Below are 72,089 nucleotides of genomic sequence, written 5' to 3'. Positions count from 1 at the left end.
ATATGAAGGTTAAAGATTTAGAATATGTCGCAGGGTACAAATGTTCATGCATTGTGTACAACTGTTTTGATTGATCTGTTGCATATAAATGGATTTGATTATTGCTATCTTTTGATATTTAGGGACAAGTTAAACATGAGTTGGAGAGCTTAGTAAGGTATGATTCTTAGAAACGTACACATCAGCTGCAGAGCTTACTTTATTGTTTATGTAGTGTAATTGGTGTAGAAAAGCATGTTAAAAATGGAATAGAAAGGCAGTTGTTTTATATAATTTTCAACTTTTTATTGAAGGTATCAAGAGATATTTTTTGGTCTTTTATTAAAGATTTTATTTTAATAATTACTGGTTTTAGACCCTGTAGAAGGTGTTTTTAAGATTCCAAAGACATAACCATTTGTTGAAGAGGATATAGAAACTGAAAATCATCTCTAGTATACAGGTACCTTGCTTTTAAAATGATGTGATCGAGTATTTGAAACTTTTGCAAAAAAACTGTTGTTTATGCTGGATAAGTCCTTTGAGTTCTATGATGCAAATATAGTAAGTCTATATCCTTTTTTTTCAGTTTCGGCTACGTATTTTATTGGTTCTTTGTATTTTTTTCGATTTCTGTTGTTAATGAATCTAACTAAATAGTAATTTTATGAATACGGTATTTGTTAAATGTAGACATTTATTTTTCTGTTTTTAAAATTAAAGGTTTTACCTTAGGGCTGTTTGTTTACCTCTTAATGAGTCTCTTAATGGTTCAGACCTCTTACTGGTTCAGCACACTTAATGGTTTAGACTTTTGTTTCAGGAGCAGATGTCTGAATGGTTTAGAAATTTGCCTCTGAATGGTTAAGATTTATACAGAGTCCGAATGGTTAAGACCTCTAATCTGAATTGGCCAGACATTTGTCTCTGAACGGTTAAGCATTATACAGGCTCTTAATGGTTCAGACCTCTTACTAGTTCAGCACTTAACAGTTCAGACCTCTTACTGGTTCAGCACTTAACCATTCAGTGTTGCCAAACAGCCTCTTAGATGCTTCGTTTAATTTAGGTTGTGTCATGATATTGATTACGATTTATAAATTGTATTAAAACAAAACATCTTTTGCTACTTGGCATAAATTTAATCCCCAAATTGCCACATGGCAACTTAATACTCCTTAATGGAAAAAAATGAGCGGTAAAACCCAAAACCCCTATGCCTATTTTGTGTTTGTTCACTCGCCCCTCAAGGGTGGAGATACAATAGGAAGTTTATTTGGCTAGGAAGGCTAGGAAGTGATCTTGACCATCCATTTACTTAATCAAGGGCTAAGATTAACTGATGGAAATTGAAGAGAAGAAAAGAGGCGCGTGAGTTTGTTTAGGGGTATTCTAGTCAATGCAAGGCAATATTTCTCAATCCTCCAATTCCCCCCATTTTTTAAACGTTAATAACTCTTTCATACGACATTAATTTTTTATAAAAATTGCACCAAAAAAACAAGCGTTTTTTATCTTTAAAACGAGTATACTATTGCTTTATGTTAAAAAAAATTAAAAATCCAGTTGCGTAAAACGCAATAGAAAAACCCCCAGTTACGTAAAACGCAATGAAAAAAAAACCTAAAAAAAGACATTTTTCTAAAACCCAAGGTGTACTATTACCCAACTCTTGGACTTCTGGGTTAAACCTGACTCTCTTGGTTCGGGGTTTCTTTTTCTCCTGACTCTTTTTAAGTATCGAATCCCTTTTCTCTGAGGAAAGAGGATTCTCACAGTTTGCCTTGCGGACAAAGATTCCTTCTTCTAGGTTTACTGGGTTTTTAGAAGAAGATGCAATATCTAATTTGTGATAGATAGCAGACAGCTTTTGCTTACCCATACTGTAACTAACAAATAATCAGTTAATAAAACATATAATCACAAAATAGCAACTAGTAAATTTAAGTATTCTGTCAAATACTTAATTTAATATTAGGCTAAATCAGCGGCTCGATCAGTGGCTCAATATTTATTAATTCTTAGCTCTGATACCACCTTCAACCGTCACGGCTCCCCGACCCACCCTGGACGGAGTCAGAGGCCGCGAGGCAGTTCCCGTGGTACTCGTGGTATTTATTTAATGCGACAGCGGAAGTCTTTGATTAACAGGATCTTTTCACCGGAAAATACTTGTTTAGTATATTACACAAAGTTTAAGGAATAAATCCCAAAATTTACAATAAGTTGATTTCACATAGAAATCTTTATTTTTCCAAAACATGTTTTATTTATTTACAATGAGCCACTTTCCTGAGCTTGATAGTGCTTTACTGCACCTTTCCTGGATCACACAGATCACCTGAAACATGTTTGAAAAAGGTTTTGTCAGCGGGGTAATACTGAGTGAATCATTCTATTTTCTAAAACGACCCGTTAGTTATGATTTACAGTATTAAGAGCGATTACAATGTTTCTATCAACCAATTATCAAGAATGGGTATTTGTCACTCGACCGGATCTGTGACTGTGGTCATACCACTATTGGGTCCCGTTGCCCTAATAGTGACGGTTTACTCACACAGAGTAATAATCACTCACATAGAGTAATATTCACTCACATAGAGTGATCGAAATAGTAATGTGCACAATACCCCACATACCAGCTGTAATTTGGTGATTACAAGGACTTAATCCCTGTAATTATAACCTTTGAAAATAACTTGGAGTTTTGTAATACTTACTCACAAACTGTGAGAAAACAGTTAAAAAGAAGAATGACTCACTTTGCAGATTGACGAGCAAATAGATAATGCCTACTGATTAGCCTTGATTACCCCTAGTTTAACACAATGCACACACAGGCAGGTTAGTAACTAATACAGCAGTTACGTCAATTCACGAGATTAAACCCTCACAACGATTAATCAGTGCAATACTCAATAATTCAATCGGATTCACAACGAATAACAGAGCATAGTCCGAATTCGAACAGCACTCTAATATTCAAGTCGAAATCACGACGGATAATCAAAGTATAAGCTCAATTGAGCAGCACCCGGATTATCGTTGGATAGTTATAATCGGTCGAACGTTGAATCGTAATAGCGTTCGAGTTATTACCCTGATTGCGGCAGCGCCTCGTGATCGTGTGTGTTTAATTGTGGTATAATAGTGATATCTCAACGTATACAGAAGTTCTGAACATCGTTGTAACTTCTCAGTTTGCATGCCAAGGTCGGCTATTTATAGCAGAAATTTCGACAAGCTTACGGACCGTATGACCTGACCTTTACGGTCCGTAAGGGAACCCGGTCTGCTTACGGTCCGTAAGGCTAACTCCTTACGGTCCGTAAAGGGTCTAGCATACTTCCTAGCCTAGCTGAGTTCGGTTGTAGCTTTGCTGAATCAATAAAATCAACAAATAAGAATTGAGCAACGTTTGATTTAAGATAATTATCCTCTAGGGTTTGCCCCCCTCGAGTTTTAGGGGTCCTGATCCTGATTCCGATTATTCCGGAAATTTCAGGGTTTATGCCAAATTACTTGGGTGTCTTAATTAGGGTTTTCTTATTGGATAATTATTATCCTAATTACCGGTTTTATTGACAGTTGTTACATCCTCCCCACCTTTAGAAAAATCTCGTCCTCGAGATTTACTGGAATAAATGAGGATATTTTCGCTTCATTTCTGATTCCAGTTCCCAAGTGTATTCTGGCCCTCTCTTTGAATTCCACTTGACTTTAACCAATACTAATCTTTTATGCTTGAGGAATTTGACTTTTCGATCTTCGATCGCTAATGGTTTCTCTACGAATTTCAAATTTTCATTTACCTCTATATTTTGAAGAGGTACTACCAGGGATTCATCTGCTAAACATTTCTTGAGATTGGATACATGAAATACATCATGTACTCCAGCCAATTCTTCTGGTAGTTGTAAACGATAAGCAACTGGCCCGATTCGTTGAATCACTGGGAATGGTCCAACGTACCTTGGACTTAGCTTTCCTTTCTTACCGAATCGTACTACTCCTTTCCAAGGAGATACTTTTAAAAGCACTTTATCACCGATTTGAAATTCTAAAGGTTTGCGACGATTATCTGCATAGCTCTTCTGACGATCTCGAGTTGTTTTCAGTCTTTCCTTGATCTGGGTTATCTTGTCAGTAGTCTCTTGTACTATTTCAGGACCTGATAATTGACTTTCTCGGATTTCTGCCCAACATACTGGAGTTCTGCATTTGCGTCCATACAGTGCTTCGAATGGTGCAGCTTCGATGCTTGAATGATGACTATTGTTATAGGAGAATTCTATTAATGGCAAATTGCTATCCCAATTACCACCAAAGTCAATTACACATGCCCGGAGCATGTCTTCTAGAGTTTGTATTGTCCTTTCACTCTGTCCGTCTGTTTGTGGATGATAAGCAGTACTTAGATTTAGTCGAGTTCCCATTGCTTTCTGAAAACTTTTCCAGAAATGAGAAGTAAATCGACTATCTCTATCCGATACGATGGAGAGTGGGACTCCATGTAGGGATACTACTTCGTCCACGTACAGTTGTGCTAACCTTTCCATGCTAAAGGTTTCTTTTATTGGTAGAAAATGAGCTGACTTGGTTAATCGGTCTACAATTACCCAAATTGCATCATTACCTCTTTTGGTTTTGGGTAACTTAGTAACAAAATCCATTGTTATGAGTTCCCATTTCCATACAGGCATTTCTAATTGTTGAAGTAATCCTGAAGGTTTCTGGTGTTCAGCCTTAACTTGTGAACAAGTTAAACATTTGGATACGTATTCGGCTATATCCTTTTTCATTCCTATCCACCATAAATGATTTCTTAAATCTTGGTACATCTTATTGTTTCCTGGGTGCATGGTATACCTAGATTTATGAGCTTCTTCTAAGATCTTATTTCTTAACTCTCCTTGCTTAGGTACCCAAATTCGCTTCTTATGGAATCTCCAAATTCCATCTTTTCCTTGTTCTAGTTCTTTTAAGTAACCTTTCATTCCTTCAGCATCATCTTTGATTGCTGTTTTCTGAATTTCCTTGATTTGTGCCATTAAATCTACTTGTAGATTTAATCTAAGAGCACGGACTCGTTTCTGGTTTTCATGATACTTACGACTTAAAGCATCTGCAAATAGTTTTCACTTTTCCTTCGTGATATTGGATATCACAGTCGTAATCGCTTAGCATCTCCATCCACCTTCTTTGCCTCATGTTTAACTCTTTTTGCCCAAATATATATCTTAAACCCTTATGATCTGTATAAACAGTAAATTTACTTCCATACAGATAATGTCTCCAGATCTTAAGGGCAAAGATTATGGCTCCTAATTCTAGATCATGAGTTGTATAATTCTCTTCGTGCTTTTTCAATTGTCTAGAAGCATACGCAATTACCTTCTTGCGTTGCATCAACACACATCCATAGCCTAATTTTGAAGCATCACAATATACTTCAAAGTCTTCTGTTCCTTCGGGTAAAGCTAAGATTGGTGCATTTGTCAACCTATGCTTTAAAATTTTAAAAGCTTCTTCTTGTCTAGGTCCCCATTCAAACTTAGCGGCTTTACAGGTTAACTTAGTTAAAGGAACGGCTATCTTAGAAAAATCTTTGATAAATTGTCTATAGTATCCAGCTAAGCCTAGAAAACTTCTTATCTCCATTGCTGTTTGTGGAACTTTCCACTTCGTAATTGCTTCTATCTTAGAAGGATCTACATGGATACCTTCGTGATTTACCACATGTCCTAAAAATTATACTTCTTGCAGCCAAAATTCACACTTTGAGAATTTGGCATAAAGCCTTTCTTTTCTTAACAAAGTTAAGAGAACGTGTAAATGCTCACAATGTTCTTTTTGACTTTTGGAGTAAATAAGTATATCGTCGATGAAAACGATTACAAATTTATCCAAGTATGGTTTACAAATCCGATTCATCATGTCCATGAATGCTGCTGGGGCATTTGTTAACCCAAAGGGCATGACTGTAAACTCATAATGACCATACCTAGTTCTGAAAGCAGTTTTAGGTATATCCTCTTCTTGTACTTTCAACTGATGTTATCCGGATCTTAAATCTATTTTAGAGAAATACTTAGCTCCTTGTAATTGATCGAAAAGATCATCAATCCTAGGTAATGGGTATCGATTCTTAATTGTAACCTTATTCAGTTCCCTATAATCGATGCATATTCTCATCGATCCATCTTTCTTTCTCACAAATAACACTGGTGCACCCCAAGGGGATGAACTAGGTTGTATGAATCCTTTGCTTAACAATTCATCTAATTGTTTTTTCAATTCTATCATTTCGGTAGGTGCTAATCTATATGGTGCTTTAGCTATTGGTGCAGTACCTGGAATTAAATGAATTCTAAACTCTACTTCTCTATCAGGTGGTAACCCAGGTAATTCTTCTGGAAAAACGTCTGGGTATTCTGACACTACCGGGATGTCCTGAAGTTCCTTATTTTTAGTGTTAATGATTACTGAAATTATGTACACCATTTCCTGCTTTCTCGAATAACTAGCCAATTTCATTACTGAGATGAATTTTAGTGGCTTTCGAGGTCTATCTCCAGTAATTAAAATTACTTCTCCTGTAGGTGTTTGAATTTCTACAGCATTTTTGTCACATAGGATTCGTGCATGGTTGGCTATTAACCAATCCATTCCTAATACTACATCGAATCCTGCTAAATTCATTGGTAACAAATTTGCAGAAAACTTATGGCCTAATAATTCTATTTTTCCTTCTTGCCAGATTTTATCTATTTTCACAGAATTTCCTTCTGCGGTTTCTACTGTGAAGATTTGCCTAAGAGTGGTTAAAGGTAACTTAAGATCTTGGCAAAATAAAGTATTTATAAAACTTTGGTTCGCACCAGAGTCAAATAATACTTTTGCAAATACGTTGTGAACTAAGAACGTACCAGCTATCACATCTGGAATGAGTTCGGCCTCTTGAGTGGTTAGCTGGAATGCTCGCGCATTTCTCTTAGTTGTTCCTTCAGCTGGTTTGGCTTGGTTAACTACAGGTTTAGCTAACTTAGGACATTCAAATTGAAAGTGTCCCCTTTCTCTGCAATTATAACAGATTCTTGTTTTCTTCCTGCAGTCTTCTTCCCGATGTCCTTTCATTTTGCAAAAATTGCAAACCATATTGCATTGTCCATAATGCTTCTTTTTGCAAATTTTGCAGAACGGAGATGATGAGGATTGCCCGGTTCCTCTTTTCTTGGTATTACTCACACGAAATCCTTGGGTAATCTTTTGAGCTAATTCCTTCTTGCGATCTTCCTCTCTTGTGCGTACCAATTCATCTGTTAGGGTATTAGCTAATTCTACAGCATCGTCAATAGTACGAGGTCTCGTAGCTTTAACGATGTTTCGGATCTCACTAATTAACCCCCAGATGTAACGAGAAATAAGTACCGGTTCTGGCGAAGCCAGTGATGGCACTACTCTTGCGTATTCAAAGAATGTCGAAGTATAGCCCCGACAATCTACACCTAGCATACGATGACTCAGGAACTTGTTTGCCATTTGCTCCTTCTCGTATTCGGGACAGAATTTTCTTTCTACAAGATTCTTAAATTCTTCCCAACTCATGGCATAGGCTATCCTTCTTCCTTTTGCCTGGAGGACCGTATTCCACCATTCTAGTGCTCCTTCCTTGAACAGATTTGATGCATACATCACTTGATCCTCTTCGGCACATTTGCTTATTGCGATTACTGCTTCGGTTTTCTCTAACCAACGCAGTGTTGCAGTTGCCCCTTCGTTACCTGCAAATTCAGCGGGTTTGCAAGCAAGAAATTCTTTGTATGTGCAACCAGGCGTTGCAGCTTTTATTCTTTTAGGGAGTGGGGCCTGTTGCGGATCATGATCGTCATGATTGCCGCCTCCATTTATGCTGTTACTGCCGTTATCTTCTGGAATACGTTTACTAGGAATTAATTGTGGTTCGGCAGGTTTCTGAACAGCAGCCACAATTTCTGGAATAGCATGGGCTATTCCTTGGGCGATAAAGTGCTCAATATCTTGTCGGGTTATATATTGATCTTCCGGTTCTTGCTCAGATTGATTTACTTCATTAATTGGTTCATTGTTAGCATTTTCCATCTGCTAATTGGTAAAAATTATTAGTGTTTAACTAATCAATGACAAAATTCACATAGATAAACACATAAATTATCACAACATACAAGCATAACCAAAATTGTCGATTTCTCGACTTTTACTTTGTTATGGTATATTGTATATGCATCCATACACACCGTATTTTACAGAGTTTTATTGCCCATTTTACAGAATTTTAAGTTATTATCATACAATACGGCTTTCTGTGGTTTAACTGACGGTTCTAGTAACGATGCTCCCTCTCATCGTACTTCCAAGTTAGATGCTCTCCCATTTCCCTGATCCTATTACCTGTACCTATCAGTTCTTCACCAAACTGACGGAGTTCAGCTAGGTTTTCATTACTCATGGGAGGATTCGGGAGTGGTTCTGGGTTAAATTGTGGAAGAAAGCTATAAGGACTGTTGACTATGTTTTGGAATTGCCAGTCGTTTGTCCACCATTCTTCCAGTTCCCCTAGTGGTTGGGTATGGATTAAAGGTTCTGGAATAGCCGGTGCTACGGTTAAAGGAAATTGGACTGTAGCCGGGTAAGGATACAGATTAGTGCGGATTGGGCTTATGACCTCACAGTTTCCTAATAGACGGTCTATTTCATCTTGGAACGTAAGTTCTTCTGGCTGTTTAGAACTTTCGCCAATCTCTATTCCCTTTTGTTTCAGATCTATTCCTATTTCCTTTTCGGGTGGTTTTGAACTTTCTCCAGTTTCTATTTCCTTTCCCTTGCTCATGATCACAGGATTTTCTATTTTAGGGAGTCTCCTAGTGGCAGGTTTCCTACGGCGTACTTTCCTCCACCCTACGTATCTTCTCTTCTTTTTAGGTTTGGCTTTTTCCAACGGTGGAGCTTTGAATTCCACAGGTTCTTCTATGTCAGCGATGTAACCAGTAAAGTCGTGAGAGACTTCGATAGGCACTGGATATAAGTTGAGATTCTGGAATGCTTCCGACATCTCATTCATGCTGCATAGCATATATGCAAAAATGCAATGTTAAAACTTTGGAACAAAGTTTAACAAACAAACACTGAAGTTTTATTGCATATTACTTTGTACAGAAATAACGGAAATAAACACACTGGGATTTTATTTATTTACTGGGTGGTGATTTCCCTTACTAGACCCCACTTATAGGATATTTAGAGTTTGGCATTTTCTGCTACAGTAGCTAGCATATAGAGATTTGCCCATTTCTTGTCTATTTTATCTTCCCAAGGTGTACTATTACCCAACTCTTGGACTTCTGGGTTAAACCTGACTCTCTTGGTTCGGGGTTTCTTTTTCTCCTGACTCTTTTTAAGTATCGAATCCCTTTTCTCTGAGGAAAGAGGATTCTCACAGTTTGCCTTGCGGACAAAGATTCCTTCTTCTAGGTTTACTGGGTTTTTAGAAGAAGATGCAATATCTAATTTGTGATAGATAGCAGACAGCTTTTGCTTACCCATACTGTAACTAACAAATAATCAGTTAATAAAACATATAATCACAAAATAGCAACTAGTAAATTTAAGTATTCTGTCAAATACTTAATTTAATATTAGGCTAAATCAGCGGCTCGATCAGTGGCTCAATATTTATTAATTCTTAGCTCTGATACCACCTTCAACCGTCACGGCTCCCCGACCCACCCTGGACGGAGTCAGAGGCCGCGAGGCAGTTCCCGTGGTACTCGTGGTATTTATTTAATGCGACAGCGGAAGTCTTTGATTAACAGGATCTTTTCACCGGAAAATACTTGTTTAGTATATTACACAAAGTTTAAGGAATAAATCCCAAAATTTACAATAAGTTGATTTCACATAGAAATCTTTATTTTTCCAAAACATGTTTTATTTATTTACAATGAGCCACTTTCCTGAGCTTGATAGTGCTTTACTGCACCTTTCCTGGATCACACAGATCACCTGAAACATGTTTGAAAAAGGTTTTGTCAGCGGGGTAATACTGAGTGAATCATTCTATTTTCTAAAACGACCCGTTAGTTATGATTTACAGTATTAAGAGCGATTACAATGTTTCTATCAACCAATTATCAAGAATGGGTATTTGTCACTCGACCGGATCTGTGACTGTGGTCATACCACTATTGGGTCCCGTTGCCCTAATAGTGACGGTTTACTCACACAGAGTAATAATCACTCACATAGAGTAATATTCACTCACATAGAGTGATCGAAATAGTAATGTGCACAATACCCCACATACCAGCTGTAATTTGGTGATTACAAAGACTTAATCCCTGTAATTATAACCTTTGAAAATAACTTGGAGTTTTGTAATACTTACTCACAAACTGTGAGAAAACAGTTAAAAAGAAGAATGACTCACTTTGCAGATTAACGAGCAAATAGATAATGCCTACTGATTAGCCTTGATTACACCTAGTTTAACACAATGCACACACAGGCAGGTTAGTAACTAATACAGCAGTTACGTCAATGCCTACTGATTAGCCTTGATTACACCTAATTAGGGTTTTCTTATTGGATAATTATTATCCTAATTACCGGTTTTATTGACAGTTGTTACACTATTGTCATAGTTCAATGCGTTATCTATAATCCTTGCTTACCAAGATCATGGTGTGTTCGACCAATGAAAGCTGATAATTTTTGCATGCTATTGTCAACCCTAGCCAGGGCTCTGCCCTTGGACCCCGCCAGGGACTGCCGCCCCTGGGACCCCGCTACCAGGGGCGCTGCCCCCAGACCCCCGCCAAGATAATAAAACGCAATGACTAAATCAAAAACCCATATCGTAAAAATGAAATTAAAGAATTTCTCACATGGATCGAAGTGATTTCTTCAACAACTGACGAATTTTGAATGATTGAAACACTTATCAGCGCTCGAATCGAACGGGTCGAGTGATTATCTTCAAAATCACCGGAAAAACGAGATTTTGTATGAAATTAAACTGGGTTTTCTTCAAAAAAGCTGAAAAACACGTTGATCGGGTGTTTGAATCATTGATTGGTGATGAAAATCGCACTATAATGTAGTGATTATTGAGATAGAAAGTGAAGAAATGGTTGAAGATGGTGGGTTTTGAAAATGGTGGGTTTTGAAGTTACTGGGTTTTGAAAAGGAAGAAGAAGGGTTGGATTGACTAAAATACCTTTTTTTTTTCTTTTTTTGGGACGTGTAAGTCGTTTATCTGAGTGATTGTTTTCTCAAGATAATCGTACGTCTCTTTTTAAAATTTATTTTTTAGTCTCACACCCTTTAACCGGTAATGCATAACCCTAATGAACCCATTCATTAGCAAATGGGTTGAAACTGCCAACTGTCACACCCCGACCACGTAGAACATACAAAACGTGGCGGAAACGTCGGGGAGTGTTGTAACAGAATCAATTGTTTCAAATCCATGGCAAATGAAGTTTCGTTTTATAAATCAAACATGAAAGTTTACATTGTCTAAACAAGAATCAAAGTGTACATAACATAAATTAACTAGTTCTTGTCTCGTTTTAAGTCACTAAGGCACAGGTCCGCCTAAGTATGTCTTGATAAGTCCTATGCATCATCTCCTGAAAACACATGTGAAAATAGGTACGTCAGCATAAAAATGCCTGTGAGATACATTGGTTTTGTGAAAACGGGATTCATGACTTATGTTTGAGAAAATGTTTAGTCATGAACCTCGTATTTTGCTTTGTCTTGTAAATCATTTGAAAAACGGTAAGATCAAATGATATGTATAAATAAGAGAACACTGTATAGTTTAAACGGATAACCATAAAAATGAGTTTGTATAAGATGAGTCGTTTGTAAAACAATGTCTTGTGAAAAGTGCGTTATTTGTAGAAAATGTCACATGTCTCAAATGAAAATGATTCAAATAACGTTACGATATGTAATACTATACAAACACTTATATATAGGAAGTACCAGCGGCGTATCCACCATGCTTGTATCATATTACACATGCCTCGTTACTTAATCACTTACTCAAACCAAACCATCAAGATGAAATGTTTAACAACGGTAGAAATGTTCATGTATAGTCAAATGTCTATTGTCAAATGTAATCCATGTCAACGGATACAACTGGTTTACACGGTTCAATGGTTACAGACGGTTCATGAAATTGAAGGGTTAAGACGGTTCACATAGTCAAATGGTTACAACGGTTCAAAATGTAGTGTAATGTGTTCATATGCTGGATGAGCATATGCAACAGTAATGCAATGTGAAACAATGTACTACGTATGCACACAATGGGCGTACGTAGCATGAAATGTATTGTAGAGTACAACGGTTCAAAATGTAGTGTAATGTGTTCATATGCTGGATGAGCATATGCAACAGTAATGCAATGTGCAACAATGTACTAAGTATGCACACAATGGGCATACATAACATGTAATGTAAAACAATGTACTAAGTACGCACACAATGGGCATACATAGCATGTGATGTAAAACGATGTACTAAGTACGCACACAATGGGCATACATAGCATGTGATGTAAAACGATGTACTAAGCACGCACACAATGGGCATACATAGCATGAAAATGTAATGTAAAGTGTTGTGCTAAGTATGCACACGATGGACATACATAGCATAAACACAATGAAATCATGTACTATATATGTACTATTGAACATAGCAAGTATATGATGTGAAAACAGGAAAGCATGAAAGTAACAGATAGGCACATGTGTTTCACCCCAAAACAGTTTAGAAAACAGTAAAAGAGGGGTTCAATGTACTCACATTGACTCCTCGAAAACATGTAAAAGATGGGGTTCAATGTACTCACCTGAGATTGCTTTGTTGTTCTTGTGTAATAACCAGGTAATGCGAGAGGTCACGGGATATCAACGGCCCCTAATAGGTAGCTATGTTAATATACCGGACCAAATCGGAAGGATCGGACAGTATGCGGGTTCGTAAACCAGACGAGTATGGAGACTCATGTAATATGGCTTAACAAAGCCTACATACTAAAATGAAACTTAACCTAAGTGCTTACGGTCCATCACGACCCGTTTAGGTAGCTTATGCTACCCTAACGCGTCGTTCGCGCAGAACGCGTTCGGAACGCCTAACATTGCGACCACACGGTATAACCTCGGAAGGTTATAGCTATGGTCACCTAATGTGTTTGGTCGGGTCCTAATGACCGACCAAATGGGTCGGGTTCGAAAGTATAAGCGATGGTTTAAATCGCTTACCTTACGACCCTATATAAGCACTAAACTAAAAGTGACGAGCTAAGCATGTTAGAACATGCTTAACTAAGTTTAGAAAATAGGTTTGGCATCAAAACAAACGGCTTTGATGCCCACGAGTAGTTTGGTTACAAAATATGCAAGAATGCACATTTTGGCCGAAACTACGACTCGTCACCGAGCCTAGATAGCGTGGTGATCAGTAGGTATGGTCATTATGGACCATAACCATCGTGATCACGCTCACGTTATGAAGTTCCATGAACTTCGCATCGACCGTAGGCTGGTCAATGCAGAAAGTCAACAAAACGTTGACTTTCGGACTCGAAAAGCGAATAAAAGAGCGAAAGAAGACTTACGGAGGGTCCCCGAGTGCTAATCAAGATCCAATAGCTCAGGTATGAAGCATAAGCATCAACTTAGAGCATTTAGATCTGATTTGTGGGTTTTTACACAAAAAGGGGGGGGGGGTATTTATAGGAAAGGTGGAACCGTTAGGATCGTTTTATCGAATAACGTGCTTTGATCTCGTGCGTACACGTGTCCAGGGGTTAGATTCAGTGTATTTGACCCTTGGCCCTTCATTTGGGTGAAAAGGCATCGCCCTTTGATCGATCGAAAGGCCAGATTCTGCATTAAATGCAAAATCTTCTGTCTGACAGTCTCACGCGCCCCGCCTCAAGTTTGGGCAATCCTTACGCGGGCCGCCTGAAGTCCTCTGATCTGCCCACTTGCAGAATTTACACTTTTGGCCCCTGTTGCGTTTTTAAGCCATTTCCAGCCCTTTTAAGACCTGAAAAGTCATCTTTAAGGCCCTAAAATGATGCCTAAACATTGTGGACATGAAACATGCCCAAAAATATGTCGGATGTCGGTTCGTTTGGCCGTACGATCGCGATGTTCGCTTAATTACGACGGAATGCGCATAAGCGCGAAAGACGATCCAAATGACGCGACGAATGGATTTTTCTCATGCCAAACATTAAGGCATAATATAAGGATGCTTACATAAATTTTTGGATGTCCGGATGTATTCAGAACGTAAGTTATGCGCGAAAGTGCAAACTTAGGCACTTTTTGACACTTTTAGTCCCTGAATTGATCCAAAAGTTTGTTTTAGCATACCAAACCTCTCAAAGCCTATTTCTAAGCTATGTAAAGGATATTTATGGTATGTTTAACTTATGGACATGTCCCGGAATGTTCGTTACAGTTCAAATTGGCATACTTTCGCAGTTTGTCAAGTTTAGTCCCTGTAAGCGAATTAACTTGTTTTTGCTATACCAAAGCCTTCAAAACTTATTTCTAAGTTATGTAAAGGTTATTTAAGGTATGTTGAGTATATGTTGATGTTCCGGAGTATTTGTCGCATTAAACTGAGTACGTTTACGCACTAGTTTGCGTATAATGCTCCAGAAAGTGATGTAGAGTTTGAAATTGAACAATAATTGATATGTGCAAAACATACACATATTTATACAAGATCCCAAGTATGAAATACAATATTTCATCGGCTTGGTATTTGTTTGATGGTCGCGGTGACACAGGTGTCACAGTCTCCCCTACTTTAGGAAATTTCGTCCCGAAATTTATTCGTAGGAGTCTATTTGTGAATTTGCCAAATAACAACCAATGATATGTAAGGCAATATCTTGTCATTTCCTTAACGGTCATTCTTCCGAAACGAAAATGAACAGACGGGTCATTTTCAATGGTTGCTTCATCAGAATTGGAAATGAGGGATTACACAACGGATATTCATTTCCTCAACGGATAATCTTCAGAAACGAAAATGAACAAACGGGGTCATCTTCAACGGTTGCTTCCTCAGAGTTGGAAATGAAGTATTACACAACGGATATTCATTTCCTCAACGGATAATCTTCAGAAACGAAAATGAACAAACGGGGTCATCTTCAACGGTTGCTTCCTCAGAGTTGGAAATGAAGTATTACACAACGGATATTCATTTCCTCAACGGATAATCTTCAGAAACGAAAATGAACTAACGGAGTCATCTTCAACGGTTGCTTCCTCGGAGTTGGAAATGAAGGATTTCACAACGGATATTCATTTCCTCAACGGATAATCTTCAGAAACGAAAATGAACAAACGGGGTCATCTTCAACGGTTGCTTCCTCAGAGTTGGAAATGAAGGATTACACAACGGATATTCATTTCCTCAACGGATAATCTTCAGAAACGAAAATGAACAAACGGGGTCATCTTCAACGGTTGCTTCCTCAGAGTTGGAAATGAAGGATTACACAACGGATATTCATTTCCTCAACGGAAAATCTTCAGAAACGAAAATGAACTAACGGATTCATCTTCAACGGTTGCTTCCTCAGAGTTGGAAATGAAGGATTACACAACGGATATTCATTTCCTCAACGGATAATCTTCAGAAACGAAAATGAACAAACGGGGTCATCTTCAACGGTTGCTTCCTCAGAGTTGGAAATGAAGTATTACACAACGGATATTCATTTCCTCAACGGATAAATCTTCAGAACGAAAATGAACAAACGGAGTCATTTTCCTCGACGGGTATTCTTCAGATTTGGAAATGAAGGATAAACGGATATTCATTTCCTCAACGGATATTCTTCAGAAGTGAAAAATGAATAGCTAGTTCATTTTTCCTCAACGGATGCTTCATCAGAATTGGAAATGAATAGGGTTAACTCTAGACACATGACAGAACTTGCTGTGATTTCTGTGCACTAAATTCCATAATTATGTATGCATCCATAATTACGTAATCCCTTGCACAGTCCGCACAGTTTGTTTTGTAATGTTTTGGGGAGAGATATCAAACCTGTGATGAGGGTGAATAGACTTCCATCGGTTCCCTTTTAATTAGATCGACAGGGGATCTTCTTATTCAGGCCGCCAAGGAGTCCCTTCAGCTATATCATCACATGATATCCCTAGCCAGATTTTTGGATGAATCTGTTTAGCTAGACCACTCAAGGGGTCTAATTATGAAGTAGTACTTTATAATCCGAGGGACTTAACTATAACATAGAAGTCCATTGAGGATTTTAAGTAATACCTTTGGGCATCCTACTATGAATCTCTTGTACACGGATATGTAAGATTCTACGAAGATTTGGATAACATAATTTGGATCACACAACAATACATAAGGGAACACATAAGCACATAGTCACATAATTGTTTAATTTGATCATAATTTGTTATTAACTTGTTATCGATTGAATACGGATATGGAAACCTGTCGACGGATCTCAATGTTCACTGGAATCTATCTGAGAAGATAGAAAGATCTCCCAAAATTCGATTTTTGATTACAAGGAATCACCACATTCGAATGAAGGTATACAACAATTAAAGACTTACGGGAAATTCCTAGGTACCCTATTAAGGATTTATAGTGGTACCTTGGGTATTCGTCTTGTGTTGTAACCTGCGCCTTGTACTTCGTTTCCTTAGAATAAACGGGTACTTAGGAATTCCGTGGAAGACGCAAGCGATTATAGAATGGGAGAATTTTGGGGGTAGTTTGTTCTTCAAGGAATACGGTTCCTTGATTGTCGGTATTGCAAGGGATATGTCGTTTATACATGCAACCATCGAAATACATTGCAATGTAAATGAAAGATTTATTTATAAACAACGATATCAACTGTTCCTTGGATCTTGACAACAAAAGAAACTTAATACATAAGACATGATTATTTCTAAACGATGTTGTCTTCTAGTCAGTCGGGTGATCATCCTTGTGCTGGATTTGCATTAGCAAGCTTTGGGCAATTTCTTCGGAAATGACCCATCTCGCCACAGTTGAAACAAGAACCTGGTAGGAAACGACCTTGAGCGGGATTGTTGCCAGCTTGGTTTGGTGCAGCTGCAGCTGGGCAGATTCTTGTTGTATGGCCTATGAGTCCACAAGTTTGGCATTTGCGGCACTGTACATTGGCGTGATGATGGAGGCTACATTGGTTGCACAAGGGTGCAGTTCCATTGTATGGTTTTCTAGCAGGGGGTTGAGCTGGTTGGTTGGGGACGGCTTGACCATTGTGAGCGACCACGGCGAAGTTCTGAGAAGCCTTCCGCTTCCTTGACTTCTTAGGAGATTCAGTCTGTTCATCCATGGTCTTTGATTCCTCGATTGGGTTCGATTCCCCGGCTGGTTTCTTGTCACCTTTTCGAAAAAGTTTATGCTTTCTGATCTGCGATTCAGTCAAGGTTGCAGATAGCTCAATGGCCTGACGGAGTGTGGTAGGGTTGCTACCAGTGACAATGTCTTGTACCGAGTCAGGCAGGCCGTCGATGTACCTTTCGATAGCCTTGTCGAGTGGGGCGACCATAGTCGGGCAAAGTAGACTCAACTCCTCAAACCTATCAGTATATGCCCTGTGTTCGCCACTATCTTGTTTCAAATCATCAAACTCCTTCTCCAACGCTCGTTGTTCATGACGAGGACAAAACTCTCTCATCATAAGTGCTCTCAGTTCGGCCCATGTTTGTGCTAGAGCAACATCTGCACCACGGTCTCTCATTACCCCGTTCCACCATGTAAGAGCCCTCTTCTGAAACACACTCGAAGAAAACTCGACCTTGCGATTTTCCGGACACTGCACGTGGCGAAAGGTATTCTCGATGCTCTCGAACCATTGGAGAAGCCCAGTTGCTCCCTCAGAACCACTAAACTTGAGTGGTTTAGCCGAGTTAAAATTCTTGAAATTGCATGTACCATTGTTGTTGTTGTTGGCTTGGTTCCATTGAGCAAAGAGATTTGGGAATTGAGCAGCCATCTGCTGCGCAATAATTTCTGCCAGCTCGGCAGTTGCTATCTGGTGTTCGCGTCGAGGAGGCATTCTAAAGAGGAAAACATGAAAGGAAACAAATAAAATGGTATTGGGTAAGAATAGGATGTTACAATCACTGACCATAATCACGGTTGATGGTCACTTGTTTGAATCATGAAGCAAATAAACAACACCAGGGCTGAATCAAAGCAAATAGATCCTCATAGTGTATCGCGAAGACATGCTCGCCTATAAGTGGACACTCACCCCAAGAGTTCCCAGGTAAGAGTGACTGGTCCGATTATGCGGATTTGTACGAACACTCTAACCTTAGACAGAAAACCCAGGGTACAGGCATTCACCCTTCCAGTTCGCACGTGTTCACACTATTTAGGACCCAAAACTTTGACGGGAGTTTTGAAAATTCAAAGGGGTTCAAAACCTTATAACAAAGGGTTCAAAACCTTACAATAGAGGGTTCAAAACCTAGTAATCAATCATCCTAGAACAGATGATTAGCTTTCAAGGCGGTTTTGAAATTTATGTTCTTGTTGTGGTCGTCGCCTAAGGGTAGGTGACGGTATTGTTTTGTGACTAAACGCAAGTAAACTCGCGTTAGGTTCCTAGGAAGGTTATAGACTAGGTCAAAGTATTACTAATAACCTAATTCCCTATAACCATTGGCTCTGATACCATCTTTTCTGTCACACCCCGACCACGTAGAACATACAAAACGTGGCGGAAACGTCGGGGAGTGTTGTAACAGAATCAATTGTTTCAAATCCATGGCAAATGAAGTTTCGTTTTATAAATCAAACATGAAAGTTTACATTGTCTAAACAAGAATCAAAGTGTACATAACATAAATTAACTAGTTCTTGTCTCGTTTTAAGTCACTAAGGCACAGGTCCGCCTAAGTATGTCTTGATAAGTCCTATGCATCATCTCCTGAAAACACATGTGAAAATAGGTACGTCAGCATAAAAATGCCTGTGAGATACATTGGTTTTGTGAAAACGGGATTCATGACTTATGTTTGAGAAAATGTTTAGTCATGAACCTCGTATTTTGCTTTGTCTTGTAAATCATTTGAAAAACGGTAAGATCAAATGATATGTATAAATAAGAGAACACTGTATAGTTTAAACGGATAACCATAAAAATGAGTTTGTATAAGATGAGTCGTTTGTAAAACAATGTCTTGTGAAAAGTGCGTTATTTGTAGAAAATGTCACATGTCTCAAATGAAAATGATTCAAATAACGTTACGATATGTAATACTATACAAACACTTATATATAGGAAGTACCAGCGGCGTATCCACCATGCTTGTATCATATTACACATGCCTCGTTACTTAATCACTTACTCAAACCAAACCATCAAGATGAAATGTTTAACAACGGTAGAAATGTTCATGTATAGTCAAATGTCTATTGTCAAATGTAATCCATGTCAACGGATACAACTGGTTTACACGGTTCAATGGTTACAGACGGTTCATGAAATTGAAGGGTTAAGACGGTTCACATAGTCAAATGGTTACAACGGTTCAAAATGTAGTGTAATGTGTTCATATGCTGGATGAGCATATGCAACAGTAATGCAATGTGAAACAATGTACTACGTATGCACACAATGGGCGTACGTAGCATGAAATGTATTGTAGAGTACAACGGTTCAAAATGTAGTGTAATGTGTTCATATGCTGGATGAGCATATGCAACAGTAATGCAATGTGCAACAATGTACTAAGTATGCACACAATGGGCATACATAACATGTAATGTAAAACAATGTACTAAGTACGCACACAATGGGCATACATAGCATGTGATGTAAAACGATGTACTAAGTACGCACACAATGGGCATACATAGCATGTGATGTAAAACGATGTACTAAGCACGCACACAATGGGCATACATAGCATGAAAATGTAATGTAAAGTGTTGTGCTAAGTATGCACACGATGGACATACATAGCATAAACACAATGAAATCATGTACTATATATGTACTATTGAACATAGCAAGTATATGATGTGAAAACAGGAAAGCATGAAAGTAACAGATAGGCACATGTGTTTCACCCCAAAACAGTTTAGAAAACAGTAAAAGAGGGGTTCAATGTACTCACATTGACTCCTCGAAAACATGTAAAAGATGGGGTTCAATGTACTCACCTGAGATTGCTTTGTTGTTCTTGTGTAATAACCAGGTAATGCGAGAGGTCACGGGATATCAACGGCCCCTAATAGGTAGCTATGTTAATATACCGGACCAAATCGGAAGGATCGGACAGTATGCGGGTTCGTAAACCAGACGAGTATGGAGACTCGTGTAATATGGCTTAACAAAGCCTACATACTAAAATGAAACTTAACCTAAGTGCTTACGGTCCATCACGACCCGTTTAGGTAGCTTATGCTACCCTAACGCGTCGTTCGCGCAGAACGCGTTCGGAACGCCTAACATTTGCGACCACACGGTATAACCTCGGAAGGTTATAGCTATGGTCACCTAATGTGTTTGGTCGGGTCCTAATGACCGACCAAATGGGTCGGGTTCGAAAGTATAAGCGATGGTTTAAATCGCTTACCTTACGACCCTATATAAGCACTAAACTAAAAGTGACGAGCTAAGCATGTTAGAACATGCTTAACTAAGTTTAGAAAATAGGTTTGGCATCAAAACAAACGGCTTTGATGCCCACGAGTAGTTTGGTTACAAAATATGCAAGAATGCACATTTTGGCCGAAACTACGACTCGTCACCGAGCCTAGATAGCGTGGTGATCAGTAGGTATGGTCATTATGGACCATAACCATCGTGATCACGCTCACGTTATGAAGTTCCATGAACTTCGCATCGACCGTAGGCTGGTCAATGCAGAAAGTCAACAAAACGTTGACTTTCGGACTCGAAAAGCGAATAAAAGAGCGAAAGAAGACTTACGGAGGGTCCCCGAGTGCTAATCAAGATCCAATAGCTCAGGTATGAAGCATAAGCATCAACTTAGAGCATTTAGATCTGATTTGTGGGTTTTTACACAAAAAGGGGGGGGGTATTTATAGGAAAGGTGGAACCGTTAGGATCGTTTTATCGAATAACGTGCTTTGATCTCGTGCGTACACGTGTCCAGGGGTTAGATTCAGTGTATTTGACCCTTGGCCCTTCATTTGGGTGAAAAGGCATCGCCCTTTGATCGATCGAAAGGCCAGATTCTGCATTAAATGCAAAATCTTCTGTCTGACAGTCTCACGCGCCCCGCCTCAAGTTTGGGCAATCCTTACGCGGGCCGCCTGAAGTCCTCTGATCTGCCCACTTGCAGAATTTACACTTTTGGCCCCTGTTGCGTTTTTAAGCCATTTCCAGCCCTTTTAAGACCTGAAAAGTCATCTTTAAGGCCCTAAAATGATGCCTAAACATTGTGGACATGAAACATGCCCAAAAATATGTCGGATGTCGGTTCGTTTGGCCGTACGATCGCGATGTTCGCTTAATTACGACGGAATGCGCATAAGCGCGAAAGACGATCCAAATGACGCGACGAATGGATTTTTCTCATGCCAAACATTAAGGCATAATATAAGGATGCTTACATAAATTTTTGGATGTCCGGATGTATTCAGAACGTAAGTTATGCGCGAAAGTGCAAACTTAGGCACTTTTTGACACTTTTAGTCCCTGAATTGATCCAAAAGTTTGTTTTAGCATACCAAACCTCTCAAAGCCTATTTCTAAGCTATGTAAAGGATATTTATGGTATGTTTAACTTATGGACATGTCCCGGAATGTTCGTTACAGTTCAAATTGGCATACTTTCGCAGTTTGTCAAGTTTAGTCCCTGTAAGCGAATTAACTTGTTTTTGCTATACCAAAGCCTTCAAAACTTATTTCTAAGTTATGTAAAGGTTATTTAAGGTATGTTGAGTATATGTTGATGTTCCGGAGTATTTGTCGCATTAAACTGAGTACGTTTACGCACTAGTTTGCGTATAATGCTCCAGAAAGTGATGTAGAGTTTGAAATTGAACAATAATTGATATGTGCAAAACATACACATATTTATACAAGATCCCAAGTATGAAATACAATATTTCATCGGCTTGGTATTTGTTTGATGGTCGCGGTGACACAGGTGTCACACCAATTAAGTTATCTATAATCCTTGCTTACCAAGATCATGGTGTGTTCGACCAATGAAAGCTAATAATTTTTTTCCGCAAGTGCAGATTCGTCTTTGAAAACATTATTTGCAACACTAGCAACTACTCGAATCGGTCATGTAAAATCGGCCAGGAGGAGGCTGTTGATCTTTCCAACCAAGATCATTGTACGGTCATCTTTAAATCTTTTAAAGAGTCACTTTTAACATCTATATATCTTACCTTCCAAGTTCATAGTTTGTTCTACAAATAAGAGTTGATGGTTATTTTTTAAATGAGTGCAGATTCATCACTGAAATCGTTATTTAAAACACCAGCCGTTGTTCAACATAGTCATGCAAATGATGGCCGGGATGCAAAAACCGGTCAGGAGGATGCGGTTGATCTTGCCAACCAAGATCATTGCGCGGCCCTCTTTAAATTAATTATATTTCTTGCCTTTTAAGATCATGGCATGCTCTGCAAATGAGAGCTAATGGTTATTTTTTAAGCGCGTGCAGATTCATCGCTGAAATCATTATTTAAAACACTAGCTGTGACTCAAATCAGTCATTTAAAAGATAGGCTGGAGGATGCTGCTGATTTTGCTAGCCAACATCATCGTACGACCATTTTTGAATCTGTTATATTTCTTGCCTTTTAAGATCATGGTATGTTCTGCAAATGAAAGATGATGGTTATATTTTGAGTGCAGATTCATCTTTGAAATCATTATTTAAAACTCCAACCGTTACTCAGACCAGTCATGTCAAAGGTGGTCAGGAGGGTGCTGCTCATTTTGCAAACCAAGATCATTGTACGACCATCTTTTAATCTGTTATATTTCTTGCATTACAAGATCAATTTATGTTCTGCAAATGAGAGCTGATGGTTATTTTTTAAGTGCGTGCGGATTCATCTATGAAACCACTATTTAAAACGACAGCCATTACTCAAATCAGTCTTGTAAAAGATGGGCAGGATGCTGCTGATTTTGCAAACCAAGATCACTGTACGACCATTTTTTGAATCTGTTATATTCCTTGCCTTTTAAGACCATGGTATGTTGTACCAACGTTTATGTTGAAAAAGCATACTATCTTCTTTATAGGATAGATACTTAAGCATGTTACGGTAAAATTGGTGTTTGTGGCTAAGCATTGGTATTTTTTTCAACTTATGATTGCACTTTCGTATTTTTTTCAACTTTAAGTCATCAATGAATCAATTAGAGAAAGCTTTTGTGTACACTAATGCACTTTAAAACTTGCATCTCATCACCACTTATTTGATAAGCTAAATCCGAATATACTAATAGTTGTAATTGACCGGATTTTCATGTTTATGTGAGTTTTACGTAAGTTTTTGGTTGAAATTGGAGATTGAGGTTTGTTTGTAATTAAGCCTGTAAAATTATAAGAAGCTTAAAATTCGTGTCTTCTTTATTTCCAGCTACACTTTAGATCTCTAATTCCTGATTTTGAGAAATAACTTTAGTGGTGGTAGCATTCCAGCTAATCTTTTTGTTACCCTCACATATACATAAGGTCTTTCTTTATGATGAAAAGCTAAATTTGAGAAGTCGTAAAATTTTGAGTTAAATGTGCTGAGCTCGAGGTCTGGATATACGATGAAGAAGAATTGGATTACGAACCTAATAATAGTTTCACCATTGTTGGTAGATTTTCAAGTTAGGATCGCGGTCTTCGTCATTCATACTCCAATTTGCATTCTGATTGATTTTTCAACAATTATTTGACGGTAATTCACTATCATTCTAGAAAGTGTGCATATATAAGAAGTTCCCGAGGTTATTTCTGGTGATGAATTATTGTGGCATGGTTTGTTAGGAATTATTGTAGTTAAGAAATCTTTACAGAATTTGATGTAAAATAGCTGCATTTTTAGGGCTATTTGGGGTAATGTGTTATTGTTCAAGATTTTGTTAGGGTTTTCTTTAAAATCAGGAAATCTTTCTCATTTTATAACAAAGTTTGCACTATTTTCTTAGTAATTGTTTTTTTTTCATGCTTTTAAAAAAAACTATTTGTTTTCATCAAGTGATCACTGTAGGTTTCATGGTTTGTTTATCATTTTACCAGGATAGTGTTTTGTTTATAATCAGTCTAACATAAGGGACAGATTTTAGGGTTTCCGATTTAAGGTTTTCTTGAAGATTCTCCTCACATAATTGTTCAATCAAAGGTCATCTCTCCAGCAATTTAGTGAAAAAAAGAGTGGAAATAACAGCTCAAATGTTTGAGAACCATAGCACCCTCCCACCATCTCACCATTATTGTAGGTAAGGTGTTTGATGAAATGATCTAGTGAGTTTTCTATTTCGTCTATTTTGGATGTGTGTGTGTATATATATTTAGAAGATGATGGCTGGTGTTTTTTCAGGAAATATATATGCCTGGTGGTTCTTGCCATCATATATTAGAGTCCGCATATCCTAAGGGTATTGAGGAAATTTGACGATAATAAATAGAATTTTTATGTGGAATCTTTGGTTGGGGTTATGGCACAACATTTCTATGGTGATGATAATAAATGGAATTTTATTGATGCTACAGAGGCCACAAAGTGATTACCCTTCTTATTTTTAAATCCTTTGCATTATAACTCAACCCTGTAAAACATAAATAATCTAAAAAAATGTTTGGATGAAAAATTGATTATCTACCTTTTGGAGAAGCATGTACCTACATGCTTTTTCAAAACACAGTTATGAAAAACGCAAAATCTATTTTAAAAACGCATAACCCATTTTGAAAACGCAACATTAAACACCCCTCATATTGATGACGATATATAATCTATGAATAAACAAAACATCTTTTGCTACTTGGCATAAATTTAATCCGGTAATTGCCACATGGCAACTTAATATTCCTTGATGGAAAAAAATGAGCAGTAAAACCCAAAACCCTTATGCCTCTTTTGTGTTTGTTCACTCGCTCCTCAATACACAACTTCTTTTCCTCTCACACCTTTCTTCTCCATCAAGCTATTTCACTCCATTTCTTATTCAGCCTTCTCTGTTTACACATCCTCCAAATCTCAAGTTTAACAATTTAGCACAAACTAGCCCTAAAATTTGGTCACTAACATCAACGATGACTAAGGCAGCGATTAGAACAAACCGCATATGACATGCGTCAAAGACATGCCTCTCCTCCAAGACCCCTAGATCTCAGAAGTTATTAGCCTCCGCTTCCTCTATCAGGTAATCCTCTTCCTCATTCCTCTATGGCCGACCATTTCAAAAGAACCGTAGATCTCGAAATCCCTAACGTAGCGTTCGATCCCTTTCAACAACTCAAAATTAAATCTCGCTTTCTTCGAACCGGACTGTTTGATTTTTCTGTAATCAGAGAGTAAGGAATCTTATGTTCCCGGCACTGGTTTGAACCCTAAATCGATCAATCCTCACACTCTAATCCCTTCTCGGACATTCACGTGGTTAAGGTTTGTTTTTAAGTTATACAATTTGTAATTCTTGAAAATCTTGAATCATATGAAGGTTAAAGATTTAGAATATGTCGCAGGGTACAAATGTTCATGCATTGTGTACAACTGTTTTGATTGATCTGTTGCATATAAATGGATTTGATTATTGCTATCTTTTGATATTTAGGGACAAGTTAAACATGAGTTGGAGAGCACAGTAAGGTAGGATTCTTGGAAATGTACACATCGGCTGCAGAGCTTACTTTATTGTTTATGTAATGTAATTGGTGTTGAAAAGCATGTTAAAAAGGGAAGAGAAAGGCAGTTGTTTTATATAATTTTCAAGCTTTTATTGAAGGTATCAAGAGATAATTTTTGGTCTTTTTCGTCAAGATTTTATTTTAATAATTACTAGTTTTAGACCCTGTAGAAGGTGTTTTTAAGATTCCAAAGACATAACCATTTGTTGAAGAGGATATAGAAACTGAAAATCATCTCCAGTATACAGGTACCTGGCTTTCAAAATGACGTGATTGAGTATTTGAAGCTTCTGCAAAAAAACTGTTGTTTGTGCCGGATAAGTCCTTTGAGTTCTATGATGCAAATATAGTAAGTCTCCTTTTTTCAGTTTTGGCTACGTATTTATTGGTTCTTTGTATTTTTTTTATTTCTGTTGTTAATGAATCTAATTATTTATGTGATTGACTAGAAGTTAGGGATTGGTAGGTTTTGAGTTAGAAATTCAAGATTATATAGAGTTGTTATTGATGTTATTATTCTCAATTTAAGTTCGTTCATTATATTGGGACATGTAAGTCGTTTATCTGAGTGATTATTTTCTCAAGATAATCGTATGTCTCTTTTTAAATATTTATTTTTAGTTTCACACCCTTTAACCGGTAATGCATAACCCTAATGAACCCATTCATTAGCAACATAGTCATGAAAACGATGGTCGGGATGCAAAAAACTGGTCAGGAGGATGCTGTTGATCTTGCCAACCAAGATCATTGTATGGCCCTCTTTAAATTTGTTATATTTCTTGCCTTATAAGATCATGGCACGCTCTGCAAATGAGAGCTGATGGTTATTTTTTAAGCGCGTGGAGATTCATCGCTGAAATCATTATTTAAAACACCAGTTGTGACTCAAATTAGTCATGTAAAAGATAGGCTGGAGGATGCTGCTGATTTTGCTAGCCAACATCATCATACGACCATTTTTAAATCTGTTATATTTCTTGCCTTTTAAGAGCATGGTATATTCTGCAAATGAAAGATGATTGTTATTTTTTGAGTGCAGATTCATCTCTGAAATCGTTATTTAAAACTCCAGCCGTTACTCAGACCAGTCATGTCAAAGGTGGTCAGGAGGATGCTGCTGATTTTGCAAACCAAGATCATTGTACAACCATATTTTAATCTGTTATATTTCTTACATTACAAGATCAATTTATGTTTTGCAAATGAGAGCTGATGGTTATTTTTTAAGTGAGTGCAGATTCATCATTGAAACCACTATTTAAAACGACAGCCATTACTCAAATCAGTCATGTAAAAGATGGGCAGGATGCTGCTTATTTTGCAAACCAAGATCACTGTACGACCATTTTTTAATCTGTTATATTCCTTGCCTTTTAAGATCATGGTATGTTGTACCAACGTTTATGTTGAAGAAGCATGCTATCTTCTTTATTGGATAGATACTTAAGCAGGTTACGATAAAATTTGAGTTTGTGGCTAAGCATTGGTATTTTTTCAACATATGATTGCACTTTCATATTGTCACACCTCGATTTCCGGTGGCCCCGGATGGGTACACACGTGACGGTTGGATAACTGTTATCACAATATAATATTATGCAGCGGAAGTATTGGAATTAAATTATTAAAATAAACCTTGAATGTATAAAAATATTACAAGCGTTCGATACAAGCCCACAGGCAGGATCCATATAAACAGAGCTTTAGACATCATAGGCCTTAAGCTTCTGGAGTGCAAATTCCTTAGCCTTCATTCTAGCCGACCCGTAATCCCAGCCTATTATAAGGTTCGGTACCTGTTGTTCAATCTTTTGAAAATACGTCAGCCAAACCTGGTAAATACAATTAACTGACTCTTTGGGAAAATAGTTTTTCAAAAAGAGTTTTATACATATAGATAACCTGTAGGTGATCCTTTAATTAAATCTTGGGATTTTTCTTGTTACGAGATTATATGCTTGATTAACCCATTGGGTTGTCCGGACATGGTGTCATTAACCCCCAATTATAGTAATTATCAAGTAAACGGATTAAACCGTATTCCTACACTTTTGCGCAATCATAGGCGACTTACTTGTGTAATAACCATTTCAAGAGGCATATTTGCCATCCCAAGTTTACGCTAAAATGAGTCAAGAGTATTTACCTTTTTGCTAGCTTCCAATCAACAAGACTATATTTGGCAAAAAGCTGCAAGTCTAAGTATTATTGACCCAAGTCCGATTATCTGGGGGGTACTATAGTCTGTAATGAACAGATTTATTATCTGTTAGATGTATACGGGCCAAAGGTAGTTCCTTTAGACATGACCCAATACTTAAGAATAGGTTCGCAAGATTAACCGTATACCGAATAGAACGTGGTTTAAACACAACAAGTACTAGAACTTGTATAATATGGGTAAACGAAGTACATTCTGGATTTTGAGATCAAAACGGTAAGGTTAAACCCCTTTCAGTAAACTTATGTAAACTAGTTACGTAAGTCTAACCGTACGCGTATAAGCGATAACGGGTAACTGGATGAGTCATGAACAAGTTCCATATGCCAATATACTTTAAACAAGTTATAATATCAGTAGGATATCAGCTCGTATGCCCATTAAGGTTTTAAAATCAAACTATGTCTTATAAGGGCATTTTGGTAATTTTACAACTTATAAAAGGAACTTGCAAGTAAACTGATGTCATGGTCATAAAAATTCTGTAAAAATGTTTAAGTTATGATATCATATCAGTAGGATATCAAATATATGTGTGTTTTATGCATTATGACCAAACTATGCACCGTAGGGGCATTTTGGTCATTTCACACATAGTTTTGAGACTTTATTTGGGATTCTGAGTTCATAACTTATGCCTACCATAACAAGATTTAAAAAATGGTTTATAATATCAGTAGGTAACAAGTCTTGGTTCATACATATGGTTTAAAACCATACTACGCGCCTAAACGGCGTTAATATCGTTAAATGACGATTTATGCGAAGATTTATGAAATCTGATGTTATGACCAGCTTTGAATAGTTAATATATTTTATTTGTCATAACAATTCAGTAAACAAAAGGGTTGGTTTGAATATTATGCTTAAAACGCATTTTATGTGCCACAAGGGCATTATCGTCATTTATCGGCATTGTATACGAAACTGAAGTTAAATGTGACATCTGTGCTTGTGTAATCATTTTTCAGACTCTAAACGATTCAATATCAATAAAACAATGTATTTTGACCCCAATGATTGTTATTTATGTTTGACATTTTGCGCGTTTTGATTTTTGATCGATTTTAAACTCTATATTGCTTTCTGGAAAGTTATACGCAAACTGATGCGTAAACGTAATCAGTTTGACGTGACAAACATTCCGGAACAGAAACATAATCTTAACATACCTTAAATAACCTTTAAATAACTTAGAAATAAGTTTTAGAAGGTTTGGTATGGTAAAAAAAAACAAGTTTATTCGCTCTCAGGGACTATTTGCGTCAACTTGCAAAAGTATGCTGTTTCGTAAGGCAACGTACAGTCCAGAACATGATCATAAGTTAAACATACCATATATAACCGAAACATAGCTTAGAAATAAGCTTTGATAGGTTCGATGTGCGAAAACATGCTTATATGATCTTACAGGGGCTAAAAGTGTCAAAAACGGCGTAAGTTTGCATTTTCGCGCATATCTTACGTTCTGACCACATCTGGACATCCAAAATTTTTGTGCACACTAAAATATTTTTATTTTAGTGATCGGCATGCAAAAATACCATTCGTCGCTTAATTTGGTTCGTTTTCGCGTCCGTTTGAGCTTCGTCATAATTTAACGAATAACGCGACCGTACGACCAAACGAGCCGACATCCTAGAGTTTTCCGAGCATATTTTGAGTCCTCTAAACTTTAAGAGCCTTGAAAATGGCTTAAAGGGGGTCAAAAGGGGCTGAAATAAGCTTAAACCTAGTGCAGGGGCCTGAACTGTAGTTATTGAAACTTTTGCTGATCTGCAGCATTCACACGGGCCGCGTAAGCCTGCCCATATGCTTACGCGAGCCGCCTGAAACCCCCAGCGACAGAAAATGAATTTTAGCATTCTGTTTGATCTTTGGGGGCTGTTTATGCAATTTTCTGGTGTGAAGTTTAAGTGTTCTCCAATGTCTCTAATCAGTTCCTAACACATGTGTGGCTGTGATTTAATCCTTGTTGGCCACACAAACACTTGGAATGATCTTGTGATCCCATGATCACTATAAATAGCAAGGCCATTCATTTGAATCCTTGCTCATTCCTCTCTTATCTCTTCTCTAATCTGATTTGAGAGCTTTCTCAAGTGTTTGGAACTTCCTCTATGGTTTTCTTATATTCTTTCTTCAGGCTTTGGACTCTTGTATGTATTCTTTCATTCTTGTTCTTTATGTTAGTGCAGAAAGTCAAACAGTTTGGCCAATAGTTTGACTTTCGGTTTTGACCCTCAATTGGTCAAGTCAAAGTTCAATTGATCTTTGCAACGTGATTGTAATCACGATGGTTATAATCCTTAGCGATTATACCTACTGATTACCACGTTAACTAGGTGTAGTGACGAGTCAAAGTTTCGGTCAAAATGCGTTTTAGCACGCATTTTGCAACGGAACTACTTTTAGGTATCAATCTTTTACCGTTTTCAAATACTTTGGGGTGATACACATGTGTGTATATTGTTACTTTCGGCTTTTCATGCTTTTTTGACATTAACATGCTAGTTTCACCTAGTACATATCTAGTACATGATTTCAACTATGTTTTGCTATGTATGTTAAGCATGCTAGCACATTGATTTCTTAGACATTTGTTGCATATGTTTACTTAGCATATGGACACATCATTTTACATGACATTTCTGCTATGTATGTTTACTGAGCATGCTAGCACATTGTTTTACATGAACATTTCTACTAGGCATGTTTACTTAGCATACCTAGTACATGGTTTTCATAGCATGCTTACATTGGTTATGACATTTGGTGTGTTTAATCGGGACAATAATACATTCATTAACATTGATCACGCCGCTCGGTAGTATGTAATGGTACCATAGGAATTGACAACTCCCGTTTCCGACTCCCTAGGTTTGTTTGGAAGTTGGGAATGACAGAATCCGATATACATAACTTAGATAAACCTTTAATTTGTTTAAGGGTTTATCGCCACAGTCGCAAGGCTTGAATGTATGCGATTAACATTACTGCATAAATGTTTGTAATCATAAAACATTGTTTTCTGCAAAGCATAACATTTGATTTAAACTTAGGTTTATTCAAAAACCTTGTTTTGTACATTTTTCTATGGGATTGAGTAATTACTTTTTATTCACCATACATGACATTTGTTTCACATTGACATCATAATCACATAGCTTAAGTAGGTACTTGCTACTTGCTATGCATTTCATTTGGTTATACATGATACATGTTACACATGACATTAAACATTGTTTATACATAAACATTTTGACATTAAACATGACATTTTTTACAAAGAACACATTTTATACAAATTCACTTTTGCTTGGTTGTTCATTTAGCCATGCATTGTCCTTTCATTATCATTTGATTTTCACATCGATTTTCATATGATTTTTCAAAGGAAAACATTTTACAAGGTTCATGACTACATTTTTGTTAAACACTTCTTTAAACTACAAGTCATGAATCCTGCATAAACAAAACCTATGTATCTCACAGCCATTTTTATGCTGACGTACCTATTTTTACATGTGTTTCAGGTGCTAATGCATGATGATGCTTGTGCTACACTTAGGCGGACTTGGGCCTTAGTGACTTAAAAGACAGTTAATTATTTTATTTTAGTTTGAACTCTAAGACAATCTAAACATTAATCTTAATAATACATAACTTTAATTGCCATGGTTGTTGAAACAATAATTCTGTCGCATCACTCACCGACGTTTCCGCCGCGGTTTGTTGTTTTAACGCAGTCGGGGTGTGACATTAAACTCAGTTTACAATCTGACTTAGCATCCCAAATAATCCTAATTATAATATCATATCAGTACATAATGAGTTTTTCCAAGAATTTATGGTTTAAACTCATTTTAGACGAAAAAGGGCATTTTAGTCCTTTTAAAAGCATAGTGTACGATCATATGCGTAAACTCAGTTTATGACCAGATTATAAACATCAAAATATGTCAAACATGTTAACATATTAATACATAATTCAATTGCAAGCTTATTTGTGTCTAAAACCTTTTTTTTTTGCTAAAAAGGGCATAAAGGTCAAAGTATGGCATAAATACGGAAACTTGCATAAAACTCAGATTCCTATCCGATAGCGTAATATAACCTTCTAGGATTATACTACATTATATGATGATCATAACGGAACCTAAAATCAGTAGCATACTAGTCTAATTCGGTTTATAACCAAAAGTTAACGTAGAAGTCAAACTACGCGACTTTCGGTTGCGACCCGACCCTAAAACGGGAATTGACGAGCTGAACATGTTTACACATGTTCTAATAATTATTAACAAGTTGTTTAAGAGATAAAACATATCTTAGAAAACTTCTAAATTCATATCGCAATTATTTTAAAAATCTGACTCGTTGACTTTTAAATTATAATTACTTTGACTCGTCAATTGACCAAGCAAACGTGATTCTTAGGAGGTGCCCTTTTGAGTGATTAACACCTACCTAATTACGATCACGTAGCCATGTTCGTTGTGAACAACGGCTTGACCTTTTAAGGTCCTACTAAAAGTCAAAGCGTTATTACGATAACGCTTGACTTTTGGCTTAAAAGCCTATAAAACATAAACTAGTGGCTAGGAACACTTACGAAGGGTCCTAGCATTCTTTTCAACTAGAATAGGCTTCCTTATGATCAGGAATCCCAGAAAGCTTAAGGAAAACTTCAAGCTAGAAAGAAATGAAAGGAAGGTGCAAGTGTTGAATAATGAAACCTTACACCTATTTATAGTGCTTGATGAGTCCTTGGATGATCAACAAGTGTATTGTGTGTTCTCCAAGGATTACTAGGATCATAACATGTGTAAACCATGTTTAGAAACCATTAAAGAGACCCTAGTATTGAGTTATGAGAGTGAAGGTGGTTTGTGTGGTAGCCAAGTTTGAATAACCTGCAACTGCCAAAGGATTCTGTCCAGATCCTGTGCTCACGTCGCGTGACCGAGAGGGAGTGGGGCTGTCGCGCAGCGTGACCCCCTAAGGTTTCAGCAATTCAAGTTTTAAAAAATGACATGTTCAGTCCATGCACCTTGTAACTTGAAATAACTTTCTTTTTCAACACATTTGGCCCTTCAGGTTATATTTTGGGTTTTCATGGGAGTATAACAAACACCGTTAAGCTTCGGGTTCGTTAAAAGATCACCCGAATACACTAGTTTCTCTCGTTGACGATTTTAACCCTTTTAACGTACAACTTGTGCGTAAGATCGTTAAACGATATCAATGCCCTACATAATCCATGTTAGGCATTCTCGAGGGTATAACCGAGCATTACGACGCTCAGATTCGTTAAAAGGTCATTCAGAGGTAAGAATTAGGGGTGTGCATGGGTCGGTTTGGGTCGGTTTTGGGTCATAACCATAACCATAACCGAGATGTCGGTTATGGAAAAGTCATAACCATAACCACTCGGTTATGGCGGTTTCGGTTATGGCGGTTTTGATGGTTATGGTGGTCGGTTATGGGTCGGTTAACCATGAACTTGGGTCTAGCTAAATTTAGGTCAAAACAATATCATCCATAAATATTAATACTTTTAATCACCGAATGTTTTAACCAAAAATGACATTTTTTAATATATACTAAGACTTCAGGACCTATGTCAATATGTCGTCAAGAATAATATGATATTTTTAACATATATAGATCGGGGGGTGGATTAGGGTAGCGTAGTTAGAATAGAATTGGTGATCAATAGATTTCGTACAAAGTATGTTAACAGACCAATAAAAATAGAAAAAACAACAATTTTTCTATATACCAACTTGATCACTCAATTGGTGGATAGTCATATATGTAATGCAGTTACCATGTCAACTTTACTGATAAAAATATGATATCTTTGAAACATCAAGTAAATAAACGAATAAGGTTTCACCAACAAATCAACAAAAAATACACCGAACCAACAAATCAACAAAAAAATATGATATCTTTATTAGGGGATCATTCATATATTTGGAACAAATATAAAACAAACAGACTTCAACTATAAAGGTTCGATCGATCAGATAACTCACTAAGACTTCAGATAAATCCTGAATGTAAAAGAACTCACTATGATTGACTGATCGAGTAGGCAACGTTGAGCGCCGCTGAATAGATTCTGAACTGCTGGAGAGCCGCTGAATAGATTCTGAACTGCTGGAGAGACTGGACAGTGGAGACGATTGAGAACTAGAAGGGACGATTAGGTTTCAACCCTAATAATAATACGTATAAGTAACCAGCGCCGCCCACGTTGGATTTTGGAAACGTTGGAATTTGGAATTGGATTTGGATTTTATAATATTAGGTTTAATAATTCAAAAATCAAAATGATCCTTTGGTATTCCACTATTCCTGTAGTAATCATATGGGTCGGTTATGCATATGGGTCGGTTAAACGGGTCGGTTATGCATATGGGTCGGTTAAACGGGTCGGTTATAAATGACTTATTAAGTAGCGGGTCGGTTCGGTTATGGCGGTTATTGAAACTTACAAAACCATAACCGACCCATGAATGTCGGTTATCAAAAATTTAAAAACCGACCCATTGGTTTTCCATTCGGTTCGGTTTTTTCGGTTCGGTTTTTTCGGTTATTTCGGTTATGGGTCGGTTAAGTCGGTTTTTTGCACACCCCTAGTAAGAATTAACATATTGACACTTTTAACCCTTCTAACGCACAAACTTGTTAGGCATTCCCAAGAGTATGAACGAATATTATGAAGCACCCGGTTCGTTAAAAGGTCACTCAAAGGTAAGAATTAACATGTTGACACTTTTGACCCTTTGATGCACAACTTTTGAATTATATTGCAAACGGTTTCGTTTATCCAACAAGTGGCTTATTAAAAGAATACGAATACCGTATAAGGTCACTCTGAGGCTTAGTTTAAGCATGTTGACACTATTAGTCCTTGTATATTCAAAATTTTCATTGTTTGGCAATAATAGTCCCTCCTAGTCAACGTTTGACTTAATTAGGATTAGGGACGTGTCAACATATAATTGGACACAATTTTACGAGGTGTTACATCCTCACCCCCTTAAAAGAAATCTCGACCTCGAATTTGCTCAGAATAATACGGTCAATTTCGTATCATGGTAGGTTTCAACCTTTCAAGAGTATCCTGGGCCACAATGGGAATCCCATTCGCGTTTACGAGGTAAACTTGGAACTTTCAAATTCCATGGTCCATAATGGACAAGGTTTTTCAATAAACCTTAAGCTCACATTTAAATGTCATGACGAAACATGACAAGTGCTTATCGACTGAGCACTTTGCTGAAATTCCCAAAGATAACAATATATTTAGTATCATAATTCGATAATTTAGACAACAGTGCTCCACAAGGAGACTCGACGTTGTCTTTATATATATAGCTTAACTTGTCGGAATTATAAATTTTCCTTAATTGACAAGAAGCGTCGACATAGTAGGTTTGTCGATTGTAATTTCACATCGCGTCGTAGCCGCGATTTATTTTAGGTAACTGGGAGATTAGATCCGTTGTTACCATTTCCCAATTCTATGTGGGATTTTCTAGTTTAATATGTAGACTACAAATGGTCCACGACGTTCGACTCACTTGCGAACATTCTAATCATTAAGCTTTCTAGGTGACTATGGACTTCTCATGTCCATCCACACATAAGTTTTCAGCTTCCAACTTCAATTAGTCAGGATTTACTTGTGCCATGTAGATAACACATCCTTCTTCCGATCACTTGGATGCCTCAAGCATAAAAGCTTCCTCGGACAATCCATAGTGTTGATCTTCCACAGATGGTGAGTATATCACCAGCTAGGGATTTTAATTTCGATAAGTTTCTTACTGCAGACACAAGGATTTGGTTTTTGGACTAACCAATCCATGTCTACTAACATATCGAATCCCATAGGATTTATAGATAAGAGATTATCAAACACAAATTAATTCAAGAAGGATATATCATTTGTGAAACCATCTATATTGGCCACTTGAGTTTTATATTTAATATTCGAACTTCGAAAGGGCAGGATTAAAATTTTATTAAATTTACAATCGATGAAGCTTAAACTGGCTCCAGAGTTTAAAACAAGTTTCTAATAAATGCAACATTTACGAGAAACAAATATGTAAAGATATGTCATGAACTGCTTCTGCTGCAGCAGATTGGAAGACTCAAGCATTGCCTTTCTTGCCATCAATGGCCTTGTTCTTCCCGTCAGTCACCCTCTTTGGGTAGCGGGTCTTTATATGCCCTTTCTCGTCACATCCAAAGTAGGTGGCGTCTTTCAAGTCTTTGCATTCATGAGACTTGTGATCCATCTTCTTACAGATGCCACAACCCTTGGTCTGCTCATGGAAACATTTTCCGAAGTGTCGCTTCCCCCAGGTTTTGGGTTTGGCCTCATTCGGCTTGGACTGGTTATAATTCGAACATGTCTTACCCTTTTTGTAATCATTATTTGGGGTATCATCACGCTTTCGCTTATGATCCTCCTTGGCTTTAGTCGCCTTTGCTCTTATTTCATCTTTAGTGAGAGCAAGAGCCAGATCCACAGCGGATCTATAAGTCGTAGGTTTGGAGGATTTAACCATCCCCTTGATTTCTGGAGCAAGTCCTCCAATAAACGCGCAATGCGCTAAGACTCGGGGGTAATTAAGTATGGCACGAGTCTTGATAAGGAGTTGTAACCAGACAAATAGACTCGACACTCAAGGCCTTTCATGGTCAGCTTTAGAAAGTCAGTTTCAACTTTCTCCACCTCGTGAGATGGGCAATAAGTCTCGCGGATCAATTCCACAAACTTTGACCAACTCAGGTTGTACATTTCAACATTGCCGGTGGATTGGATTAGTGCCTTCCACCAAGTCAGAGCATCCTCCTTGAAGGATTGGGACACGAATTTAATAGTGTCCTTGGTGGCACAACCGCTTATATCAACAACGGTTTCCATTTCATCCAGCCATTTTAGAGCATCAATAGCTCCAATCTCACCCGAAAGTCACGGGGTTTATATGAAACAAAGTACTTGTAGGTACACCCCTACTTAGAGTCATAAGACTCAACTTTCTTGATACTCTTGATATTCTGCTCACTTTTAGTTGAGGAGAATTGAGACTTTTCAGTCTTATGAGTATTAGAATGGGGTTTAATAACGGAGTTCTCTTTCTGTACTGATGGCTCTGGCCCTTTAAATGTGGCCATAAATCCAGCCAGGGCTTTACCGACTCCATCGGCAACTATTGATCGAAGATGATTCTCTTCGTCATTACGGTTTTGGTGCTCTAAATTATCACCACCGTTTTTCTTATCTGCTTTGCCAACACTCAGGCTCGCCATAACTTTATCTAAAAGATAATAAAGCCATCAGTAATTCTTCGAGAACTAAATAGCAAATTTAATTTATTTGCGTTAGATCTTATAGATCCATATATTTATATATCAATTTCACTAGCCCATGCTTACCACAATTGGTAATGGACTTAGCCGTATAACTCATTGTTAGTGCATGCATCTGTCGACTTCGTCTTGTATCGAGTCTTGTACTAGATAGGTTAGATCAGGGCACGTTGTACGAGAAAATAGGATGTTTAAGGTTGTAATTGATGAGATTTCGCTTGAAAGGGTGATTTCGCTTGAAATGTCCATGGTCATTTTCAAGCGGAATCAGCAACTTCCTTATTCCGCTTGAACCATTTCAAGCGGAATCAAGTATCTATAAATACCTGTCGAGCGGAATCATTTGTATGGATTCGGAATTTGGATACCGAGGTGCTGCCGATTTTCCTTTTGCATGTAATATGTTATATATCAATCAGAAGTGAGTTTAAAGTGAATTGCTAGCTGTTTCTAAGTCAGTTTCTTGTTTTCCGCACCTGAAACTGATCAAAACTCCTCTGAACGACTCGTTTGGGTCCGTACATGATCCTACAAGTGGTATCAGAGCTCAGGAGGAGGAGTTCTGCAGATTACAACCTTTTTTTCATTGTGTTTTCTTGCTTCTACACCTTCTTTCTTCGTTTGAACAAAATTTCACGGTCAAAATCAGTTCAGTTTTTCACAGTTTGTGTAAAAGTACATATTAACAAACCCTTGAAAGTTTGAGAGCAAAATTCGGACTAAAAAGTGGTAAAATGGATCTTAGACCTGATTTCGCTTGAACGATTGTTCTTGTGATTCCGCTCGAGACTGTGTTATTCCGCTTGAAAGTCTGAGAGATTCCGCTTGAAATCTGAGATTCTGCTCCAAATTGTTGAGATTCTGCTCCAAATTGATAATTGGCCTATTCCGCTTGAAACAATTAGTTGGGATTCCGCTTGAAAAATGTTATTTCGGTGTATTTCGCTTGAAAGTGAATTGTTTGGTATTTCGCTTGAAAGTGAATTGTTTGGTATTTCACTTGAAAGTGATTGTTGGTGATTTCGCTTGAAGTGCATATTTCGTTTGAACTGCATATTTCTCTTGAAAAGTGTATGTTTGAAAAACGTGTTGCCAAATCATGGAAGAAGAGTTCTATAACGCGTTTGCCACATCCCCGAGTATTCCGGCTGCCATTGCTCAAAACATGAACTTAGAAAACGAAACCGGAACTTTACAAAAACCCCCGAAACTTATGGGAATGGAAGAATATTATGGATGGAAGAAACGTTTCGAGAATTGGGTTCAGCAAACCATCTAAGAGCTTGGGAAAGCATTGAAACCAGATATGTTAGACCACAGAATGCTTTGAATCAGAACAAAATTATCTCCGAGTTTACAGATAAAGAGAGAGATAGTTATAAAGGAGAGAAAATGATGATAAGCCTGTTACAACAAGCTGTAAAAGAGGATATATTTGTGTTACTTCAACATGATGACAATGCTTATTCTATTTGGAATGCTCTTGAGAAAAAGTTTGAAGGAAGTACAGAGATGCTCAAAAGTAAAGCTTCTTTGTTGAAAAAAGAATTTGAGTTGTTTACAAGCATGCCTGGTGAATCTACAAAGACTCTCATTGAGAGATATTGTCATCTTGTGCGAACCATGTCTCAGTTGAAAATTACTAAAACTCCAGCTGAATGGGTTGAGAAGTTAGCCGACGCATTATCACAGAAGGAATGGGGTACTTATCTCATGATCTTAAAGAATTCTGGAGAGTTTAGTAGGTTGTCAATTGCTCAGTTTATTGAAAAACTAGAGGCACAGGATCTTGAACAGCAGAAGATTGCAAGAATGAATAGTTCAACAAATCAACAAGATATCAAACTGTACTATAAAGGAAATGTTCAAACTGTTGAAGCTAGTCCAAAGATCCAAACTGCTTTTAGTGCAGGAAATTCATCCGGATTAGTCAGTCAAAGTTCAGTAAACATTAGTGGATTTTCAAAGGTTAATCCTCCAAGTGTTCAAAGTGCAACTGTTGGTAGTGAGCATATGATTCAGTGTAATGTGGCGTTGCATCTTCAAAATGGACAGAATTTTTCGGAAGAAGTTGTGAAAAGCCATATGGCATTGCTAGTTACTGCATTAGAATCTTACGAAGGGTTGATTGCTGGAAAAATTGGCAATCCAATGCTAACAAAGGAAGATTACGACCAGATCGATGCAGAAGAATTGGAGCTTATGGATATAAAATGGGCTTTGGCAAGTATTCTAAGAAGAGCTAAAAAGTTCAAAATGATTACAGGAAGAAATGACTTTTTGGATGCTCACCTTTCAGCTTTAGGCTTTGATAAATCTAAAGTTACTTGTTTTAAATGCAGGGAAAAAGGTCACTTCAAAAGAGAGTGCAAAAATCAGGAGTCTAGTGTGTCACACCCTGGCTTTTGCGGAAGTGTGGGTTAATTTGGTGTGACTTCTTAATACCATCGCAACAATCACAACAATGCTATATGATAAAAATATGTGATGTTCATCCATTAAAATAGTTTAAAGAAAAGCATAACATATTGTCTTTAAAAATACCAACCACTGAATACGTTACAAACCATGACTTGTTTTTAAAATGAGTTCATAAGACTCAACGAGAGACTACCAACAAAACAAGGATTTGAGACATGCAACCCATCCAGGAAGGAGTCACACTTCCCAAACCTATGACCCTGGATGACATCCTTATTTAATACGCAGCTTGTCTAACATGCATCACTCGCCAGATCCAATTAATTCCCTGAAATACATGTAGTTTAAAAATATCAACAAAAAGTTGAGCGAGTTCATGTGTATGTGAGTCTGTATAAACCTTTGATATGCTTCTGTATGTATGAAAACCCTGGTATGTAGCAATTAAGGAAATATAAAAGAGATCACCAATGGGTTGCAAATCCATTGATATGTGTGAAACGGTGCAGGAAGTACTCAAACCTAGCAAATTTGTTACCGTGCCTCCGGCTGTAAGACACAGTCACCTCTATGGGCCTCCCCGGCCTCATGGGTGTGGGCTCGCTACACCCAAATAGATCTATCACTCATGTCCCTCGGTCCTACGACGAGGATTAATGGCCTTAAGTGTTGTACCCACCTTTCACATGATCTAAGCGTCTAAACAAAAACCCTCCTTAAGCTACCATACCATTTATAAAAGCGTCTGTAAATGTAACATGTATTTCACCCCCGAAGTACAAAACTGAAAACAGTTAAAAAGAAAAGGGGGACATGAACTGACTGTAGTGCGTCTTGAATCGAATCTCAAACTCTGTCCGCTACACGACAACCTACAACGTACTAATGTCTATTAGACGAACGGGCCCTGCCTTGGCTTAGAGTTTAGTATTTTGTGTCACGTTACTTGTATTGCTTCGTGCGATAATTATTTGTCAAAATAGTTAGTATTTTAACTTAATCATTTGTCACGTTGGGGTATTTGTTCGTTCAGTGTTCTAGTAAACTTATGTCTAGTAAATATTTACTAAGTGTTGGTTTTTCGGAAAATTTCGCCATGGTCTCCTTTGTAAGCGGAGGCGTCCATGCTTAATAGCATATCATTTTATTTTACATATATCCAGTAGATCGTTCTCAATAATCAAACCGACATTTAGACATACAAAGCATTACTTACTTTATTTCAGCTTCATTACCCAAAACTGGACTGTTTTCGTGGATTTTTATAAAATAGTTAACCTTTTCCAAAAATTCTCAAATTTTTACAGAATGCCATATATGATCCACATTTTATTGTGTAAAAATATCAGGGTCCAGTTCGTTACCAATATTTTATAGAAATTCATTTACCCGACTGCAATCAGATTTGCTACTTTCTGATTGCAGTTTACGGAATAATTCACTAAAAATTGTTTGTAAGTCCGATCGACGAAATTCCAGTTGGAGGATCATCGTGACAACGGTGACCATCCACTGTAAAAATTCCATGAGTTGATTCTACTCAGGTTTCAAGTTATGACTCCGAATACAACACACTTTTTCTGCAGTAAAAACACAGCTTAAGCTGCTGTCCGAAAATAGTCCTTTAAAAATAGTAAACGACCTCAAAAAATTACGATTCCAGTGCACATTTGCTCGGTTATTCCAAAATGCATATTTTAGGCTTTAGAAAATCAGTTTTTCGATTTATAATGATCCAGTTACAGCCTGTTGAAGTTGGCAGGAAATACCAATCAGCATGCTTTTTACAATGTAAAAGTTACTAAAAACGCATCACCAAGGGTGCTAACCATGGTTTATTGATGATTTAATGATCAAACCTCATGCATGCTTTAACCAACCCTAAACCAACCTCATTTCAACTTCATACAAACTTTTTATGTAGGGTTTTCATGTAAGGTTCCATGTCCATCTTTTTAGTGTTCTAGTTCTTGTGATTTAAACAAATAAACGTCATACTTCACATTTTGACTAAAAATAAGATGGAACAAGGTGTAGAGACTTACTACTAGCACAAGGCTAGGGTAGAAATCTAGTGAAGATGATGGTGAGAAAAAGTATGGTGAAAAGACTAGAAACAAGCTCCCTTGAAGTTCCTTCAAGTTGCAACCTCCATGGATTCTTTGAAGCTTTGTATGGAACTTGTTAGTGGAGAAGATGAAGATGTGAAAGTGATGGTGGTGGGTTCGGTTATGGGGGAGCCGAAATGGGGAGAGAGAGTGAGGTTGGAGTGTGGTTTTTAATGTGATGATGAGAATCCTTGGAACCATGAGCCACCCTAATCCCTATTGTCATCGTTAACTAAATTTTGGCCAACCAAGAATCAAGGGAATATAATTTAAATCTAAACAAGATATTTGGTAGTCATTGGGCTGAAATTCGCTTGGGGGGAGTAAATTGTAAAATTTTGGTAATTAGTGGGTGAATAATTAGGAGGTTAAGGGTATTTTCTAGAATAGTGGGTGTATGTCATGTTTCTATAGTGTGTGGGGATTTTTGTGACCATGATTATTTAGGAAAAATAAAATAATGTTTCTGACAAAATTTTGGTGTCCCGGGTAATGTCCGGTTGTTCGGTTACGTATCGTTCCGTTTAAGTGTTAAATAATACCGCAGCTTGTCTTTTATGCATCTTTTTGTAACGAATTTAATTTCAACACTTAGGAATGCGTTCAGAAAATTTCGTCCTGAAATTTTAAGTTCTACTTCTAATTGCAGGGGTCTTGGGGAATAAATGTGGGTACTTGGCCTTCATACGATCCTCACGTTCCCACGTGAATTCTGGGCCGTGTCGCGCATTCTATCGAATTTTGACGAGTTTGACACTACTCCGGCGTGGCTTGTTAACTTTCCAATCCGTAACCTCAACCAGTTTTTCAACAAAGTGGAGTGTGTCGTCGATATGAACTTCGTCAGCAGGAATGACAACTGTCTCTTGAGTTGGAATCTTTTTCAGGTTCGATACATGGAATGTATCATGAACGCCATTAAGTTCAGCAGGTAAGTCCAATTTGTATGCTACAAGCCCAATCCTTTGCAGGATTCTGAATGAGCCAATGTAACGCGGATTCAACTTCCCACGCTTTCCAAAGCGTGCCACACCCTTCCAGGGTGAAACCTTTAACAAAACCATATCCCCAACTTGAAACTCTAAAGGTTTCCTCATATGGTTTGCATAGCCTTTCTGTCTGTCGTGAGCTGCCTTGATGCGCTCTTGAATTTGAAAGATCTTGTCTGTTGTTTCTTGAATCATTTCGGGACCAACCAGCTGTCTATCACCCGCATCAGCTCAGCATAGCGGTGATCGACACTTGCGTCCGTAAAGAGCTTCAAATGGTGCTGCTCTAATGCTTGTGTGGTAGTTGTTGTTGTACGAAAATTCGACCAATGGTAAGTGATTGTCCCAGCTACCCCCCAGGTCCATTACACATGCTCTCAGCATATCTTCCAATGTTTGAATTGTTCGTTCACTCTGGCCATCCGTTTGTGGGTGAAACGCTGTACTCAGGTTTAACTTAGAACCAAATGCTCCTTGGAAGGACTGCCAAATCCTTGACACGAAGCGTCCATCTCTATCAGAGATAATCGAGAGAGGCACTCCATGGCGCGCAACAATCTCCCTCATGTATATTTCAGCAAGTTTACTCGTGTTGTCCTTCTCCTTGATTGGCAGGAAGTGCGCAGACTTTGTTAGACGGTCTACTATTACCCAAATTGTATCATGACCCTTGGGCGTCTTTGGCAACTTCGTTATGAAGTCCATGGAAATCTGTTCCCATTTCCATTTGGGTATTTCAGGTTGCTGTAGAAGACCTGGGGGCTTTTGGTACTCGGCTTTAACCTTGGCGCAAGTTAAACATTTGCCAACATATACTGCAACATCGCCTTTCATCTTAGGCCACCAATAGAAATCCTTAAGATCTTGGTACATTTTATCCGCTCCTGATGAATCGAGTATCGTGACTTGTGAGCCTCATCGAATATAACCTTTCTCAATCCTCCAAACAGAGGAACCCAAATTCGATTCATGAAACACAAGGTTCCTTCCCCGTTTGGTACCAACTGCTTCTCCATCCCACGGAGGTACTCATTCTCGATATTTCTTTCTTTGAGAGCTTCCTTCTGCGTGGCACGAATGCGCAACGAGAGGTTCATCTGGATAATCATTTCTAAAGCCCTAACCCTTATGGGCTTAATTCTTTCCTTTCGACTTAGGGCATCAGCGACCACATTCGCCTTCCCTGGACGATACTTGATTTAACAGTCGTAATCGTTCAACAGCTCAACCCAACGTCTCTATCTCATGTTAAGTTCCTTTTGATAAAAAATGTGCTATAAACTCTTGTGATCAGTGAAGATTGTACATCTTGTTCCATACAAATAGTGTCGCCAGATCTTCAATGCGAACACCACGGCGCCTAACTCCAAGTCATGCGTGGTGTAGTTTTTCTCGTGAACCTTCAGCTGGTGCCAAGCATAAGCTATAACTTTCTGTCGCTGCATCAACACGCAGCCTAAACCCTGACGCGAGGCGTCACAATATACTACGAAGTCGTCCGTTCCTTCGGGTAGAGCTAAAATCGGTGCGTCACAAAACTTGTTTTTCGACAACTGAAACGCTTCTTCTTGCTTGTCGCTCCAATCAAACTTCTTGTCTTTCTGTGTGAGTGCGGTCAGAGGTTGAGTGATTTTAGAAAAAACCTCAATGAACCTTCGATAATACCTAGCCAACCCTAAGAATTGCCGAACCTCGGTTGGCGTTTTCGGAGACTCCTAATTCTTGATCACCTCGATCTTTGTGGGATCCACATGGATTCCCTTTCCATTAACCACATGTCCAAGAAACTGGACTTCGCGTAACCAAAACTCACATTTCAAGAACTTAGCGTACAACTTCTCCTTTTTAAGTAGCTCTGAAATAGCTCTTAAGTGTTGCTCGTGTTCTTCCTTCGTCTTCGAGTAGATCAAAATATCATCAATGAATACGATTACGAACTTGTCGAGGTACGGCTTGCAGACTCTGTTCATCAAGTCCATGAAAACTGCTGGTGCGTTTGTGTCACACCCCGATTTCCACGTGTATCACCGGTGGGCCCGGTGGGGGATTACCGTGACGTAGTTGGCAACAATATAGTCAAACTACACAATTATATGAATGCACAGCGGAAGCATAAAGATAAATATAATTCAACCTTTGATTGTAATATCAAGTGTATCACAAATAGTCGAATGGTATCCACAGGGGATCAAAATAATAATAAAAATGTTGTTCAACAGACAAGGCATCAAAGCTTGCGAGACTTCTTAAGATGCTAAGGAGCTATTGCCAGCCGATTACGTGTAGTACCTGCACTTAATCTTTTTGGAAAAATACGTCAGTTTACACTGGTAAATACGTTCAACCGACACTTTTGAAAAATGTTTATTAAAATTGATTTGAATGCACAAGGCACAAACTCTTTTATAACTTGGGAAAATTATTTAATATTATAATCTTGTGAACGAATTACATGTTCCTTCTTTGCGTTCAGTAGCCCGGATCTAGTCCGGGTTAAAGATCAATAAACACACCACTTTGCGTAAAACCGCGGTGGGTAAACCAACGGCTACGTCTTTTATTAATATAGACATAATACCGGGTGTACGCCTACACCCGACTGTCAAGGTCGTGGCCATTTCTTTGAATGATGCCAAGGATATCCGGGACATGGTCATTAACCCCCCAAAGGCTTTTAAGTAACAAGACTGTTTAAATGAGCCGATCAAATTATTCAATTAACCACCTAAGCGATGGAAGATTTGATGCTCAATCAAGCGGTATTTTATATACCGTAACCCAAGCCCGTATAACGGAAAATAAGTTAAAAGTATTTACCTTTGCAAGTATTGTCCTTAATCGGTTAAATCACAGATATCTTTTACTGGGGCTCCTATTCTGGAACGAAGGTTTTAAAATAACCTATTAGAATCCTAACGGGTCTTTATATTAGCCGTAGCCTAGACCGGTCAGTTTCAAGGGATAGATACGGTTTAATCGCGTGAAAGGCGAAAACCGAGAATGGAATGTGATTCTGACCCAACAAGTTTGAAGACTTGTTTTATATGGGTTTAATATTCACATTCTGGATTTTGGGGTCAAAGTAATATGGTTTGACCCGTATCGGCTAATTTATGTAAACTAGTTACATAAGCCGAACCGTGCGCGCAATAGGCGCAAGGGTATCCGTGGGAGTCCTACACTGTCTTCCTAAGTCAATATACTTTAAAGAGGTTGTGGTATCAGTAGGATACCTTCCATAATACCCGTAACGAGTTTTTGCTTATTATACGCCCCGTAGGGGTTTTCCGGTCATTTTAAAGACTTTAAAAAGGGCTTTCTGAGTTCTACAGGGAACCTGAGTTTCCCGATCAGTTTAATAAGTCTAAAATACCTTATTTATTATTTAGAATCAGTAGCAACTGGAATCGGGTCAAAAGACCTTGTAGAACTCAAGTTTTGGCCGAAAAGGGCATATTCGGTATTTACCGAACCGTAGCCATAACCGCAGGTCATGAGCAGGTTAAAATTAATTAAAAATCTTTAAAAATCCCAAAATATTATTTTACTACAGTGGTTAAAAGTTTTGGTGACGAAATCTTGGTTTAGGTAGGCGTTATGCTAATTGCGCCGTTTATTACAAAAGTTTCTTTTAAATGCGCTATTTAGCATAACTCCTATTCTAGACCTCGGATTGGCGTGAAACTTTAGGGACATGCTTAGAATTTAGTAAGCAAGGTTATGGTCCCTTCACGTGTCCAAAATACTCGTTTTATTTTAAAAAGGGCGTTACGGTCAACTTTTAAGTAATTAACGGAAATGCGTAACAGACTCGGACAAACAACGAACCGGTCACAGAGGGTGAAACCATCACGTGAACTGGTCCTAAGAGAGTCCTAAGGCATATCTTCATTCGGTTCCGAACCGGGTCAGAACTGAAGTCAAAGCAAAAGTCAAACTTTTACGACATTCGGTTCCGAACCGGGTCAATATAGCAAACGGTCGGATCAAACATGCTTAAACGAGTTTATATACTTATTATCATGTTTTATGATCATCAAAACAGGTTTCATAGCATATACATTACAGATTATGTACAAAATCGCAAAAATGGCTTTCTGTTGACTTTTTAAGTGCACGTTTGACTCGACATTTGACATAGTTAGAGTGGTGATCAGGGGGAACCCTTTTAGGGGTTTATTGCCCACATAAATACCAACACATAACTACTTTCAATTCGAGATATGACTGAGCCATTAAGGATTTATCTCGAAGTCAAACCGTAGTTACGATGGTTTGATTTTTAGCTATATTACTAAGTAAAACTAAACCACAAACGTTTTAAACAACTTACAGAAGCTTGAGCACGATTTAGGATGATAGAATAAAGCTTGGAAGCTCCAGAGGTGATCAAGAGAATGTGTTTTGAAGTGTGATGAACTTATGCATATCATAGGCCTATTTATAGTACAAGAATGGCTTTAAGATCCTTACAACTCAGCCTACAAGTGAGTATGGATGATGGGCAGGTGGCCTAGAGTGCTATGGGTCGAGTAGGGGGTGCCCATGCCTCACTTATTGCATGTATGGTCGTTCACTAGCTCAAAAGGCAAGTTAGTCCAAGTTTTCTGCATCTGGGTGTTTCACGCGGCCCGCATGAAGGAATCATGCAACTTGTTCGCGGGTCGCCTGAGTTCTCTAAATCAGACGCGTATAACAGAAGGCTCGCGGCCCGCTTCAACTAACCCAAGACCTTAACGCGGCCCGCGTTAGGTCTAATTTTTCTGTTTTTTGAATCTTTTATAATCATGACTAAATCTTTGTAATTAATAACGAAATCTTTGGTAATTATTAACCTGACCTTTCGGGTTTGAAGGGGTAACTTTGCAATTTGGCCCTCGATTATTTACAACTAAGGGCCTCGTGTTATTTACCCGCACTGTTAAGTCCCCGGTTAGTTTGTTAATTATTCGGAAAGCCTTAACTTTCATTGTTGACGCCTTTAACCCCTCTTATACGAAATTGATCATATCTTTCTCGTTTTAAAACGGAACTTCGCGGAATTTATCCAGTATATTCTAGTGAGCGTATTTTACTGTTACAAAGCCTCGGGTACGTCAAAGGGTCACTCAGAGGTATAATTAAACATGTAGACACAGTTAACTCCTGCAGCTTGTAATCTCTCACTTTCTTCCGCGTTTCGCTTCCGTACGATCCATGATTTATTCGTTTGAAGGCACGAGCATCGTTTAGGGTTACTATACAGTATACTTACCCTTGTTTGACATTTATAACCCTCGAATTTACATACTTTCAAGGTTTGTCAACTTTAGTCCTTTATTCAATATTAAATGCCACGTGTAAACTCAAGACACGTGTCAATACATTATTGGACACAAAATTTCGAGGTGTTACAGTTTGTTAGCCCAAACGGCATAAACAGGAACTCGTAATGTCCATATCGAGTTCTAAAAGCAGTCTTAGGGATACTTTCCTCTTGTATCCTCAGTTGATGGTAACCTGATCGTAGATCGATCTTTGAGTAGAAACTTGAACCTTGTAGTTGATCGAACAGGTCATCGATCCTTGGTAAGGGATATCTATTCTTGATAGTCAACTTATTGAGCTCGCGGTAGTCTATACACATACGAAAACTACCATCCTTCTTCTTAACGAACAAAACTGGAGCTCCCCAAGGTGAGAAGCTTGGTCTGATGAATCCCTTGTCTAACAGCTCTTGGAGTTGTGTTGACAGCTCTTGCATCTCTGAAGGTGAAAGTCAATAGGGTGCCTTAGCCACAGGTGCGGCACCTGGAACTAAGTCAATGTGAAATTCGACTTGTCTTGGATGCGGCAATCCTGGCAAGTCTTCTGGAAAGACTTAAGGATATTCCTTTACGACTGGAATGTCTTCGATCTTTGGTTTAGCGGCTTCCTTATCAACAATATGTGCCAAGAAGGCAACACATCCTTTCTTCAAACACTTCCTAGATTTCAAGCAGCTAATGATCCTTAATGGCGTATCGCTCTTTTCTCCATGAACTTCAATCGTCTCTCTATTGGCCATTGGGATGCCGATGGTCTTTTCGTGACAAACAACCTCGGCTTTGTTGCTAGACAGCCAATCCATCCCTATTACCACGTCGAAGCTTCCCAACTCGACTGGCAGTAGGTCTAGCGTAAATTCGTGTCCTCCCAGTTCTATCATGCATCCCCTGATGACTTCGCCCGTTTCAACTAGTTTCCCATTCACCAATTCAATCGAGTACGGAACGTCTAACTTACTAGCAGTTAACCCAAGCATACTCTTAAATTCTAACGATACAAAGCTATAATCGGCACCAGTATCAAACAGAACAGATGCATAGCGTTGATTTATAGGGAACGTACCAGTGACAACATTCGGGTCCTGGCGTGCTTCCCTAGCTCCAATGTTGAATACCCTTCCACGAGCTTGGTTGAGCTTAGGGCATTCCTTCTTAAAGTGTCCGACTTCTCCGCAGTTGAAACATCCTGGTCCTAGCATGTTACCATTACCACCTTGAGCATTGTTCGCTCCCCGATTCCCAGTTTGATTTCCAACATTTCCCCGATTCCCATTTCCACCATTGTGGTTCCCATTTCCGTTTCCACCTAGATTGTTGTTACCAAAACCTCTATGATTATTGTTTCCACGACCAGCGCCTGTGCCAGCCCAGCAAGTATTCTTCGAATGGCCCTCCTTACCACAACACTCGCATCTCCTCAACCTGCACGGGCCCGAGTGATGGTACAGGCACATGTCACATTTGGGCAAAGTGCCCATGTAACCCTTCCCTTTGCTTTCGACACTAGTCTTGGCCCTGGCCGGTGTGTTTGATTCACCTCTCTTGCTCCCGCTGTTGGTTCCTTGCTTGAAGTTAGAAAACTTCCGTTTGTTTTCTCCCGACGACTCCACATGAGTCTCTTTCTTCTTCTGATCCTCAATCGAGAACTTGTTTAGCCTGATGGCTTCTTCAGTCAGTGATATGCTCAGATCGATGGCTTCAGTTTTGGTTGCCGATTTTGACGTTGTGACCATGCTTATAATCTGAGGTGATAACCCCCAGATGAAACGTTGCGTGACCATGTACGGCACCACATGGGACAGATCATGGAACCTTTGAACATACTCAGGGATTTTTGGGCCTTCCATCCTTAAATTCCAAAATTCTGTTTCCAATTTTTGGATTTCAGCTCTGGAGCAATACTTCTTGCGCATCAGCTCTTTCAGTTCAACTCAAGTCATGGCGTACGCTGCAGCCTCTCCTAAGGTTTGAACTTGGAGATTCCACCATGATAGGGCACCATCAGTAAAAAGCCAGTGATGTATGTAACTTGTTGTCCCGGCACACATTTGCTCATTCTTATTGTCGTCTCCGTCTTTTCAGTCCAACGGGTAAAAGCTACGGCACCTCCAGTACCATCAAAGTTTTGCGGCTTGCAATATAAGAATTGCTTGAAAGTACACCTTGTACAAGCAATGTCATTTAAAGGAATTATTAGCATTCGCACATGAATCGTCCAAATATAGTGTAATGTGTCTCCTATGACTGATCATTACCATTCGGAGGGTTGTTGTTGTTGTTGTTCGAGATGTTTCCGCTTGTTTCTCCTTGAGAAGCAGCATATTGCGCAATAGCGGCAGCGATGATCCCTTGCAGTTCCGCCTGGGTAGTCGGCATGCGTGCTTCGCGTCGTGGAGGCATTTTCTAGAGGATGTTTCATATTGGTCAGGTCATAGTAAGTATAATAATCATACGTATATATAGTAACATTCATTATCCACATAACATCTCGTGCCATAATCATAAAAACAAATAACTTTAACAAAGCATGTAATGAGAATACTACGACTGAGCTTTCATATAACTAAAACCACAATACAATGTTTGTAAATTTTCCCAGAAAGTATCGTACAACCCAAGAGACTAAGGGTCACAATGCCCTTGTCTGAACTGTCTAAACAAATACAACTAACAAAATCAAATATCCAGAGTCATGATGTCAAAAGTGGTCTTCAAAAATGATGTAAATCTGGCTCGGTCGCTGTCTTCTCGTCAAAAGTAGTCAATACCTGCAATATACCAAAGGTAGCTATGCTGATGGCGGCGGAGGAGGTGGAAAGCGAGAGAAAAGTAATCGGCGCAAATGCACCAAGTCCTCCTCAAGAGCGTAGGAGAAACGCAACAGGTAAGCAACCTGCTGGTCAAGAGGAAGGAAACAAATATCTGAATCATGAGATGATGAAAAAGGAGCATGAGGTGCTGTAAACGGGGTCTGGCAAGGGCATGGAGGATGTGAAGCTCTCCCCAAATCTTGGACATGTCGTCTCAGGGCGTCCTGCTGTAACTGCAATGACGTGAGCGTGTCCTCTGTAGAGTATCTGACATGAAACGGGTGATAAGGGTCAGATACTGGCATAACATGGGGTGATGACCATAGAAATGGCTCGCCCATCGGAGCTGAAACTGGGTGAGTAGTGTGTGGGGTAGATGTAACCGGTAAAGTAGTATGGGGAAACTAAGACATGAAGGGTGCAGTAGATGATACGGGTGGAACAAAACTATGATAAGGAATCTGTGGTATAAACTGGCTATCTCCTGACATAAATGGTGTGTGGCCGAAAGGCTGTCTTGACGATCCCTCCCCAGGTCGTGGCGGAGGAATGTCCTGAAGGAAAGTAATCGGAAGATCGGTACGATGGGTATCAGATGTGGGTGGAGGAAACAATGGAATATCGAGTGGTGCAGTAACAGGTACGGTAGTGGGAGTGACTGGGACCACATACGGAGGGTAGTCATCCTCTTCGATCCACCCATTGAGGGTGTCAGCGTATCTCGTGTCAATCTGGGTAGCAAACGGTGCAAGGTCATCAAAAATCATCACGGGGTCGGGCACGGGTGCTACATCTGGGATCTCAACAGCTGGTGGTGCAACGACGGGTGCATCAGTGACAGGAACAGGGTCAAGGGCAAGAACGGGCTCTGGGACGACAGGAGCAGGCTGATGATCAGCAGGTATAACAGGAACCTGATCATCCGGGAGAACAGGAGCCTCAGCAGGCCGCTCCTCGGGGACCAACTCGTCCTCCATCTCCATCTCCTCATCATCGTCAATACGAGGAATGTAACCGAATCTCAATGGTGGGATAGAGGAAGCTACCGACTCAAAAGAAACTGAGGCGGACGAATCAGAATGAACCTCCACATCAGGAAGTTTAACCATAGGAACAACGGGGTCAACAACTGGGATAACAGTAAGTGGAACATCGTCCTCCATCGGGGCCCTGCCATCCTGGTCTCCCTCCGGGGGACACACGATGAGCAGATCGATGTCGCCATCGGGTAATGCATCGAGAGGCCGTTCCTCAAAGGGAACTGCAGCAAATGGGAGAGGGGCAGGGATTGGAACAAGGGGTAGGTCCTCTCCTGGTGGGCCATCAGCTAGGGGTACGTCGTCTCCGAAGATCGGTAGGGCAAACGGCTGGAAATCGTCTTCATCAGTGCTTGTGGTGTCTGAGGTGTAAACTCCCGAGTCTGTGGCCATCTCGTCATCAGAGGTAAAGGCCATCGGGTTGCTCGTGTTAGATACTCCACTACCAGAAGATGCCATGGTGTCTGTAACATAACCATAACATATGCACATAAATCAGGTAACAATATAAACAAATAGCAATGTAATTATGTATGCATCCTAGTCTTCCCAGACTATCGCTCCCAATCTCTAAGACCGAACTTCCTAGCCTCTCAGACTATATCCCTGGTCTCTAAGACCAAACCTTTCCCAGTCTCTAAGACTCAAATTTTCCCTAGCCACTAAGGCTGAACCTCCCCTCAGCCTCTAAGACTGAGTTATAGCCTTTAAAATGTGTATTGTGCCCCTTTTTGTTTGTAAAAATGTTTGTGACCTGGATCTAGACTTTTAGTGTATGCAAATGTAAAAATGTTTGAAAACATTTTCGTGAGAGCCCTAGTGATCATAGTCTAGACTCGAGAAGGAATCCTAGTTCGCTATGATCGAGGCTCTGATACCAAGTTGTCACACCCTGGCTTCTGCGGAAGCGTGGGTTAATTTGGTGTGACTTCTTAATACCATCGCAACAATCACAACAATGCTATATGATAAAAAATACGTGATGTTCATCCATTAAAATAGTTTAAAGAAAAGCATAACATATTGTCTTTAAAAATACCAACCATTGAATACGTTACAAACCATGACTTGTTTTTAAAATGAGTTCATAAGACTCAACGAGAGATTACCAACAAAACAAGGATTTGAGACATGCAACCCGTCCAGGAAGGAGTCACACTTCCCAAACCTATGACCCTGGATGACATCCTTATTTAATACGCAGCTTGTCTAACATGCATCACTCGCCAGATCCAATTAATTCCCTGAAATACATGTAGTTTAAAAATATCAACAAAAAGTTGAGCGAGTTCATGTGTATGTGAGTCTGTATAAACCTTTGATATGCTTCTGTATGTATGAAAACCCTGGTATGTAGCAATTAAGGAAATATAAAAGAGATAACCAATGGGTTGCAAATCCATTGATATGTGTGAAACGGTGCAGGAAATACTCAAACCTAGCAAATTTGTTACCGGGCCTTCGGCTGTAAGACACAGTCACCTCTACGGGTTGCAAATCCATTGATTGTGATCATCATACTGATGATATTAGCCAGGATCGCACTGATTATATAGACTGTGAGATTTAAGCATAGCTCACCCCCTTGGGCAAGGATTCATAAAAGATTACAATTGTCTTTGTCATAAATGGACAATATAATATAGCCCTAGGCAAAACATCATTAAGGATGTTAAATTCGATCATCATATTGATGATTTTAGTCATGATCGCATTGATCATATAGACTATTAGGCTTGAGCATAGCTCACTACCTTGGACAGGGATCATAAAGATCACAACGTCATTGTCTCAAATGGACAATATGTTATAGCCTGTAGGCAAAACATCATTAAGGATATTAAGTGATATGTTCATCATATTAGATGATATTAGTCATGATCGCATTGATCATATAGACTATTAGGCTTGAGCATAGCTCATTACCTTAGACAGGGGACCATAAAGGTCACAACTGTCTTTGTTTTAACTGTCAAAGCAGTATTATGCCCCCCCCCCTTCCACATAGTTGGGAATTGTCGGAGATTTTAATGATACTTTTTCAGTCAACGTATTGAATATGAATTCTTCTCCTCATTTGGAGACGCGTCTCACTTGACGTTGAAAATATAAGTCCCTCTCCGTATTGGGAGATTTGGGAATACGTCGTAGTTGACGTTTTAAGTATAAATCCCTCTCCACATTGGGAGATTTGGGAATACGTCTCAATACAGTCAGCGTATATGGTACGGCTCGATACAGTCACCGTTTAAATATATGCCTTTCTCCTTGTTAGGAGATTGGAATACGCCTCAATAAAGTACAGTGTATATAATACAGCTCAATAAAGTACACTGTATAAATATATACCGTTCTCCGTATTGAGATATTTGGGGATGATTAGCATCGCATAGATGGATGAAATTTCTATCTCCTTTCCACACATTCGGGAATTAGTTGGAGATCTTGGATAAGTGTCGTCCCATAGTTGGACAAGAACCACTTAAGATTGTTGGGATCATATTGGTGTGAGGGAATCAATTTTCCACTTCTATCACCTTTTCAACCACTTCCATTGGTGGGAAATCTAAGACAGAGTCTTTTATCATGGTCTTATTTACTAGCTTGATTGCTAGCGGTCCTTCAACTAATTTGTCTTCACCCAATAGAGTTGGCACTTTTAGTCCTTTTTCCCTTAAATGGGAGTTTCCAGGACACGTCTTATTAGATGTTTTAATTATATGCACTTCTCCTTAGTTAGATATTTGGTATACACCTCAATATAGTACAGTGTATACGGTACGGCTCAATAAAGTACACCGTTTAAGTATATACCCTTTCTCCACATGGGATATTCGGGAATACGACTCAATAAAGTACAACGTATATAATACAGCTCAATAAAGTACACTGTATATGATACGGCTCAATAAAGTACACCGATTATAATATACCCTTTCTCCACATGGGATAATAAAGTACAGCGAATATAATACAGCTCAATAAAGTACAGCGTATATAATACAACTCAATAAAGTACATTGTATATGATACGGCTCAATAAAGTACACCGATTATAATATACCCTTTCTCCACATGGGATATTCGGCAATACGCCTCAATAAAGTACAACGTATATAATACAGCTCAATAAAGTACATTGTATATGATACGGCTCCATGAAGTACACCGTTTATAATAAGCCCCTCTCCTTAGAGGGAGAATTGGGGATATGTTGTCACACATTTGGACGAAAGTTTTGCACTTTTTCAACCACTCATTGGTGGGAACATGTGCTTTTGGCCTTGTCTATTGCGCAATCAAGAAATCTTTTTGATATGCTAGGAGCAATAAGTGTGACCTTCATATCATTAAAAGGAAAAATCATAAAATGGGCTCCATAAAATCAATGATTCCTCTAATGGCAGTAATATCGCCAAAGTATATTAGATACTTACTATTAGCCGATATCAGTACAATATGATTGTTGGGAGATCCTAGTGGTTCCATGCATTAAACCGTCATACTGGCCAGGCATGAAAGCAATCTATGGGACACACTAAGATACTGCCAATTATCATATGGCGCTTCCATCAAACTAAGTTTAGCATTCATAGTTGCTAAAAATCAATGAAATAAAAATCATTGTCGCACTCCAGTTGGAGAAATTGTGTCACACCCTGACTTTTGCAGAAGCGTGATTATGGTGTGACTTTCTTAATATCATTGCATTCAATCATAACATCAACTATATGATAAAACCATAGGTTTGTCATCCATTACATAAGTGGAAAACATAACAACATCATTTTAAAACATAGACTTCAGATTCAAGTTTTACAAATCTTACAAATTGATTACGAATTCATTAAAGACTCGTCAAAAAGTTATTGAGTAACACCAAAGTTTAGAAGACGTGTCTCATCCAGGAATAAGACACATTAACCAAATCAAAGACCATGGATGACAACTTTATTCTTAACGCAGCATAAAAACTTCCAACGCCCGCCAGGTCCACTTATAAATTCCCTGAAATACATGTAGTTTGAAAAACATCAACAAAAGTTGAGCGAGTTCATGTGTTCGTTTGTGTGAATGTATAAGCCTTTGAAACATTGTAAGTATGTATGTAAGTCCCTGGTATGTAGCAATAAGGAAAAAAAAGAGATCACCACTGGGTTGCAAAGCCAATGGTATGTGTGAAGTGATGCAGGAAGACTCAAACCTAGCAGATTTCGTACCAGGCTTACGGCTGTAAGACATAGTCACCACATGGTCCGTTCAGCAGACTCAGGAGTGGGGCTCGCTACACCCAAATAGATCTATCACTCATGCCCCTCGGTCCTACAACGAGGATTGATGGCCTTAATCGCCCTACTCATTCACATGATCTAAGTAGTAACCTTCCTTAAGCTAACCATACCATGTATAAAATGTTTGTAAGTAATCGTAACATGTATTTCACCCCGGAAGTATAAAATTGAAAACAGTTAAGAGAAAAGGGGGACATGAACTCACAGTATTGCGTCTTCAGTCTGTGTAACCCAAGTCTCCTCCGTAAACACGACTACCTACAGCGTACTAATGTCTATTAGACGAACGGGCCGTGCCTTGGTTTAGAGTTTAATGTTTTGAGTTGCGTTCCCGTATATCATTCCAAGTTATAATTATTAGTTAAAATAATTATATTTGGTTTTGGAATAATTGCTTAACCAATATTTTGTATTAATACTCCTCAGGTATTTTAATTTCCGTATTTCCTTCCCAAGGATGGGGGTATTTATGCATGTATTTTGTAGTTTCGAATAATATATTTTTAAGTCTCACTAAAAATATAGACAAATTATTTGTCGAAAATAATGTATTCCAAAATATATATATTTTTCCCAAAAATAATATATTTTCACTTCTTGTCTCCAAAATAATATTTACCAAAATATATTCGTTAAAGTGTTTTCCAGAATATTTCATAAGTTACAATTTAGCGTTTGGTTCCACGATAACAAGCGTGTAACTTAATTATTTATTCCTTGTAATTTTTGGTATTATTATGGAGTTATAAATGTGATGGTGTTTTGATAAGTTACATTATTTTGCCCTAAAATAATATAACTAGTTCACAAATCAAACAAATATTCACACAAGCGTTTTTGTATAAAATATATATTTATCTGCTTTTATTTATGAAAACCCACCTCCGACACTTTGAAATTTTGTAACAAAACTTATGGTGAAGTTTATTTTGAAAGACAATGTTTAAAACATATTTGTAAACACTTGTTAGAGAATAATTTCCAAGTGTTTATATTTTTAGAAAATTTCGCCATAGTTTCCCCTAAAAATGGAGGTGTCCATGCTATTAAGCATATCATTTTCTTTTCAAAATCAATCAACAATCAATCCTTAAACAATTTTACATCTCCAATAGCAAAAACTATATGTGTTTCATATTAATCATGAACTTGATATATCACAAAACGCGTAGTAACTTGGTAAAGCGTTTAATGGCCTTAGTTACCTTCCAAAGTGTATTCACTTCTTTAAAAATCATTTTCTTAAAGGAGTTAAGTGTTTACAACTTGTAAACAATTTTTACAAAAATTAGTCTTTTGAACTCTTCTTGTAAATAAAGTGTTCTTACACTTATTTTACCACTAAAATGGTGTAAGTGCAAGTAAAAGTCATAATCTTTTTTTTTTAAATCGACTCTTTAACTTGGTTTGTTTAGAAAAGTCTTTTGTAACTCTTGGATCTACATGATCATCACTTACTTTGTTTACTTATATTTCAAGAAGATCATTTTCTTTCAAGTTCATGTTTAAACTTTGAAGATGCTTATTCTATGTAACACATAATCACCTCCTAACCTTGTTAAATCATGGTTTTAATCATTATTTAACAAGTCTCATATGATGATTAACAACACACTACCAAGAATCAACAAGAAATCAACAATATATTCACAACATCATACTACAACATTTCGTCATGTTTTCCTCTTTATGTAAGCTTTATGTTTAATCTTTTAGTTCATGTTCTTAGTGTTCTTAATATAATCAACATACTTCAAATTTTAACCATTAAAACGGAAGTAAACAAAGGTAATTCAAGAACTTACAACTAGCTCAAAGGCTAGGGAAGATCTCTAGTGAAATGATGATGAAATGTGGTGTGAAAAAGCAAGAAATGAAGCTCCTTGATGATCCGCAAGCTACAATCTTCACAAAGCACCTCCTAACACATGAATGGAGCTTTAAAATGGATGAAGATGGTGGTGATAAGGTGGTGGTGGTGGTGGTGGCAGTTATAGTGAGGGCCGAAAGGGAGAGGGAGAGAGGTGAGGGAGTGGGGTGAAGATATGGAATGATGAAGATCTCAAGTGAATCCCTTAGGCCATACTTATAATCTCTTCCACTCAAGATTATATCCAAGAAATCAAGCAACAATCAAATAAAACATGGACTTAAATCTTTGAAGTATGGTGGGGATTTTTGTGGGTCCCTTGGACCGTAAACACATAGGGGGGGGGGGGTTAATTGTAAAAATTTGATGGAAGTTGGTAAATGTAAGTTAAATTCCAAGTATATGATTTCATATGCTAGTTAGTGGATATTTTAGTGGGTGTTATGGTGTACGGGGATCATGACTAGCCAAGAAATAATTAAACAATGTATTTGGAAAATTTTTGGTGTTCCGAGTAGTGTCCGGTTGTCCGGTTAGATACCGTTCCGTTAATGTGCTTAATTATTCCGTAAAGTGTCTTTTATATATCTTTTTGTAACACTTTTAATTCCTGGCACTTAGGAAAGCATAAGGACCATTCTGCCATATTTTGGCACATTACTAGCATATTAAATGCTGAATTTCTGATAAATAATGCAGAATTCTGCATTATTAGTGGGTTTTAGGTACTTCCCGCCACTTTAACTATCACCTAGTGACGCAGTTTTATGGTCCTCACTTCCCTACACTCCATACTAGTGTAGTACCCTGTCTTTGGCTCATACTGGCCTCAAAAACATTGTCTGTCTATGTGCTGGCATTGTCAGCATGTTTCTGAATTATTCGTTGATGTGCGTTAGGTGTAATATATTTTAGATGTATATTTTAAGCCCTTTTACACTTTTTTAGCCAAGTTTTAAATTTATAAAACACGATATTTACTAACACTAAACACACATATGGGCAAGTGCACCCATCGTGGACGTAGTATAGTGTTGGTAAGATACCGAGGTCGTCCAAGGACACAAGAGCTTTTAGTACCGGTTTATCCTCGACGTCTAATCAAATCAAAAAGTTAGAAAAGATTTATAAAACTAGAAAAATAAAACTAACTAAAATGCTGAAAATAAAAATAAAATAAAAACAGATAGACAAGATGAATCACTTGGATCCGACTTGGTAAGATACCGAGGTCGTCCAAGGACACAAGAGCTTTTAGTACCGATTTATCCTCAACGTCTAATCAAATCAAAAAGTTAGAAAAGATTTTAAAACTAGAAAAATAAAACTAACTAAAATGCTGAAAATAAAAATAAAATAAAAACAGATAGACAAGATGAATCACTTGGATCCGACTCATGTGTAGTGTAACCTTTGATTATTTTCGCACTTTTGCACATGTTTAAGAGATTATCTTAGTTATTGTAGTAGGCCCCTCTTTTGAAGGCGACTTTACCCTCAACCCAGTAGTTTGACTCAGCAAGGATACAATCCTAAAGGGTCGGATTATTGAAAGATAATTAATTAAGTTATTAATGCATAATGTGGTAGGCCCCTTTTTTGAAGGCGACGTTACCCTCAGCTAAGTATGTGACAACTCGAGTTTCTGACTTTCACTTTCGCATTAAATGCGCGTTGACTTTGACTGTTTAGTTGTTTGGATTGTGGACTTGAAATTGTACGCGTTGTGTTTTAATGAAACGTATTGTCGTTTTGCCTACATGTGATTACTTGCTGTGATGGAAAATAATATTAGAATTATTGTTATTAAAACACTTAGTCTAGATCACGAAACATGACATACAGTTCGAAGGATCTCGAAACATATCCTTCGATTCGAAGGATCAACTTTCGGTTCGAAGGATCTCGAAACATATCCTTCGACCAAGGACTCTATCCTTCGACATCTTTCGGCCCAGTCTTTCTAATGGGCTTGGCCCATTCCTGTGATACGTTTATAATTGAGAATGCATGTAAATCGGTGGTTATTTTCTAAAAACCCTAGAGCACCTCTACTTGTGACGGCAACCACGTACTTACGGAGACTTCTTGTTAGTCAATTCTCTTGCCTTCTATTCTGGTTAGTGTTTAAAGTGTATATGATTTCATGATTTATAAATTGTCTTGCAATATATTGTTAGTAGGTTAACCGGATATGTATGTTAGTATTGCAATATGTTGTTTGGATGTTAATCGGATTGTTCATATTGTAATCGGTTGGTATGTATGTTTTGGAAAATAGTTATGTTAATCGGATTGTTACGCCATGGGTTCGAGTATTGATCTTGATTAGTTATGAACTTGTCGTGTTTTAAGTTAACCTGATTGAATGTAAATAGGTTGTGTTCATGTATGGTTCGATTAGGGTTCATGAGATTTAATATGAAACTCCCTGTTTGATCGATTCTGAAGTAACTGAATACTTGAATTTGTGTTAATTGATAATCGGATAAACTTGGAAACTTTGTGTAAACGTAACTGTTATTTGTCGAAAGATATTAGTTATTCGAAACATAGTTGTGACCGAAAGATACATGTCCTTCGAACCATAGTAGCATTGACCGAAGGATAGCATTGACCGAAACATAATTAGGTTGACCGAAAGATGACAGTTGGCCGAAAGATGACACTGGTTCGAAACATAACATTTGGTCCGAAAGATAACTATGATAACTGTTTGTCGAAAGATCACTAATGTGTCGAAAGATAAGAGTGGATCGAAAGATATATGGTTATGAACATACTTTGAATGATTGAATGTATGCTTGATTTATTTGGCATGCCATGCTTGGTGATGAATGTTAACATTGGTATTCGTGTACACTAGCTGATGATTTGATGTGAAACAATACGTGTTGTGCCGATATGCAAACTGACTGTTATGTGAACATTAAATTGCATGCGTATCATTGCGAACATGAACTGATTTGTTATACGTGCATACAATAGGACGTGATTAATTACTTGTGAGTGCATAACCTAGCATACCGAGCAAACCAAGGTGAGTTCACACAGCCAAGGCATGGGTTCCCAGGGTGGGAATGGGTTGGATGATTATTTGTGCATGCTTAAATGATACTTGTCGAACTGCCTTCGCACACACCCTGGTTGGTAAAGACTATGGTCGCGAACGAACTACTCAACTGCCTTCGCACACACCCTGGTCGGTAAAGACTATGGTCGCGAACTGATCAATTGCCTTCGCACACACCCTGGTCGGTAAAGACTACGGTCGCGAACTAACGAACCTAATCTTCGCACACATGCCTGTGAGGCCGCGATGGAACTGATACGATATGAAACTTAATTGAACAAACGCACTATTACCCAAACTAAACTATTAACTGTGAACTCGCTCAACTAGTTTGTTGATTATCTGCTGCATGCCTTGCAGGACCTTAGGTACATATTGGAGCTTGCACAGGGAGGGAGCAGGTCGTTGTGGGAATTGGATCGCAAACGTTAATTGAACTCATAACTACATTTGAGAATTTTATTACTATGCTTCCGCTACTTAAACAATGTTTGGTTTTGAAACATCAGTCATATCTTTATGAATTGTATTAACTACTTTTGATTATTAAATATTATGTTTGATATGATTGATGGCTCGATCCTGGTCATGTCACGCCTCCAAGCGGTGGTACTCCGCGTGTGGGATTTTGGGGGTTTGACAGATTGGTATCAGAGCCATTGGTTATAGAGAACTTGGTTTTAATATGGAAAAAACGTTTTTATTAAAACCAGACTATAACCAGAACAGTGCTCTCAACGATCCACAACGACGCTTCGCTCCACGTGCAAGACTCAACTTCCTAGGTAATAAGGTTTATGTTTATTGCCTACATGCTAGAATTTGCATAGAACTTTGCTCGTAGTATGCTTACATTACCTTGCTCACAACTTGTCATTGCATGAGAATACTTATGTGCTTACACTCTTCTGTCATCGCACTATTCGCGAACCTTTCTCACTTATGTTGCCTTTGATGTGAAGATCAATGGCCGCACGAATTACCATGACTCAAGCCCAGCTAGAGGCTCTCGTTGCTGCGGCAGTTGCAGCCGCCCAAGCAGGTAGTATACCCTGCAGTATAGACACTAGGATCTTTAGATCCTACATTAATTCTCGTACTTAACTTTGCCCTATTCGTACACAATAGGTCAACCCGCTCAGCAACAACCTGGGTGCACCTTCAAGAATTTCATGGAATGTCGTCCTAGTTCGTTCAGTGGCACGGAGGGAGCAGTTGGACTCCTCCACTGGTTTGAAAAGCTCGAGTCGGTTTTCGAAATGTGTGAATGCCCTGAGGCTCGCAGGGTGAAGTTCGCCACTGGCACACTTGAAGGGATTGCGCTCACTTGGTGGAACGCACAAGTGCAGATCTTAGGGTTGGCAGCTGCTAACGCCACACCCTGGAATGATTTCAAAGAACTGATCAAGAGGGAATACTGCACTAGAGAAGACATTCACAAGTTGGAGGACGAGTTGTATAACTTGAGAATGGTTGGTTCGGAAATCGAAGCTTACACCAAGAGATCGAATGAGTTGGCTGTGTTATGTCCAACAATGGTGGACCCTCCATACAAGCGTATTGAGTTGTATCTCAAAGGTTTGGCGCCAGAAATACAGAGCCACGTTACCTCGGCTAACCTCAACAATATCCAGGAAATACAGCGTCTCGCTCATCGCATCACCGATCAGGCAGTGGATCAGAATAAACTGCCAAAGCGTGTCGGCGCTACTGCTACAGTCACTCCAGCTGCTACTTCTGCTACACCCAGCGACAACAAGAGAAAATGGGATGGGGATTCCAGCAGGGGATCGGTGTCTGTTCAGTCCCAAACTCAGCAACGTCGCACCAACGATTACCAGAGTCCGAGTCAGCAATCATCGGGAAGTCAGGGACAACGTGGTTATCAGGGAAATCATCTGTGGTGCAACAGGTGCAACAAACACCACAGTGGAAGGTGTCGGAAAGATCGCTGTCAAAGATGCCACAAGATGGGCCATGAGGCCAAAGATTGTAGAAGCGCGCGACCAGTAAACCAGAACCAGCAACTTCCACCGCCAGCTCCACAGAATCAGCAGCAGCAGCCACAGCGTGGAAATCGGGGATGTTTCCAGTGTGGGGCTGAAGGTCATTACAAACGCGATTGCCCTCAGTTGAACCAGAATCGCAACAACAACAACAACAACCAGGGCAACGGAAATAACAACAATAACCAGAACAACGGGGGAAACAACAACAACAATGGCAACGAAGCTCGGGGTCGTGCTTTTGTGCTAGGTCGGGGTGACGCAGTGAATGATCCCAATGTGGTTATGGGTAAGTTTCTTCTCGACGATATTTATGTTACTGTCTTATTTGATTCGGGTGCTGATACAAGCTATATGTCATTGAAAATGAGTAAATTATTAAAACGTACACCAACACCCCTAGACACCAAACACGTCGTAGAACTAGCAAATGGTAAGAGTGTAGAGGCCGCGCATGTAGTCAAGGGTTGTAGTATTGTTCTAGCGGGTCAGACTTTCTCGATTGATCTCATACCCATAGTTTTGGGTAGTTTCGACGTCGTCATCGGTATGGATTGGCTATCCCAACATCATGCGGAGATCTTATGCAAAGAAAAAGTTATTCGTATTCCTCGCTCCAATCAAGAACCTCTCGAGGTACAAGGTGACAAGAGTGGTGCTGTGGTTGGCATCATCTCTTTCTTAAAGGCGCAGAAATGTTTACGAAAGGGACATACTGCCATTCTGGCACTTGTCACTGACGCATCAGCAAAGGAAAAGAAGCTGGAGGATATACCAGTTGTGCGTGATTTTCCTCAAGTGTTTCCTGAAGATTTACCTGGTTTACCTCCTCATCGTCAAGTCGAGTTTCAGATTGAGTTAGCTCCTGGAGCAGCACCAATAGCCCGCGCACCGTATCGTTTAGCTCCAACCGAACTGGAAGAACTGTCGAAGCAGTTACAAGAGCTCTTGGAAAAGGGCTTTATTCGTCCAAGCTCTTCGCCTTGGGGAGCTCCAGTGTTATTTGTGAAAAAGAAGGATGGCACTTTCAGAATGTGCATCGATTATCGCGAGCTGAACAAGGTCACAGTGAAGAACCGTTATCCTCTTCCGCGCATAGATGACCTATTCGACCAGTTGCAAGGGTCGTGTTACTATTCCAAGATTGATTTAAGGTCAGGGTATCATCAGCTGAGAGTCCGGGATGAGGACGTCTCCAAAACCGCTTTCAGAACTCGCTACGGTCATTACGAGTTTCTTGTCATGCCATTCGGGCTTACGAACGCGCCTGCAGTCTTCATGGATCTTATGAACAGGGTGTGCAAACCCTATCTCGACAAGTTCGTCATTGTTTTCATCGACGACATCCTGATTTACTCCAAGAGTCAGGAGGAACACGAGCAGCACTTACGTCTTATCTTGGAACTTCTTCGAAAGGAGCAACTGTACGCAAAGTTTTCAAAATGCGACTTCTGGCTTCGTGAAGTCCACTTCTTAGGCCATGTGGTGAACAAGGATGGGATTCATGTCGATCCATCCAAGGTTGATTCGATCAGAAACTGGCCAGCACCGCGTACACCGACTGAAATACGCCAATTCTTGGGTTTGGCGGGTTACTACAGGCGATTTATTAAAGACTTCTCCAAGATCGCGCAACCACTTACTATGCTAACACAGAAAGGTGTCGTTTACAGATGGGGTAATACGCAAGAGACCGCTTTTCAGTATCTAAAGGATAGGCTCTGCAGCGCACCTATTCTTTCATTGCCAGAGGGCACAGATGACTTCGTAGTATATTGTGATGCATCCATCCAGGGTCTTGGATGTGTGTTGATGCAACGTGATAAAGTGATAGCCTACGCTTCTCGACAACTCAAGGTTCATGAACGAAACTACACGACGCACGATTTAGAGCTGGGAGCTGTTGTTTTCGCGCTTAAGATATGGCGACACTACCTGTACGGTACCAAGTGCACGATTTACACCGATCACAGGAGTCTCGAGCATATTCTTAAGCAAAAGGATTTGAATATGCGTCAACGGAGATGGGTTGAACTTCTAAACGACTATGAATGCGCCATCAAGTATCATCCAGGCAAGGCCAATGTTGTGGCTGATGCCCTCAGTCGGAAAGACACTCTACCTAAGCGCGTGCGAGCGCTACAGCTTACTATTCAGTCCAGTCTTCCTGCACAGATACGAGCTGCTCAGTTAGAAGCACTGAAACCCGAAAACGTCAAAGCTGAAGCCTTACGCGGCTCAAGGCAACGCATGGAACAAAAGGAAGACGGCGCCTACTATGTAACGGGGCGTATTTGGGTCCCACTTTATGGCGGTTTACGCGAACTTGTAATGGATGAAGCTCACAAGTCTCGCTATTCGGTACATCCAGGGTCGGATAAAATGTACCACGACATCAGTACTACTTACTGGTGGCCTAGTATGAAGGCCCACATCGCCACCTATGTTGGAAAATGCTTAACCTGTGCGAGAGTCAAGGTTGAATATCAGAAACCATCAGGCCTACTTCAGCAGCCTAAGATACCGCAATGGAAATGGGAAGAAATTTCCATGGATTTTGTTACAGGTCTACCTAGATCCCAGCGTGGGAATGACACTATTTGGGTGATCGTTGATCGACTCACAAAGTCTGCTCACTTCTTGGCTATCAAAGAAACGGATAAGTTTTCTACCCTAGCAGACATCTACTTGAAAGAAGTTGTTTCAAGGCACGGAGTGCCCACTTCTATTATTTCGGATCGCGATGCACGATTCACGTCAGAGCTTTGGCAAGCGATGCACAAATCCTTCGGCTCACGTTTAGACATGAGCACAGCATATCATCCTCAGACGGATGGGCAGTCTGAGCGAACTATCCAAACTCTAGAAGACATGCTTCGAGCGTGTGTCATCGATTTCGGCAACGGCTGGGAAAAGCACCTCCCTTTAGTGGAGTTTTCATACAATAACAGTTACCACACTAGCATTCAAGCCGCTCCATTTGAGGCATTGTACGGACGTAAATGCCGGTCACCTCTCTGTTGGGCAGAGGTGGGGGATAGTCAAATTACGGGTCCAGAGATTGTAGTGGACGCCACAGAAAAGATTGCACAGATACGACAACGCATGGCGGCAGCACGCGACCGTCAGAAAGCCTACGCGGACAAGCGTAGAAAGCCATTGGAATTTGAGGTCGGGGACCGGGTTTTATTGAAAGTTTCACCCTGGAAGGGTGTGGTTCGATTTGGTAAACGAGGCAAACTGAATCCGCGGTACGTCGGACCATTCGAAATCTTGGAAAAGATTGGCAAAGTAGCCTACAGATTAAACCTACCAGCTGAACTCGGTGCAGTTCACAATGTACTTCACGTGTCGAATCTGAAGAAATGCCTATCAGATGAGACCCTTATAATTCCTTTTAAGGAACTTACTATCGACGAGCGGTTGCAGTTCGTCGAGGAACCAGTTGAAATCACGGACCGGGATGTTAAGGTCCTCAAACACAAGAGAATCCCTCTTGTTCGAGTTCGTTGGAACTCCCAGCGTGGCCCAGAGTATACCTGGGAACGCGAAGACCAGATGAAAGAAAAGTACCCCCAGCTATTCGAAACCAATGCATCCACTTCTGAGGCTGAAGCTACTACTACTGAATTTCGGGACGAAATTCCCAATCAACGGGGGGATGATGTGACACCCCAGGAAAACCAGTGAACGATGTAACTTACCTAGCTTCCTCAGTGAGTGCGTACCAAATTTCGGGACGAAATTTCTTTTAAGTTGGGGATAATGTGACAACTCGAGTTTCTGACTTTCACTTTCGCATTAAATGCGCGTTGACTTTGACTGTTTAGTTGTTTGGATTGTGGACTTGAAATTGTACGCGTTGTGTTTTAATGAAACGTATTGTCGTTTTGCCTACATGTGATTACTTGCTGTGATGGAAAATAATATTAGAATTATTGTTATTAAAACACTTAGTCTAGATCACGAAACATGACATACAGTTCGAAGGATCTCGAAACATATCCTTCGATTCGAAGGATCAACTTTCGGTTCGAAGGATCTCGAAACATATCCTTCGACCAAGGACTCTATCCTTCGACATCTTTCGGCCCAGTCTTTCTAATGGGCTTGGCCCATTCCTGTGATACGTTTATAATTGAGAATGCATGTAAATCGGTGGTTATTTTCTAAAAACCCTAGAGCACCTCTACTTGTGACGGCAACCACGTACTTACGGAGACTTCTTGTTAGTCAATTCTCTTGCCTTCTATTCTGGTTAGTGTTTAAAGTGTATATGATTTCATGATTTATAAATTGTCTTGCAATATATTGTTAGTAGGTTAACCGGATATGTATGTTAGTATTGCAATATGTTGTTTGGATGTTAATCGGATTGTTCATATTGTAATCGGTTGGTATGTATGTTTTGGAAAATAGTTATGTTAATCGGATTGTTACGCCATGGGTTCGAGTATTGATCTTGATTAGTTATGAACTTGTCGTGTTTTAAGTTAACCTGATTGAATGTAAATAGGTTGTGTTCATGTATGGTTCGATTAGGGTTCATGAGATTTAATATGAAACTCCCTGTTTGATCGATTCTGAAGTAACTGAATACTTGAATTTGTGTTAATTGATAATCGGATAAACTTGGAAACTTTGTGTAAACGTAACTGTTATTTGTCGAAAGATATTAGTTATTCGAAACATAGTTGTGACCGAAAGATACATGTCCTTCGAACCATAGTAGCATTGACCGAAGGATAGCATTGACCGAAACATAATTAGGTTGACCGAAAGATGACAGTTGGCCGAAAGATGACACTGGTTCGAAACATAACATTTGGTCCGAAAGATAACTATGATAACTGTTTGTCGAAAGATCACTAATGTGTCGAAAGATAAGAGTGGATCGAAAGATATATGGTTATGAACATACTTTGAATGATTGAATGTATGCTTGATTTATTTGGCATGCCATGCTTGGTGATGAATGTTAACATTGGTATTCGTGTACACTAGCTGATGATTTGATGTGAAACAATACGTGTTGTGCCGATATGCAAACTGACTGTTATGTGAACATTAAATTGCATGCGTATCATTGCGAACATGAACTGATTTGTTATACGTGCATACAATAGGACGTGATTAATTACTTGTGAGTGCATAACCTAGCATACCGAGCAAACCAAGGTGAGTTCACACAGCCAAGGCATGGGTTCCCAGGGTGGGAATGGGTTGGATGATTATTTGTGCATGCTTAAATGATACTTGTCGAACTGCCTTCGCACACACCCTGGTTGGTAAAGACTATGGTCGCGAACGAACTACTCAACTGCCTTCGCACACACCCTGGTCGGTAAAGACTATGGTCGCGAACTGATCAATTGCCTTCGCACACACCCTGGTCGGTAAAGACTACGGTCGCGAACTAACGAACCTAATCTTCGCACACATGCCTGTGAGGCCGCGATGGAACTGATACGATATGAAACTTAATTGAACAAACGCACTATTACCCAAACTAAACTATTAACTGTGAACTCGCTCAACTAGTTTGTTGATTATCTGCTGCATGCCTTGCAGGACCTTAGGTACATATTGGAGCTTGCACAGGGAGGGAGCAGGTTGTTGTGGGAATTGGATCGCAAACGTTAATTGAACTCATAACTACATTTGAGAATTTTATTACTATGCTTCCGCTACTTAAACAATGTTTGGTTTTGAAACATCAGTCATATCTTTATGAATTGTATTAACTACTTTTGATTATTAAATATTATGTTTGATATGATTGATGGCTCGATCCTGGTCATGTCACGCCTCCAAGCGGTGGTACTCCGCGTGTGGGATTTTGGGGGTTTGACAAAGTAGTCTGAGTCAGCAAGGATATAGTCCTCATTAGCTGGGTTAAAGTTTTAATAGTAGTTTAACTTATAAGGGGATCAAAGAGTTTGGACCCCCGCCATCCAATACCGGTGGGTATTGAAGGAGGTCCTACTAAATTTGATCCAGGTCCTTTGCAGGATCTATACACTGAACAATGGCAAGACTCTTACCAAACCGTTCCCTCAACCCCCGACCAGGTAGCCAACATACCTCCATATAGACCGTGGAGATATGAATGGTGAAAATCTTTTATTTTATATAGACAGTAAAATAATGCCAAGACACCACGGACAAACGATAAGGAAGAATCACCTTCAACAAAAGAAACTAGTAATTAAAGTCATTAATACAAAACCAATTAAAAAGTGCAAAAGATTAAAAATAAAAAGTATTACACTAAACACTTGTCTTCACCAAGTGATGTAAGAGACTTAGGCAAACATGGCCTTTGATTGCCAAGAACTCTTACGATCAATCTCCCGAGACGACTCACATACTCTATGATGGACAATGGATGATGGTGGTCGATGATGGTGTTGTGATGGTGGTGGGTGGTGGATGAAGTGTGAGAGAGGTGGTGTGCCAAGGGATGAGTTGCAAGAGCTCCAAGCACTCCTATTTATAGGCTGAACAGAAGCTCGGGCACGGCCTTGTGTCCACTGGGCACGGCCCCGTGTCCAATTGTCTCTCTCTTCATTAATTGTAATTGCAATAAATGCGTTTGCAGTTATCTGACCACGCCTCCGTGTCCGCTGAGCACGACCCCGTGTGCCGAAGCATATCTGTACTATCAAGATTTGCCTGGATTTTGCGAATCTTTTAGTTGACCACGGCCCCGTGTTCGCTGAGCATGGCCCCGTGGTGGGCAATAGAAGCTTCTACAACTTTGTCTTTTCTGCTGACACTTGGGCACGCCCCCGTGCTCACTGAGCACGGGGCGTGTTCAGTCTTCTGCCTTCTTGTTTTTGCTTGGGAAGATGCTGCCGGGGGGTCGGGCATGTCACGTTTGTTCCTTTTCTTGTATTTATGTTAGATTTAGCTGACTTTTTGCTTCTTTTCTTCATTTGAGCTAATTTAATCCTGAAAATACAAAAGGAAGACAAAAGCATACTTTTTCCAAAATTAGTACTAAAAAAGGGTTAGTTTTATGCCACAATTGATGTAATTTATATGTTGCATTTTGTGCACATCAAATATCCCCACACTTGAATCTTTGCTTGTCCTTAAGCAAAACTCTTTATAATGTGGCTTTTTCACTCCCAAATGGAATGGGTAGAAGAGAAGGTTTTTTTTTGGGGGCTTGTCATAGAGTGTCGGGATTTCCAAGATTTTTACTAAGTTTTATTTTCATCTATTTACAATCCTATTCGTCATGATTTATTAAAAACATTTCATAAGATAAATTACTTATTAGGGCATAACATGCCTTTTTTAAAATTTCATTTATATACAAGTTCACATACCTCACGGGGGATCATCAACACTCGGCCGAATGTGTATTTTTAGTGAATCACTCGAGAGCGGCATGGAACTCACTCCTACCATAATCTTGCCAAGCAATCAATCCTCCTCCTTTTTAACTATATACCTTTGTAAATATCAAGAGGACTTTTTGGGTGAAGGGTTAGGCTTGGGCTAAAGGTGGGTGGTTGGGTTAGTGGTTAATAGAAAAGGCGAAAGGCGTAAAAAGCGTCGGTTTTCGTAAAACATTTTGTTTTTGTGACTTTTTATTTTAATGAAGCATTTATTCAAACAAGCCTTCCTTTTGATGAGCTTTGTTTGTTTATTTCTAACTTCATCATTTTTTTTCAAGATGTCACAAGAAAACCGAGCTTTGTTACTAAAATAAAGGGTTTAAAATGAAAAAGGGTTTTGGTGGGTAAAAGGGTTTTTGTTTTTGGGTTAGGAAATGAAAAGGTTTAGGCTCAAAGGGGTTAACTAGGGGGATTTTGGGTAGGTGGTAAAAAAAAAAATAATGGTGTTGAAAGAAAAATGGGTTAGTCCTAATGCCTCCATCATTTACTTACTTGGGTTTAAGTTGGTAAGGACCGGGAATGCATTGTCGTGGCAAGTTCTAGAGTTGCAAAAACCAAGCGGCTATTCACACTAGAAACGAAAAATGAGCATTTAGTGTAAAGATATATATTTGTATGCTCAATAAAGGCTCAAAACTCACTTTTGTGGGAATGAGGTTTTATGTGATCAAGTATATATAATCAAATTTTAACTAAGCTTGTCATGCCGTTTCATAATTTTCTTATGTTGGTTCTCTTTTTTTTTTTATCAAGACGCTATCGGTTGTAAATTTGTAAAAATATAACCTTTTTAGGTCTTGAAATTCCCAACTTAAACCTAGACAAGTAAAAAGAAAATAAAAAAAAATTGAAAAAATTTTGGGTGATTAGCGGTTCCAATAGAGTTTTGTGTAAGGCTTGTTAATTAGGACTTGCGAGATTCAAGGTTTTAGCATCCCCCCACACTTAAATTACACATTGTCCTCAATGTGTCCCAAAAATAAATTTTTAGGTTGATTGAATGCGTAATAGGGTGTTAAAAAGCAAAATTTTATGTTACTGGCACTTTGGACACGGCCCCGTGGTGACCGGGCACGGCCCCGTGTTCAGGTGCCAGTAACAAGACTTAACAAAAAGAAACAGAAGCCTGGACACGGGGGCGTGTCCAGTGAACACGGCCCGTGTCCAGTTACCTGAACTAGGCGTTTCCTGCAGATTGTGCA

Source organism: Helianthus annuus, chromosome 2, assembly GCF_002127325.2.
Source record: "Helianthus annuus cultivar XRQ/B chromosome 2, HanXRQr2.0-SUNRISE, whole genome shotgun sequence".
Lineage (NCBI taxonomy): Eukaryota > Viridiplantae > Streptophyta > Magnoliopsida > Asterales > Asteraceae > Helianthus > Helianthus annuus.
Note: the sequence above shows the minus strand (reverse complement) of the source record.